Source organism: Somniosus microcephalus, chromosome 8, assembly GCF_052327205.1.
Source record: "Somniosus microcephalus isolate GS21.2 chromosome 8, FLI_Smic_1.0, whole genome shotgun sequence".
Taxonomy (NCBI): domain Eukaryota; kingdom Metazoa; phylum Chordata; class Chondrichthyes; order Squaliformes; family Somniosidae; genus Somniosus; species Somniosus microcephalus.
Genome location: NC_140994.1, coordinates 225,025,023 through 225,097,111, shown reverse-complemented (window position 1 = coordinate 225,097,111; position 72,089 = coordinate 225,025,023).

The following is a 72,089-nucleotide window of genomic DNA, read 5'->3' as shown; positions in this document are numbered from 1 at the left end:
AGTAACTTTCCCAAAAGTGGGCTTTCAGACCCCGTTTCGATCCCGCCTCTTGGAGGCGGGATAGGCCCTTGAGGCCCTTAACAACCACTTAAGTGGCTCTAGAATGCCATTTTGAGAGGCCTTTCTGAGTTTAACACATTTCCCCCATGCTACACGTCTCCTCTGGAACACGCCAATTAATCCTGGCGGCCTCACAAGTGGACTGCTTACTAACAGCTGCAGCTCCACCATTAAAAAGGAGTTTTCAGCAATCATCATTTGCAGGTGGCAGGACTTTGTTTTCTCAGGTCTGGGAGAACTTTTAGTAGGCCTACTCATTGTTTTGAAGCTGAGATCCATCTGCAGTGTGACCTCCTGGGAAACCCCTCTCCCCACCTTGAATGAGCGCTTCCTCAACTGAGGTATATATCTGCAGCATGGGAACCATTTATTTCCTTTCCTCCTGGACCTCAGATATGGACGAAGACCAGCCACGACAGCAGCAGAACCCGGAACAACAGCAGCACCAACAGCAGGAGCAACAACAGGAGCGCCAACCTGCTGCTCACCCACCTGAAGCTGCACAGGCCAGAAGGCGCCAGCGCAGGGAAGGACGTCGCTGCAGGAGATACCCCCAAAACAGAGTTTACAGACAGAGGATGAGTTACCTCAACATGACTGAGCAGCAGTGCCAAAGGAGGCTCAGGCATTCGCGAGAGGTAGTGGGTGACATCTGCGCAATGCTGTAGCAAGACCTGGAGCCCAGAGGAGCGGGTGGACACCCCTTACCAGTGGCCATCGAAGTCACCACCGCACTCAACCTTTTTTGCTTCAGGCTCATTTCAGGGATCAACAGCAGACATCAGTGGCATCTCCCAGTCGGCCGCACACACTGGCATCACGCAGGTAACCGATGCCCTCTTTGCCAACGCACACAATTACATCAACTTCTCCAAGGATCAAGCAAGTGTAATGGCATGTGCGGTTGAATTTGCTAATCTGGCAGGCTTTCCTAGGGTGCAGGGCATCGTAGACTGCACACATGTGGCCCTTAAGGCACCCCATCACAATCCAGGTATTTTTGTTAACTGCAAGGGCTTCCACTCCCTCAACATGCAGCTGGTGTGTAACCACAATAAGGAAATTTTGCATGTTTGCACCAAGTACCTTGGTAGTTGCCATGACTCCTTCATCCTACGGCAGTCTAGTGTTCCTCCACTCTTCAGTCTACCAGATGAACTTTGCGGATGACTACTTGGAGACAAGGGCTATCCCCTGCAGATGTGGCTAATGACGCTGTTGAGGAGGCCATCCAACGAAGCTGAGGAGCACTACAACTCCAGCCACATTTCCACCAGATCCATAATCAAGCAAACCATCGGCTTGCTGAAGATATGATTCAGATGCCTTGATAGATCAGGTGGAGCCCTGCAGTACTCAGCAGCCAGGGTCTCCAGAATCATCGTGGTCTGCTGTGCACTTCACAACATGGCACAGCATCATGGCTTGCAGCTGCCTGAGGTACAAGTGGCTCATCGCATCGCCTCCTCAGATGAGGATGAGGATGATGAGGAGGAGAGCGACAACAAACAGCTTGTGGAGACGCATCAACCAGCGGCAACAGCACACGAGCACATTGCTGCCCGGCACTCATCTTGGCTAGATTTGCTTAGCCTGCCCAAGCAAACACATTTGCCTTGCACCTGCTTACCACACCATCGACAATGGGCAAGAACCTGCGGCTTCCTATCACTCTGACCACCATACTGACAATTGTAGGGGGTTTTGGTTTGGGGTTTTGTGTCTGGCCAGTCTGTCGTATTTGAGCTGCTCCAGCCCCGTGCGGTTCGAATCGCTTCCCCTTTGGTTCTGACCACCGGACTTATTTACAAGTAGCGATATCGACAAACGAGACCAGTGGTGCGGTGCAAAGAAAACCAATGTTTATTAAAACAGAGAAAAATCACTATGGATGCAGCACAATTACACTTAACGGGGGAGGAGAAATGGACACATCGAGGGAAAATGACTAAAATGACACTTTAGCAATCCCCTTAACTCCCACCCTTTACACCTATCTAGGTTATCTTGTGATTGTTAGATCCGTGTATCTTGATGTTGTGTCCTTCAATAATTAGACAAGAGACTGCAGGGAACAATCAACAGGTGCTTACTGGATGAGGGTTACTCTAAAACTAACTGTACAGATCCCTACTCAGGGTTTATATACAGGTGTGGTCACTGCCGGTACTACAGTATACAGGAGCTGTAAAAAGTAGTTCTCCCCTTATAGGTACATACATTACAATTCCTCCCCTTTTAGATTAACAGTACCATAACATTCATTTAACAATTAAATGTCAACTAATTACAATTAACACTTTTAACATGCAACATTAACTGAAAATAGTCTGTTTATAAATTCAGTCTTTGGGGAGGCTTCCTGATACTTTCTGGATAGCGCCTTTCCTGAGTGTCTTGCTCTTGGTGCGGAGGCGATTCTGGCCCCCCTGTCGTCGGTTGGTTCATCAGCTTCCGATGCTACTGTTTCTGGGGTAGATGCTACCTGTATGTTGGGTTCATCACCAGGTACGTATGGGCGAGACATGGGGTTGACTCGTTCCTGTGACTCTAGGATCTGGTCAACATGGCATCTCACAATGTTCTCCCCAACATCCACTGTGTACATTAGTGGCCCCTGCCGTGTGCATATCGTTCCTGGTTGCCATTTCTCTGTTCGGTAGTCGCAGGCCAAGGCTGGTTGCCCTACATTGAAGCTCCCTGTCGGCTTCTCATTGATGTGCTGGAATTGCTTATTCTCAACATCTCTTCGTACATTTGGTCTGAGCAAATCCAGACGAGATCTCAACCTTCGGTTAAAGAAAATCATGGCCGGGGTCTGGTTGGTGACTGCATGTGTCGCATTTCTGTAGGCTAACAGGAAATTGTCCACCTTATGCTGCAGTGGAATGTCGTCATCGCACATGGCCCTTACTTCTTTTTTAAATGTTTGTACGAACCTCTCAGCCAATCCATTTGTGGCTGGATGATACGGGGCGGATGTGTAATGCCTTACCCCATTCCTTTTCATAAATCTTTGAAACTCTTTGGACACAAACTGTGGTCCGTTATCAGAGCAAATCTGCTCTGGCAAGCCGTTCCTGGCAAATATGGTCCATAGGACTGCAATAGTTTTCTCCGTGGTGGTGGAGGACATTTTGATCACCTCAGGCCATTTCGAATGCGCATCCACGGCTATTAAAAATATTGAGTCCATGAATGGACCAGCAAAATCAATATGCACCCGTTGCCATGGAGATGAGGGCCACTCCCATGGGTGTAGAGGGGCATGTGGTGGTGCATTTTGGACCTTCTGGCATCCTGAGCAGCTCTTTGTCAGGTCCTCGATTTGCTGATCGATCCCCGGCCACCACACATAAGCCCTAGCAAGGCTTTTCATTTTCACCCCTCCCAGATGGCCTTCGTGAAGCTCATTGAGCACTCTCTCCCTTAACTTGGGTGGAATTACCACTCGGGATCCACACATCAAGGTCCCCTGGCATACTGACAGCTATTCTCTTCCGGATGAGAATGCTGGCAACAGTGAGTCGCCATGTGTTGGCCATCCCTTCACTGTCAAGTCATATACCCGAGACAGTGTCGGATCATTTCGGGTCTCCTTCTCTATATCAGCGTTAGTTACTGGCAAGCGTTCAATTATAGTCGAATGAAATATTTCGACAGGGTCCACTGCTGGTGCTTCCTCCGCAGTAGGCAGTGGCAGGCGTGATAGTTTCCATGCTGTTTCGTGCCCTTATACTCGATTTCATATTGGTTCGCCCCTAGAAAAAGGGACCATCTTTGTAGCTGTTGCGCAGTCATCGCCGGAACGTCCTTCTTTGGATTAAAGATGGAGACAAGTGGTTGGTGGTCAGTCAGCAAGGTGAACTTCTGCCCGTGCAGATAGTGATTGAACTTTTTTACTCCCCACACTAGGCTGAGGGCCTCCCTGTCAATCTGGGCGTAGTTACGCTCGGCTGAGGTTAGTGACCGAGACGCAAAGGCTACTGGCCTCTCCGAGCCGTCCGGGAATTTGTGCGACAGCACCGCTCCAATGCCATAGGGTGATGCATCACACACCAACCGAATTCGTAATGCTGGGTTGAAATGAGCCAACACCTCTTTTGATGTGATCAATGCTTTGCTCTTCTGGAAAGCTCGTTTACATTCGTCACTCCACTTCCATGGTACCCCCGTTTGCAGTAGGGTGTTCAGTGGGTGTAGAACTGTAGACAAATTCGGCAAGAACTTATGATAGTAGTTCACCAGCCCGAGGAACGAACTCAGTTGTGATACAGTTTCCGGTGCTGGAGCCTTGACTACTGCTTCAATCTTTTCAGGGGACTTATGTAACCCCTCTTCATCAATAACGTGGCCACAATACGAGATCTGCTTCTGGAAATACTCGCATTTGTGGCGATTAGCTCGGAGCCCATATTCCTTCAATCTAGTGAGCACCTGCTCCAGGTTGGCGAGGTGATCACTGTCATTTTCGCCCGTGACCAGGATGTCGTCCAAATAACACTGGGTCCCTGGAATCCCTTGCAGGACTTGATCCATTGCCCTTTGCCAAATAGCCGGAGCTGATGCTACCCCGAACACCAGCCGGTTGTATTGGTAGAGACCTTTATGAGTGTTGATCTTGAGGTACTGTTTTGAGGCTTCTTCTACCTCCATTTGCAGGTACACCTGGTCCAGATCAATCTTAGTGAAGTGTTTCCCTCCAGATAGCAAGGCGAAAATATCTTCAATCCGCGGAAGCGGATATTGTACAGGGAAATCAGGGACACTGTCCCTGACAACTATGTATGCAGGAAGTGTGTCCAGCTGCAGCTCCTAGCGGACCGCATGGCGGCGCTGGAGCTGCGAATGGACTCACTCTGGAGCATACGCGATGCTGAGGATGTTGTGGATAGCACATTCAGTGAGTTGGTCACACCGCAGGTAAAGGCTAGCTCAGACAGTAAATGGGTGACCAAAAGGCAGGGTAAAGGCAGGAAGGTAGTGCAGGAGTCACCTGCGGTCATCTCCCTCCAAAACAGGTTTACCGTTTTGGGTACTGTTGGGGGAGATGACTTATCAGGGGAAGGCACCAGCAGCCAGGTTCAGGGCACCATGACTGGCTCTGCTGCACAGAAGGGCGGGAAAAAGAGGGATAGGGCTATAGTGATAGGGGATTCAATTGTAAGGGGGATAGATAGGAGTTTCTGTGGCCGAGACCGAGACTCCAAGATGGTATGTTGCCTCCCTGGTGCAAGGGTCAAGGATGTCTCGGAGCGGGTGCAGAGCATTCTGAAGGGGGAGGGGGATCAGCCAGTTGTCGTGGTACATGTAGGTACCAACGATGTAGGTAAAAAGAGGGAGGAGGTCCTACAAGCTGAATTTAGGGAGTTAGGAGCTAAATTGAAAAGTAGGACCTCAAAGGTAGTAATCTCTGGATTGCTACCAGTGCCACGAGCTAATAAGTTTAGAGAGAGTAAGATAGATAAGCTAAATACGTAGCTTGAGCAGTGGTGCAAGGGAGAGGGATTTAAATTCTTGAGGCATTGGAACCAGTTCTTGGGGAGGAGTGACCTGTACCAAGGGGACGGTCTACACCTGAACTGTGAGGGAGCCGATGTCCTCGGGGTAATATTTTCTAGGGCGGTTCGGGAGGATTTAAACTAATTTGGCAGGGGGATGGGAACCTAGGTAGTGGAAAAGAGGGAAGTCATATGAAGTCAGAAATAGATGGTAGAAAGGTGAGAAGCAATAAGCAAAGGAGAGAAACACAAAGGGCCAAACTAATTCATAATGAGAGTGTGAAAAAAGCAAGCCTGAAGGCTTTGTATCTTAATGCTAGAAGCATTAGGAACAAGGTGGATGAATTAGTTGTGGAAATAGAGGTAAACAAGTATGATTTGATTGGGATTACAGAAACGTGGCTGCAGGGTGGGCAAGGCTGGGAACTTAACATCCAGGGATATACAATATTTAGGAAGGATCGGCAAAAAGGTAGGGGAGGTGGGGTAGCATTGCTGGTAAAGGAGGGGATTAATGCAATGGAAAGGAAGGATATTAACTCGGATGAAACGGAATCTGTATGGGTAGAAATGAGAAATAGCAAGGGGAGGAAAACGTTAGTGGGTGTGATATATAGGCCTCCAAATAGTAATATGGAGGTGAGGGAAGGCATAAAAAGGGAAATTAGAGAAGCGTGCGAGAAGAGCACAGCTGTCATCATGGGTGACTTTAATTTACATATTGATTGGACTACCCAAATTAGTAAAAATTCTGAGGAGGAGGAATTCCTGGAATGTTTTCGGGACGGTTATCTGGACCAATATGTCGAGGAGCCGACTCGAGATCAGGCCATTTTAGACTGGGTATTGTGCAATGAGAAGGGACTTATCAGCAATCTTCTTGTACGAGGCCCCTTGGGTCAGAGCGATCATAATATGATCGAGCTCTCAGTCGAGATGGAGAGTGAGGAAATTGAATCAGAGACTAAGGTCCAGAACTTAAATAAAGGGAATTACGAGGGTATGAGACGGGAATTGGGTAAGATTGATTGGGTGGTGTTTCTGGGGGGATTGACAGTGGATAGACAATGGCAAGCATTCAAAGATAGAATGGAAGAATTCCAGAACATGTTTATACCGGTTTGGCATAAAAATAAACCTAAAAAGGTGACTCAACCGTGGATAACGAGGGAAATTAGGGACAGCATAAAATCAAAAAAAAGGGCATATCAACTGGCAAAAAAAAGCACCAGACCGGAAGATTGGGGGCAGTACAGGATACAGCAAAAGAGGACAAAGGGATTAATCAGGAAGGGGAAAATAGAATACGAAAGTAAACTTGCAGCAAACATAAAGACAGACTGCAAAAGCTTTTATCGGTATATCAGGAGGAAAAGACTGGTAAAATCCCAAGTCGGTCCCTTGCAGTCCGATTCGGGAGAATATATAATGGAGAATAAGGAAATGGCAGACCAATTAAACTCATACTTTGGTTCTGTATTCACAAAGGAGGACACAAATAACCTCCCAGGAATATCGGCAAACATAGGGACTAATGAGAGGGAGGAGCTGACAGAAATTAGTATCTCTAGGGATATGGTGTTGGGTAAGTTGAGGGGATTGAAGGCCGACAAATCCCCGGGGCCTGATAAACTACATCCTAGGGTACTTAAGGAGGTGGCCCTGGAGATAGCAGATGCTCTAAGGATCATCTTCCGGAACTCCATTGACTCGGGAACAGTACCCGTGGATTGGAGGGTAGCTAATGTTACCCCAATATTTAAAAAGGGGGGTAGAGAGAAAGCAGGGAATTATAGACCAGTAAGCCTTACATCGGTTGTGGGCAAAATGCTAGAGTCCATTATTAAGGATAAAATAGCGGAGCACTTGACAAATGGGGAAAGGATCGGACAGAGTCAACATGGATTTACAAAGGGTAAATCGTGTTTGACTAATCTGCTGGAATTTTTTGAGGAAGTAACTGGTAAAATAGATGGGGGAGAGCCAGTGGATGTGGTGTACCTTGACTTCCAGAAAGCCTTCGATAAGGTTCCACACAAAAGATTATCATGCAAAATTAAGGCTCATGGGATTGGGGGCAAAGTATTAACGTGGATAGAGAACTGGCTGGCGGATAGAAAACAGAGAGTTGGAATAAACGACTCATTTTCGGAGTGGCAGGCAGTGACCAGCGGGGTGCCGCAAGGATCTGTCCTGGGACCCCAGCTGTTCACAATATATATAAATGATCTGGATCAGGGAATTGGATGCAATATTTCCAAATTCGCTGACGACACTAAACTAGGAGGAGGGGTGGGCTCTGATGAGGATGTCAGGAGGCTACAGTGCGATTTGGACAGGTTGGGGGAATGGGCGGATACGTGGCAGATGCACTATAATGTGGATAAATGCGAGGTTATCCACTTTGGGGGTAAAAACAGGAGGGTAGATTATTATCTAAATGGCAATAGATTGGGAGATGGGGAAGTGCAGAGGGACCTGGGTGTTCTTGTGCACCAGTCACTGAAGGAGAGCATGCAGGTGCAACAGGCGATTAAGAAGGCAAATGGTATGTTGGCCTTCATATCAAGGGGGTTCGAGTATAGGAATAGGGATACCTTACTACAGCTGTACAAGGTGCTGGTGAGACCGCATCTGGAGTATTGTGTACAGTTTTGGTCGCCCCATCTGCGGAAGGATGTTCTTGCCATGGAAAGAGTGCAACGGCGATTCACCAGGCTGATACCTGGAATGGCAGGAATGACCTACGAAGAGAGATTAAATAGTTTGGGCTTGTACTCACTGGAGTTTAGAAGATTGAGAGGGGATCTCATCGAAACATATAAAATTATGGCAGGCCTGGACAGGCTGAATTCAGAGAGAATGTTTCCAATGGCCGGGGAGCACAGAACCAGGGGCCACAGTCTAAAAATAGCGGGCAAATCATTTAAAACAGAGATGAGGAAGAATTTCTTCACTCAAAGAGTGGTGAGCCTGTGGAATTCCCTGCCACAGAGGGCTGTGAAGGCTAATTCAATAAATATTTTCAAGAGAGAATTGGATATATTTCTGAAGGCTAAGGGGATTAAGGGTTACGGAGAAAAGGCGGGGACGGGGTACTGAACTGGTAAGATCAGCTATGATCTCAGACGAAGATCAGCCATGATCTCATTGAATGGCGGAGCAGGCTCGAAGGGCCGAATGGCCTACTCCTGTTCCTATCTCTATGTATCTATGTATCTATGAAGGACTGGGTTCACTGTCACCTTAAAGTCCCCACAGATGCAAACCTTCTTTGGTTCCCCAGGTGTATTATTCAATGATCTCTTCATTACAGGAACGATGGGTGTAGCCCACTCGCTCCAGTCCACTTTGGACAGTACTCCTGAATGTTCCAAACCTTCCAGCTCTGCTTCGACGGCTGGGCGGATCGCATAAGACACTGGTCTGGCCTTAAAAAACTTTGGGCTTGCATTTTCCTCTATTTTGATCATCGCTGTTATGCCTTTTAGTGTTCCGAGTCCCTCCTGGAACACTTCTTGTGCGTCAGTTAGCATTTTTGACAGTCGTCCAGGTGTGACGTCGTCATCCTTTTTGGCATCTACAGTCAGTGCTTGTATGGAATGCCAATCTAGCTGTATCATCCGGATCCATTCACGTCCTAGTAGTGGTGGTCCTCCATCTGGCAATACATATAGGTCCATTTTTGATGTTTCCTTGCCGCTATATATAACGTTCACCCTTATTTTTCCTTTGGGGTAGACTTTTTGCCCCGTGTACGTCTTCAAGACAATCTCTGTATCTCTCAAGGGTATATGTGAGAATAGCAGCTTGTAGTCCCTTCGGTTTATGACTGTCAGGGCTGATCCTGTGTCCAATTCCATTTTCACTTGGACTCTGGCTATCTTGAGCGTGACCCAAATAGTTTGGTGATCCTCCATTTTGATCACATGATGTAGTTTCAGACAACCCAGCTCCTTGCTTTCGGAGTCTGTATCACTTTTCTGTTCATCTGAACTACTCTCCGTCACCTTATGTATCTTCTTATACTTCTCCTGTGGAGATTTCTTGCTGCTGGTTTTCTTCCCGGACCTGCAGACTCTTGCTATGTGTCCTACTTTCCCACACTGTCTGCACACTTTGTCCTTGAACCAGCAATCCTTATGGTCATGTGTTGTTCTGCCCCAGTGAAAGCACTTCACTGTTCCGTATGACATTTCATTTGTGCCATATTCTTGCGGTCTCCATTGTATCTCTGCCGCGCCCCGTGCTGCTGCTTCATGTGATACTGCAATGCTGAAAGCCTTGTCCAGCGTAAGATCCTTTTCTGATGGAAGCCGTTTCTGGGTTCCTTCACTTTGAAGCCCGCACACAAACTTGTCCCTTAAAGTATCTGCTAGTCCCGTTCCAAACTGGCAGCGTTTCGATAACTTGTGCAGTTCCGTTAAAAACTCAGCATTACTTTCATCTTTATGCTGGTTCCTTTTGTGAAACTTAAATCTCTCTGCTATCAGCAGCGGTGTGGGGTTTAAGTGGTCCTGTAGGATTGACACTATGTTTTCAAAATTCTTTTCCACTGGCTTCTCTGGGGTTACTAGGTTTCGCAGTAAGCCATACGTTTTTGCACCCATTGAATTCAACAATAGCAGCGCTTTCCTGTCATCTGGCACTTCATTCGCCTTGCAGTACACTTCTATGCATTCGACATATGTCGTCCAATCTTCGACTTCATTGTCGAACGCTGTGACACTGCCACTCTTCGGCATCCCTGGGTGTGGTTAGAATGGCTTAAAATGGTGTCTCCCGCGCTCTCCCTTCTTCTCCGCTGCGGCTCAAAATGGAGTCTCCCGCGCTTTCATTTCTTCCCCGCTGACGCTGCTCGGCCCTTGAACACCGGCTGTGCTCTGCGCGTTTTCCTGCGCGCCTCTCTCTCATTGATGCCGCTTTGTCCTGAACACCGGCTGCGCCCTGTGCGCTCTACCCTCTCTCTTCTCCCGTCGACGCCGCTCGGTCCTGAACACCGGCTGCGCCCTGTGCGCTCTACCCTCTCTCTTCTCCCGTCGACACTGCTCGGCCTTTCTCTGTGCCATCGGTCGGTTCTAGCCGCCGCTGTCCGGGAAGGGTCTGCGCCGTACCTGTTGCCAGCCCATTTCGCTGGACCCCCGTGACTGGAGAACCAAGCCCGGCTCTCGACAGCCTCCCCTGCAATGCTCAAATATCCGCTGAATGACTGGGGGTTTTCCCGTGGTCAACGCCCATGCTTCTGGACTCGGCCTTCTTCTTTCACTGTTCTCCAGGAGCGAATCCCTGGGAGGTGATGCAGAGTTGCAGGTAGGTTTGAATCTTCTCGTCGCCAATGTTAGATCCGTGTATCTTGATGTTGTGTCCTTCAATAATTAGACAAGAGACTGCAGGGAACAATCAACAGGTGTTTACTGGATGAGGGTTACTCTAAAACTAACTGTACAGATCCCTACTCAGGGTTTATATACAGGTGTGGTCACTGCCGGTACTACAGTATACAGGAGCTTTAAAAAGTAGTTCTCCCCTTAAAGGTACGTACATTACAGTGATGGGCCAGAAAATTGATGCTCACCAGTCTAGGACATTGAAACACCTACTCCGTGCCGTTGCCTGCCAATGTTTTAGGTTTTTCACCGCCCCAAAGCAGAGATACCCCAGTAATTCAAATGTAACTGCGGGTATCCTACTTCCATGGATGGGCTCTTCGTCGACGATCCTCTCGCTGGGTTGATGGTATGGCAGGGCACCGGAGGTGAGGCAAGAGAGAGAGAGAGCGATAGCTTCCCAAGGGACTAGTTATACCCTCCCGGTAGCCCTTATCTCCCGCCAGATCAGCTAATTTCTTTTTCTGACCTGGACGTGTTGAAGCTGACACAAAGGAAACCGATCTGGGCCCAGCGACCTGGATGGCCGGTTAATCGGTTTTAAACGTTTCATCAGTGTTCCCCTTTGTCCAACTGGTTTCATGATGGGGCCATTCCATACTGAATGCCCCGCTGATTGTTTGTAAACAGTGTCGATGTTCTCTAATGAAGGTCTGAAATGCAACTAAGCTTGTCCCATTGCATATTGAATAGGCCTTGCTTGCTCTTGATTGCTTGTGCAAACAACCTTGATGGGTTTTAATCAGAGGCCCGAAGGCCACTGGGTTTGCTTCTCATGCATAAATGCAGAAGGTCTGTCTGCATTCTAATTTCTGGAAAGTTCCTTCTTTGTCAGTCCAAACTGAAACTTACAGGCCTTGGCCATGAGGTTGACCGCAGCCATCTTGTTGAGCCCTGGAGCCCTGGATTTTAAACTCAGTCCAATCAGGGTTTTTAAAAAATCTTCGGGGGCGTCATGAAATTTGCGAATCCTTTCAGTTCCCCCTAGGATACTGAAACTTGCTTGAAGTGTCCAATCAACGTGAGCAAATTTCTGAACCCACGCAAATAGCCTTCCCCTATATTTATCTATCCACGATCCCTCGACACATATATTCACCTTACTTAGAGAAAACCGCAGTGCACGACAGGGATCTATCGATAGAAACAATTACTATCTGTTACAATAATCCAAGCATGGAGGGGGTCCAACACCCCTGCACTACTTGGGACATCATTAAACTTTATTGCAACACACAACCTTTAATAAAAATCAACATCAGGCCAAAACCATATTTATTAAAAATAACAAATGGAAGGAATGAGCTTTATTAAAAATAACAAACGGATCTGCCATCACTCGGCCGTGATATGACACAAAGCTCACGCGGGTGTTTCTTCTTCCACCCGGGCATACTGGTCCTTCCACAACCCCGGGACCCTTTCTCCTACACTGGAGACAAACCAGGTAGAGGACGATCCCTAGCTGACAGACTACTAAGACGTGGGACGCCATTCGAATCCAGGAGGGGACCTCTATACTCTAAAAAACGTCCCACCAGGGCAGGTCATAATAGCTAAAATGTCAGCCCCTATCTGTATTGTCTTCTGTTCCAAAGTGTAGAAGAGCTTTTGTGATACTAGAATGGCTTTTAATAATTTGGTAAGGTGCTCTGGGAGAGGGGGAATCGGGTAACCGAAGTGGGCGACATATCTCTGGAGTTCGTGTTTGTGCCACTTGAACTTCTGCCTCAGGTTTGAAACAGAAGCTGCTGTCACTCACCGCGCACCAGCTGTGCTGTCCGTGCTGGTAATGAGATGCTCCTGTGGTGACGCAATATGTCCCACCTCCTATATATGCTACCTGTGGGGGAACATGGCCTTGTACCATGGCTTCCATGGTACAATTTATAGGTTTCGCGTCAGCAGCTCTGAACCCGCATTGTGGTTTTGAATAGGCATTCAAGTGCTGGGGACTCAGGATGATGTGTGCTCCCCGGCTACAGCACCCCGAGAGGTCAGTACCCGTCATAGCATGCTCCCACTTTATGACATAGGGCGGGACCGCTGCAAAATGAATGTGTACACCCCCTTGAATGATTCTAATGTTCTCCACCCTGTATACTGGTGCCGGTTGGGCCATCCCGTCCATGACCGGCATTCTTACAACTATCCCCATGACGGTGTGGTTGGACCGCCCACAGTCCACTGGGACTGGGTAGGCCTCAGAAGCTAACCGGAGCTGGCACGGGCTTAATGCGTTCTCATAAGGGTGGAGGGCTGCGAGGTGTTTGTTGCTGATCCAGGAGGGGACTAAACCTTGCTTTAAATCCTCCAGATTGCTGCGGCCCTCGTCCAGCAACCATGCCCCATACAGCATGCACACCTCATTTTGCGCAGCCTGGTCAGAAGCGTTTCTCTCCTCCCTGATGACAGCATTTACCGTCTTTGCATGTTTTTCCAGCTCCGCGATGATCTCCTTCAAATGGAGAGTCATGGCCTGGTCTTCATGCAACTGAGAACCTACCACCTTATTCTCATCAGTTAAAATACCCTTTAATTGCATTTTTAGACCATTAATCTGGGTCTGCAGCTCGATGTCATCTAAACTGTTGATGACCGAGGACCCCGTGTTAAAACCAGTTAAAACATCATTAAAAACACCCCTTCTTTGCCTCCTAACCCCGTCCCAAACCTCGTGGTGAGTATACAATGCGATCGTATTGACCTCCGAAAAGTCAAATTCACGGAATTTTCAAAACATGTCTGTTAATAGGGTTTGATACAATTTGGCAGTCTCTGCAGGACACCATGCGGGTAAGTGTACCTCGGTGAGGTTTAAAATCACCGAGGCCACCGCGTAATGCACCCCTTGGTACAGCACCTGGTCTGTGGGTAGTAGCACCAGGCCGTTCCCTGGTCCCTTGGTGGTGGCGGGGCATCCCTCTGCTACTGGCCGTGACGTTGGGGTCATGGGCAGGGGCCGTCGGGGGTGGGTCACTAGTTCAGTGGCATTAACCGAGATTGGGGAGTACGGGATCGTGCATGCGTCCAGGCGGGACTCCCAGTCCATCCCCCTCCCGTTATTTTGCCACTGGCTGCGGAAAAGGATGGAAACGCCTGTGGGGCAGACTTTCTCTGATCCCCACATACAGACGTAGATCCCCTGATCCGGTTCCCACCATTTATCCCAGTACACACTTAACCCTCCCTGGGTCCCTGTAATGGTCCTGTGAGTGTCATTCCCTAACCTTTCCCACTCTACCCTGGGGTTCCCCATGTCTTTGCTTAACTTTCTGAGCCACCACCACCTATCCAGGGGAATGTCCCCTTTACATGTCAAACATATTATTTTGCCCACGGTGACGCTAATCCTTGGGGTGACGATTCGTATCCTCAGACACTGGAGGGAGGCCTCCCCATACGTGAAGCTGGTCTCACTAGAATACTGGGTTGAATTGGATCCCAGCCATCCTGGCCAACTCCCCTCGTGGACATACGAGGTGATTTCATCTGCCTCCCGTAGGCCACTTCCGTCGTGTGCTAGGGGCGCTCTCTTCCCCGAGCATCCGAAGATATGATGGTCCTCGACATCGCCCCTCCTCGCGAGGCTCAGCCCGAACAGGGCGAGCAGGATTATGCCTCTGCACATTTTGAAATTCTGAAAAAGACATAAAAGCATCTAGCCAAGTTCCCTGGAGGCTCCCTGGCTCGGGGGAAGTGTGATCAGGTCCCGCGACCTCGGCTCACGTAGACAGCACTCTGGAACGGTTCCATACTTAAAACTTATAGACTACCGGTTCCTTACATAGAATTAAATTAAAACACCCTAACTTAACCTTATACACATTACTTAAAATTATACTACCTAAACTATATACAACCGCCACCCGTCTCCGGGCGGCCAGCCTAATCCCTGTTTGGGCTGCTGCAGGCTGCTTCCTGCGGCATGGCTGCACTGATCTCCACTTCTGGTCCCTTGCAGCTTATGGCTGCTGGCTGGGGACCTCTGTCTTTCGGCTTCTCCTTGACACGGGAGGCCGCCCTTTTTAACTGAAGAGCTGGTGACCATACTTTTCTGGGCTGGGGTGTCCGAGGAGGCCTCCTCGGGAGTGCTACCAGTGGGGCTACCCTGGCGAGCGGACCCTTGGCTCGGGACACAGTCCTTGCTGGCTGGGGGCCTTCTCACTCGGGTCCCTTCCCTCCCAAACCTGAACTGGGGACGGGCAATCCCTCGCCACTGGCTGCCGGTGGCTGAGGGTCTTCCCCTCCAGGTTCAAAACCTGATTCGGGCTCGGGGCTGTTATGTTCATTAATAACTAGACATTCTTATTATGAACAGCTAGCTTCTAGCTAGTCATTTATTCAGTACATGTTCTTCTAGGTACAGCATCTGTAGAGATTCAGCATGTGTACTTCTGTGTGCAGGCAGCCATCTTGACTACTGCCTTCTGGGTAGCCTAGTGCATCATGGGTAGTGTAGTCTTAAACACATACAACTAAATATACAGCTCTATACAGCTCTACGGCTCCATCTAGTGTACCACTCTAGAATGACATGTTATTGATCATTACATCCCCCTTTCTTTGAGGTTAACAAAATCAATATCAATCAACTTTCAAGAAAAACGATAAAGATTATATCAGTAACACTTTTGTTAGTGCTCTATAAACATAAACATTTTCACAACAGTCAACACATTTTCAAAGCTTTACTTTATACTCAAAGATTAAGTCTATCAGGCTTTTTTACTTCACGTGTGGATCTTCTCAACACAGGTAAGTCTGATGTGTGTTCATGAGATTGTTCTGGTGGTGAATGACAAGATTCAGTTGCGGCATTGTCATCGATTTGCTCTTCGATAGTCTCTTGTGTTTTTAGGAGGGAACGGCGGTTCCTCCTGAGAATCTGTCCTTCCTCAGTTCTAACAGTGTATGACCTTGGTCGTACTTCCTCAAGAACTGTAGCTTTCCTGTTCCATGCATCTGGATCTTCAATCCTGACAACATCATCCCTTGTCAATGGTTTTAGAGTTTTGGATGACTTGTCATAGTATGATTTCTGTTTCAGCTTTAACAGTTGAAGTCTCTGTCTCAGTTCCTTACTTTGCTGTTCTTTTGCACAGCAGGGTAGTGTGGTGTGCAACTTGCGACCCATTAGTAGTTCAGCAGGTGAAGAACCAGGGTCTAAAGGTGAGGCTCGGTAGCTCAGCAGGGCGAAATAAAGATCAGACTTGCTTTCTGTCGCTTTCTTCATTAGCTGCTTGAGAACTTGAACACCTTTCTCTGCCTTACAATTTGACTGAGCATACAAAGGACTGGATGTGATGTGCTGAAAGTCATAATGTGCTGCAAACTGTTGCCACTCCTTACAGTTGAAGCACGGACCATTGTCGCTAATGGCAATCCTGGGAATTCCATGTCTGGCGAAGATGGATTTCACCTGCATTATGACACTGCTTGCTGTGGTGCTTGAGAGCAGCACCATCTTAGGATAGTTAGAATAGTAGTCAATCACTATTAGATATTCTTTACCATTTAAATGAAAAAGGTCCATACCAACCTTTTGCCATGTTGCTGTTGGAAAGCAGTGACAGGATTGGACAAAGTCAACATGGATTTACAAAAGGTAAATCATGCTTGACTAATCTACTGGAATTTTTTGAGGATGTAACTGGTAAAATAGATAAGGGAGAACCAGTGGATGTGGTGTATTTGGACTTTCAGAAGGCTTTCGATAAGGTCCCACATAAGAGATTAGCGTGCAAAATTAAGGCACATGGGATTGGGGGCAAGGTGTTGACTTGGATAGAGAACTGGTTGGCGGACAGAAAGCAAAGAGTTGGAATAAACGGGTCGTTTTCCGAGTGGCAGGCAGTGACTAGTGGGGTACCGCAAGGATCGGTCCTAGGACCCCAGCTGTTCACAATATATATTAATGATCTGGACGAGGGAATTGGATGTAATATCTCCAAATTTGCAGACGACACAAAGCTGGGTGGGAGGGTAAGCTGTGAGGAGGATGTCGTGAAACTCCAGTACGATTTGGACAGGTTGGGTGATTGGGCAGAAACATGGCAAATGCACTATAATGTGGATAAATGTGAGGTTATCCACTTTGGTGGCAAAAACAGGAAGGCAGATTATTATTTGAATGGCAATAGATTGGGAGAAGGGGAAGTGCAAAGAGACCTGGGTGTTATTGTGCACCAGTCGCTGAAGGTAAGCATGCAGGTGCAGCAGGCGGTTAAGAAGGCAAATGGTATGTTGGCCTTCGTAGCAAGAGGGTTCGAGTACAAGAACAAGGATGTCTTTCTACAGTTGTACAGGGCCTTGGTGAGACCGCACCTTGAGTATTGTGTGCAGTTTTGGTCACCTTACCTGAGGAAGGACGTTCTTGCCATGGAGGGAGTGCAGCGAAGATTCACCAGGCTGATAACTGGGATGGCAGGAATGACGTATGAGGAGAGATTGTGTCGATTGGGCTTATACTCACTGGAGTTTAGAAGATTGAGAGGGGATCTCATCGAAACCTATAAAATTATTTCAGGTCTGGACAGACTAGATGCAGGAAGGATGTTTATGATGGCTGGCGAGTCCAGAACCAGGGGTCATAATCTAAGGATAAGGGGTAAGCCATTTAGGGCTGAAATGAGGAGGAACTTCTTCACCCAGAGAGTGGTGAACCTGTGGAATTCTCTGCCACAGAGGGCGGTGGAGGCCAGTTCATTAAATATATTCAAAAAAGAGTTGGATATATTTCTTGAGGCTAAAGGGTTCAAGGGATATGGGGAGAAGGCAGGGACAGGGTACTGAATTTGGATGATCAGCCATGATCTCATTGAATGGCGGAGCAGGCTCGAGGGGCCGAATGGCCTACTCCTGCTCCTATCTTCCATGTTTCTATGTTTCTTTGTTTGGTATGTCAGCTACTATCATTGGTTCCTTTGCTTGTTTGTTTTGGTGTTTCTGACATGTCTCACATTTGCCTATCATGTTCTCAATGTCCTTTTTTATGCCAGGCCAATAAACAGTGTCTCTTGCTCTCTTGCATTTTTCAATTCCGAGGTGTCCCTCATGAATCCTTTTGAGCATGTCTTGACGGAGAGCCTGTGGAATGACTATTCTGTTCTGTTTTAGTAATAGTCCACTTACGACACTCAACTCTGACCTTATGTGATAGTATTTTGGACAGGAACCTTTTGGCCAACCATGATGAATGTTCCCTATTACTGTTTATAACACTGTGTCTTTTACTGTTTCTTCTGCTATTTGCTTTGATTTTGTGTCCGACACAGGCAGCGCAGCAGTGACCATACTCACATGAACATCCACGTCTTCCTCAGTAGAGCTCACATGACTCATTGTGGGTGCTCGGGATAGTGCATCTGCTAACACTATGCATTTGGCTGGTATGTAGATCAGTTCAAAGTCATATCTTTGCAGCTTCATCATGAGTCATTGAATCCTTGGAGACATCTCATTCAGATTTTTTTTAATGATGGCAACCAGTGGGCTGTGGCCTGTCTCAACTGTGAAGGTGGGAAGTCCATATATGTAGGCATGGAACTTTTCTAATCCAACTACCAAGCCTAGACATTATTTTTCAATCTGGGCATATCGACACTCAGTATCAGTCATAGACCTGGAGGCATAGGCAACAGGCTTCCAATCTTCACCCTCTGCTTGTAGCAAGACTGCGCCTAGGCCATCTTTTGATGCATCCGTTGACACTTTGATTCTCTTTGTTGGGTCAAAGAAGGTGAGTACAGGTGTGATTGTCAGCACTCTTTTGAGATTCATCCACTCTTGTTCATGTCTTTCTGTCCATGCGAACTCATTTGTTTTATGTAGCAGGTCTCGCAGACAGGTTGTCTTGGCTGACAATTTAGGAATGAACTTTCCAATGAAGTTTATCATCCCCATGATGCGTAGCACTCCTTTTTTTTCAGTGGGTCGGGGCATGTTGAGTATGGTGTTTACTTTTTCCATATCTGGCTCTATTCCTTTACCAGATAGATTATCTCCTGGGAAAGTGACTTCCTGGATGCCAAACTGACACTTGGCTTTGTTGAGCTTCAGTCCATTCCGGCGTATGCTCTGTAGCACTTTAGTCAGTCTCTCATTGTGTTCTTTCAGTGTGGAGCCCCAGATGATGATGTCATCAACATAGACCCGAACTCCTTCCAGACCTTCAATTATGTGTTCCATCGCTCTATGAAAGATTTTAGATGCAGATATTATCCCAAAAGGCATTCTGAGGAAACAATACCAGCCAAATGGTATGTTGAAGGTACAGTATTTGGTGCTCTCTTCATCCAGTTTTAGTTGCCAAAATCCTTGTGAGGCATCGAGCTTTGTAAAGTATCTGGCACCTGACATTTCACTGGTGATTTCTTCTCACTTGGGAATCTGGTAGTGTTCACGTTTTATGTTTGCATTTAAGTCCTTTGGATCCATGCATATTCTTAGATCATTGCTCTTTTTATTTACACATACCATGGAGTTAACCCAGTCTGTTGGCTCTTCGACTTTCCTGATGACTCCTAGTGTGGTCATTCTGTCCAGTTCATTCTTGAGCCGGTCACGCAGGGCTGCTGGAACTCTTCGTGGAGCATGTACCACTGGCTGAGCATCCTCCTTTCGCTGGATCTTGTAAGTGAATGGTAGAACTCCAAATCCTTTGAACACATCCTGGAAATTATTTACTACAGAATCCACAGAGTCACCTGGTCTGTTTATGACACTGTTTATACGGTATACTCTCTTGACCAGTTCTAAGTCCTCACAAGATTTGTCACCCAGTAGTGAATCAAGTCCTTTAGCCACAACAGAAAACATGAGATGATGCACTTTGTCTTTGACTGTCACTTTAAGTCTGCATACACCTAAGCTATCTATTTTCTGTCCATTATAGTCCTTCAGTAGTACTGACTTTTTCTGTATTTTGGGCTTTTCTTTCATGTTTTTAATGTCACTCATACTGATTAAGTTTGCTTTTGCCCCAGTGTCCAGTTTCAATGTAACTAATGCTCCATTTATCTGCAGTGGGATCATCCATTTGTCCTCTTTTACTGCATTAATTTTATGTTCAGCATTGTCCATATCTGAGGGCTGCACATTTTCTGTATCATTTTTGACATTGTCACATGACACCATTCGTACAAAAAATGTCTCACTTAAATCAGTGTCCGCAATCATATTGACTTGTTGCCCTTTCTTTGTTGTTACTTTTGAAAAGCATTGTTTGGCAAAGTGATTCTTTCCATGACATTTTGTGCACATTTTTCCAAACGCTGGGCATTGTCTTAACTGGTGTTTGTAATCACAGCGTTTACAATTGAAATTTCCTTCCTCCGATTGCTTTTCATTCCTGTTCTGCCCATGTTTCTTCCCCTTGTAGGACACAGCACCGACAGCAGCACTTACTACAATCGCATCATTATTGATTTCACTGAAAGTCTTTGCGTGCTGTCGAGCTAGCTCACTGGCTTGGCATATTTTCACAGCATTTTCCAATGTCAGTTCAGTTTCTCTCAACAGACGTTCCCTGACCTTTTTATCATGAATACCAAACACAATTTGGGCGCGAATCATGGATGCTTTCAGCTCAGAGAAATTACATGTCTGTGCTTTCAGTTTCAGATCAGTCACAAAGCTATCAAAAGTCTCATTTTGCTGCTGTGTCCTTGAACAGAACACACACCTCTCATAGGTTTCATTCTTTTTGGGAGAACAATGTGTATCAAATTTCTTTAGCACATTGTCTAATTTTTTTCTGTTCTCCTCTGGATTAAATACAAATGTATTAAATACCTCTATCGCTTGTGGGCCTGCAACCGTGAGCAGCAACGCTATTTTCCTTGCGTCTGTCTTCGTACCGAACCCGATGGCAGCAATGTAGAGTTCGAATTGTTGTTTGAAAGTCCGCCAATTGCAGTCGACATTTCCCGTGAGATTCAAAAACTCCGGTGGCTTCAAATTCTCCATGTCGCATTTCACAATTTTGAGCAGATCTTCACCAATCCTGGTACCATGTTATGTTCATTAATAACTAGACATTCTTATTATGAACAGCTAGCTTCTATTTCATAGAAGACAGGAACAGGAGGAGGCCATTCGGCCCTTCAAGCCTGCTCCGCCATTCAATGTGATCATGGCTGATCATTCAAATTCAGTACCCTGTCCCTGCCTTTTCCCCATATCCCTTGATCCCTTTAGCCTCAAGAAATATATCCAACTCTTTCTTGTAAATATTTAATGAACTAGCCTCCACCGCCCTCTGTGGCAGAGAATTCCACAGGTTCACCACTCTCTGGGTGAAGAAATTCCTCCTCATTTCAGTCCTAAATGGCTTACCCCTTATCCTTATACTATGACCCCTGGTTCTGGACTCCCCGGCCATCAGAAACATCCTTCCTGCATCTAGTCTGTCCAGACCTGACAGAATTTTATAGGTTTCGATGAGATCCCCTCTCAATCTTCTAAACTCCAGTGAGTATAAGCCCAATCGACACAATCTCTCCTCATACGTCATTCTTGCCATCCCAGGTATCAGCCTGGTGAATCTTCGCTGCACTCCCTCCATGGCAAGAACGTCCTTCCTCAGGTAAGGTGACCAAAACTGCACACAATACTCAAGGTGCGGTCTCACCAAGGCCCTGTACAACTGTAGAAAGACATCCTTGTTCTTGTACTCGAACCCTCTTGCTACGAAGGCCAACATACCATTTGCCTTCTTAACCGCCTGCTGCACCTGCATGCTTACCTTCAGCGACTGGTGCACAAGGACACCCAGGTCTCTTTGCACTTCCCTTTCTCCCAATCTATTGCCATTCAAATAATAATCTGCCTTCCTGTTTTTGCCACCAAAGTGGATAACCTCACATTTATCCACATTATAGTGCATTTGCCATGTTTCTGCCCAATCACCCAACCTGTCCAAATCGTACTGGAGTTTCACGACATCCTCCTCGCAGCTTACCCTCCCGCCCAGCTTTGTGTCGTCTGCAAATTTGGAGATATTGCATCCAATTCCCTCGTCCAGATCATTAATATATATTGTGAACAGCTGGGGTCCTAGGACCGATCCTTGCGGTACCCCACTAGTCACTGCCTGCCACTCGGAAAACGACCCGTTTATTCCAACTCTTTGCTTTCTGTCCGCCAACCAGTTCTCTATCCAAGTCAATACCTTGCCCCCAATCCCATGTGCCTTAATTTTGCACGCTAATCTCTTGTGTGGGACCTTATCGAAAGCCTTCTGAAAGTCCAAATACACTACATCCACTGGTTCTCCCTCATCTATTTTACCAGTTACATCCTCAAAAAATTCCAGTGGATTAGTCAAGCATGATTTACCTTTTGTAAATCCATGTTGACTTTGTCTGATCCTGTCACTGCTTTCCAAGTGCTCTGCTATTACATCTTTTATAATAGACTCTAGCATTTTCCCCACTACCACTAGCTAGTCATTTATTCAGTACATGTTCTTCTAGGTACAGCATCTGTAGAGATTCAGCATGTGTACTTCTGTGTGCAGGCAGCCGTCTTGACTACTGCCTTCTGGGTAGCCTAGTGCATCGTGGGTAGTGTAGTCTTAAACACATACAACGAAATGTACAGCTCTATACAGCTCTGCGGCTCCATCTAGTGTACTACTCTAGAATGACATGTTATTGATCATTACAGGGGCCATCTGATTCGGGCTCCTTCTCCTCAGAATACCATAGGAGGGGGGGAGTAGTCTGGACAAAGTCCTGGGGAACTTCTCCCTTGACGCACGTGACTGCGCCTGCGCGTGCAGCCTGCGTGCGCGTACCCGCTGCGGGTTGAGGATTTCTAACCTCGGGTTGAATCCCAGCTGCCTGTTTAAACAGCTCACACTGGTCATGAACCATTTTAAAAACCCTTAGCTGACCCTCTAAACTGCCAGCCCTCGCTGTTAACCTAGCATTCTCCTTCCTTAAAGCCTGCTCTACTAACTTAGCCTCCGCAACCTGGCACCGCAGGTATTCCTCCATTTTACAGGAGGTCTCTTCCTGTGCGTGTCTTTCTGGGGGACACAGGTCGACAGGCTTCGCTGGCTCTAGTCATTGCTGTGGGTTGTATGGGGCTGATGGGATTACAACACCGGTGGTGGCTGCTATTCTCCCCTGGCTGGTGAGGAGGAGGGATCGTATCGACTCCAAGAGTGGCTCGATCGCAGCGGGAGGGATACCTGGCTCTGCCTTTTGGGCTGGGGCTGATGAATTCTTCCCCTTATTCTCCTTCCAGGGATTCTTACAATCCTTGCGCCAGTGGCTGTCCTTCCCGCACCCGTAACAGTTTAACTTAGTCTGGGAGGGACGGTTCCCCTCCTGGTGCCACTCTTTCTTATTCTGGCCCCCAGGTTTAACCTCATGGACTTTTCCCTTGGGTTGGGGCGTCTCGATACCCCTCATATTTTTTAATGCTATCGTGAGCTGGCAGATCACCGTTTCCTCGGTGGTCTGGGGGTTACTGGGGTCAAACCAGGCCGCAGCCTGGGCTCGGATTTGGGGCAGGCAGTTTGTCATTAGACAACGGAGCCTGTGGGTCAATTGGACTTGATTCAGTAATGTCCGCGCTGGCATTCCCAGGCATGCGCTCTGGTAGACTGGCCACAGCCTGTCTGCGAACGCCTGTGGGGACTCCCCTGGGAGCTGTACCATTTTTTCCACCCGGGCAAACGGACTACCGTCATTGAATCCCATGGCCTCCAATATCTCGTTCCTCAAATCCTCATAATCTTTCTGCCCCTTTTTACATTTATCAGACAGGGTCTGGAAGAGATCACTCCCCAGAGAAAACAGCAGCATCTTAGTTTGCTCTGCGTCATCGCAGATGTTACGTCCGTGTATAATAAGACACAGACTGCGGAGAATGGTACAACAGGTGTTTACTCAACGTGGCTCACACTGCAACTGACCTGTACAGATTACTACTCAGTGTTATATACAGGTGTGGTCACTGCCGTTACTGCAGTATACATGAGCTGTAAAACATAGTCCCCCCCCTTAAAGGTATTACAATTCCTCCCCTTTTAGATTAACAGTACCATAACACTCATTTAACAATTAAGTATCAAACTAATTACAATTAATACTTTTAACATGCAACAGTAGCTGAAAATAGTCTATTTATATATTCAGTCTTTGGGGAGGCTTCCTGATCCTTTCTGGATAGCGCCTTTCCCGAGTGTCTTGCTCTTGGTGCGGAGGCGATTCTGGCCCCCTGTCATCGGTTGGTTCATCAGCTTCCGATGCTACGGTTTCTGGGGTAGATGCGACCTGTACGTCGAGTTCATCACCAGGTACGTATGGGCGAGGCATGGGGTTGACTTGTTCCTGTGACTCTAGGATCTGGTCAGCATGGCGTCTCACGATGCTCTCCCCAACGTCCACTGTGTACATTAATGGCCCCTGCCGTGTGCATATCGTTCCTGGCTGCCATTTTTCTGTTCGGTAGTCGCGGGCCAAGACTGGTTGCCCTACATTGAAGCGCCTTGTTGGCTTCTCATGGATGTGCTGGAATTGCTTACTCTCAACATCTCTTCGTACGTTTGGTCTGAGCAAATCCAGGCGAGATCTTAACCTTCTGTTAAAGAACATCATGGCTGGGGCCTGGTTGGTGACTGCATGTGTCGCATTCCGGTAGGCGAACAGGAAATTGTCCACCTTGTGCTGCAGCGGAATGTTGTCATTGTACTTAGCCTTTATTGCCTTCTTAAAGGTTTGTACAAACCTCTCAGCCAATCCATTTGTGGCTGGATGATATGGGGCGGATGTGTAATGCTTTACCCCATTCTTTTTCAAGAACCTCCGGAAATCTTCGGACACAAACTGTGGTCCGTTGTCGGAGCAAATCTGTTCTGGCAAGCCATTCCTGGCAAAAATGGTCCGTAGGACTGCAATAGTTTTCTCCGTGGTGGTGGAGGACATTTTGATGACCTCAGGCCATTTCGAGTGTGCATCCACGGCTATTAAAATCATTGAGTCCATGAATGGACCAGCAAAATCAATATGCACCCGTTGCCATGGAGATGAGGGCCACTCCCATGGATGTAGAGGGGCCTGTGGTGGTGCGTTTTGTACTTTCTGGCATCCTGAGCAGCTCTTGGTCAGGTCCTCGATTTGTTTATCGATTCCCGGCCACCACACATAAGCCCTGGCTAGGCTTTTCATTTTTACCCCTCCCAGATGACCCTCATGAAGCTCATTGAGCACTCTATCCCTTAACTTGGGTGGAATTACCACTCGGGATCCACACATCAAGGTCCCCCGGCACACTGACAGCTGTTCTCTCCTTGTCGAGAATGCTGGCAACAGTGAGTCGCCATGTGCTGGCCATCCCTTCACCGTCAAATCATATACCCGAGACAGTGTCGGGTCATTTCGGGTTTCCTTTTCGATACAAGCGTTAGTTACCGGTAGGTATTCAACTATAGTTGAATGGAATATTTCGACAGGACCCACTGCTGGTGCTTCCTCTGCAGTAGGCAGTGGCAGGCATGATAGCCCATCAGCATTTCCATGCTGTTTCGTGCCCTTATATTCAATCTCATAGTGGTGCGCCCCTAGAGAAAGTGACCATCTTGGTAGTCGTTGCGCAGTCATCACCGGAACGCCCTTCTTCGGATTAAAAATGGAGACAGGAGGCTGTTGATCAGTCAGCATGGTGAATTTCAGCCCGTGCAGATAGTGATTGAACTTTTTCACTCCCCACACTAGGCTGAGGGCCTCCCTGTCAATCTGGGCGTAGTTACGCTCGGCTGAGGTTAGTGATCGTGACGCGAAGGCTATTGGCCTCTCTGAGCCGTCCGAGAGTTTCTGCGACAGCGCCGCTCCAATGCCATAGGGTGGCACATCACAGGCCAACCGAATTGGTAATGCTGGGTTGTAATGGGCCAATACCTCTTTCGATGTGATTAGTGTATTGCTCTTCTGGAAAGCTCATCTACATTCGTCACTCCACTTCCATGGCACCCCAGTTTGCAGTAAGGTGTTCAGTGGGTGTAGTATTGTAGACAAATTTGGCAAGAACTTCTGGTAGTAGTTTACCAGCCTGAGGAACGACCTCAGTTGTGACACATTTTCCGATGCTGGAGCCTTGATTACTGCCTCAATCTTCTCTGGGGACTTATGTAACCCCTCTTTATCGATAACGTGGCCAAAATACGAGATCTGTTTTCTAAAAAACTCGCATTTGGGGCGGTTAGCTCGGAGCCCATATTCCTGCAATCTAGTGAGCACCTGCTCCAGGTTGGCAAGGTGATCACTGTCATTTTCGCCCGTGACCAGGATGTCGTCCAAATAACACTGGGTCCCTGGGATCCCTTGCAGGACTTGTTCCATTGCCCTCTGCCAAATAGCCGGAGCTGATGCTACCCCGAATACCAGCCGGTTGTATTGGTAGAGACCTTCATGGGTGTTGATTGTGAGGTATTTTTTTGATGCTTCTTCTACCTCCGTTTGCAGATACGCCTGGGCCAGATCAATCTTAGTGAAGCGTTTCCCTCCAGATAGCGAGGCGAAAATATCTTCAATCCACGGAAGTGGATATTGTACGGTGTGAAGGACTGGGTTCACTGTTACCTTAAAGTCCCCACTGATGCGAACCTTCCTTGGTTCCCCAGGCGTGCTGCTCAACGACTTTTTCATCACAGGGACAATGGGTGTAGCCCACTCGCTCCAGTCTACCTTGGACAGTACACCTGAACGTTCCAGACTCTCCAGCTCTGCTTCGACGGCTGGGCAGATCGCATAAGGTACCGGTCTGGCCTTAAAAAAATTTGGGCTTGCATTTTCCTCTATTTTGATCGTCGCTGTCATGCCTTTTAGTTTTCCAAGTCCTTGCTGGAACACTTCTTTCGCGTCAGTTAGGATCTTTGACAGTCGCCCAGGTGTGACGTCGTCATCCTTTTTGTCAGCCACAGTCAGTGCCTGTATAGAATGCCAATCCAGTTGTATTTTCCGGATCCATTCACGTCCCAGTAATGGTGGTCCTCCATCTTGCAATACATACAGGTCTAGTTTTGGTGTTTCCTTACCGTTATATACAACGGTCACCCTTATTTTTCCTTTGGGGTAGACTTTTTGCCCCGTGTACGTCTTCAAAATCATTTTTGTGTCTCTCAAGGATATGTGTGAGAATAGCCGCTCGTAGTCCCGTCGGTTTATGACTGTTAGGGCTGATCCTGTGTCCAATTCCATCTTTACCTGGACTCCTGCTAACTTGAGAGTGACCCAAATGGTTCAGTGATCCTCCATTGTGATCACATTATGTAGATTCAGACAACTCAGTTCCCTGCTTTCGGAGTCGTTATCACTCTTTTGTTCGTCTGAACTATTCTCCGTCATCTTATGTACCTTCTTGTACTTTACTTTGGTAGGTTTCTTATTGCTGGTTTTCTTTCCCGACCTGCAGACTCATGCTATGCGTCCTACTTTTCCACACTGTCTGCACACTTTGTCTTTGAACCAGCAATCATTCTGGTCGTGTGTTGTTCTGCCGCAGCGATAGCACTTCTCTGTTCAATATGACATTTCGTTTGTGCCATATTCTTGTGGTCTCTGTTGTATCTCTGCAGCGCCCCGGGCTGCTGCTTCATATGATACCGCAATGCTTAAAGCCTTTTCCAGCGTAAGGTCGTTTTCAGATAAAAGCCGTTTCTGGGTTCCTTCACTTTGAAGCCCACACACAAACTTGTCCCTTAAGGTATCTGCCAGTCCCGCTCCAAACTGGCAGTGTTTCGATAGTTTGCGCAGTTCTGTTAAATAATCAGCATTGCTTTCATCCTTATGCTGGTTCCGTTTGTGAAACTTGAATCTTTCTGCTATCAGCAGCGGTGTGGGGTTTAAATGTTCCTTTAGTATCGTTACTATATCTTCAAAACTCTTTTCCAATGGCTTCGTTGGGGTTACTAGATTTTGTAATAAACCATACGTCTTTGCACCCATTAAATTTAACAATACCGACGCTTTCTTGTCATCTGACACCCCATTTGCCTTGCAGTACACCTCTATTCGTTCGACATATGTAGTCCAATCTTCGACTTCATTGTCAAAAGCGGTGATACTGCCACTCTTCGGCATTTTGGGTGTGGTTTAAAATGACGTCTCCCAATGGCTTAAAATGGTGTCTCCTGCGCTTTCCTTCCTCCCCCGCTGCTGCCAACGCTGCTCCCGGCGGTTCTCATGGCAATGGCGGCATCCTGTACGTTTCACACGATTCTCCTGCGCTTTTGCCAACGCCGCTCTCGGCAGTCCTCGTGGCAATGGCGGCGCCTCGCGGGTTTCTGCGCGTCTCTCTCTCCCTCTCTCCGACACTGCTCAGCCCCTGAACACCGGCTGCGCCCTGTACGCTCTGCCCCCTCTCTCTCTCCCCCGTCGACGCTGCTCGGCCCTTTGCTGTGCCGCTCGGTCGGCTCTAGCCCGCCACTGTCCGGGAAGTGTCTGTTCCTGTCCCACAGGGGAATAGGACCGCTACCAGCCAGACAGAGGGAGAGATGCACAGGACGTACGCAATACCTCAGACAGAAACAATCCATTAAGAGACAATAAGCAGATGTGCAGCAGCATCTACTTCCGCCTTATGGATCAAGGACTAATTAATAGAAAGAACTGTAACCAAATTGTATTAACTTTTGTAGACAACTGGGGTGATCTTTTTTTTCCCCACACTTAGACACGACAAACACGTACCACTCTTTAACCTATCATAGAAAAAGATAAAACTTAACATGAAATCCTTATATATTTCGACCTGGAATATCCAAGGTCTACGCTCTTCACTGCGAGAAGTGAAGAGTAGGACCCCAGAGTTCATAGAGGAAACTAAAGATCTAGATATTATCATTTTACAGGAAACTTGGTATAAAGGAAAAGGACACACCGGCTGTCCCCAAGGGTACACTGAGCTAGTGGTCCCCTCCAATAAATTACCAAGTGTAACCCAAGGCAGAGACTCCGGAGGCATACTGATCTGGTTTAAAACAGAACTTAAGAATTACATCAAATTTATAAAAAAGGGCGAAAACCATATGTGGCTCAAACTTGAGAGGGAGATTATCTCAAACACCCAAGATGTTTACATTTGCGCACTTTATATCCCTCCAATCGATTCCCCGTACTACAAAGAGGACACCTTCTCCAACATGGAGGGGGAAATTATCCAATACCAGGCCCAGGGGAACGTGTTGATCTGTGGGGACCTCAATTCAAGAACGGGCGAAGAACCAGACTTCACCAATAATCAGGGAAACAATTACGTATTCGGGAATAACCACTTTGACATCCCTTCCCTTCCATACAGGCATAACTGCGACAAGCAGTCAAATACCAACGGTATACAGCTACTACAGCTCTGTCGAAACCTGGGTCTGTACATTGTCAATGGTAGGTTCATAGGAGACCTCCAAGGAAGATCGACCTACTGCTCACCTCTTGGCTGCAGCACAGTAGACTATATGATTACAGACTTGGACCCATCCTCTTTCAGAGCATTCACAGTCAAACCACAAACAACACTGTCAGATCACAGTCAAATTACTATGTTTCTCAAAAAGACAGAAACAAACAACATAGAAACACAACCCAGTAAACTGTACAACACCAAAAAATCGTACAGATGGGCCAAAAACGACACGGAAAAATACCAGAAAACAATTAGCAATGCATCAACTCAAGCTCTCTTAGACACCTTTCTGGATAACATATACACTCACAATAAAGAAGGCGTAAACCGGGCAGTTAGTAAACTAAACAATATTTTTGATAATTTGGCAACAAATGCAAACTTGAAAGCTCGCAAGAACAAACCCAAAACAAAAAACTATGAAAAATGGTTTGACCATGATTGCCATAACATGAGGAAAAAACTTAGAAAACTATCAAACCAAAAACACAGACATCCAGAAAATGAGGAATTACGCCTTACTTATTGTCAGACGCTAACACAATACAGAAACACACTCAGGACCAAAAAAGAGCAATTTATTAAGAATACACTCAGCTCCATGGAGGAATCCATTGAGTCGAATTGTTTCTGGGACAACTTGAAAACACTACACAAAAAACAACACGACAATTTGTCCATTCAAAATGGGGACACATGGGTAAACCACTTTGAAAAATTATACCAGAAAAACACACTAGGACCAGAGCAACACCAAATACGCAAAAAACTTGAAAAGCTTGAAATGGCCATAAAAGATAACCAAAACCCGCTAGACGCCATAATAACAGAAAAAGAACTTCTTGAAAAACTCAAGGACCTGCGACCAGGAAAAGCTTGCGGGACAGACGGCATACTAAACGAGATGATTAAACACGCAGATGACAAACTGAAACTGGCTATCCTAAAACTCTTTAACTTGGTTCTGAGTGTCGGTTATTTCCCTGACATCTGGAACAAAGGACTCATAACACCCATATACAAAAGTGGGGACAAAATCGACCCAAACAACTATCGAGGCATCTGTGTAAACAGTAACCTGGGGAAGGTATTCTGTAGCATCATAAACAAAAGACTTATAAACTTCCTTGAAGAGCACAATGTCTTGAGTAAAAGCCAAATTGGATTCCTGCCAAACTATAGAACATCCGATCATATCTTCACCCTACAGACCCTAATTGACAAACACGTTCACCATAACAAAAGCAAAATCTACGCATGCTTTGTAGATTTCCAGAAGGCTTTCGACTCCATCTGGCATGACGGTTTATTCCTGAAACTTATCGAAAGCGGGGTAGGAGGGAAAACATATGATGTAATTAAATCAATGTATACAAACAATAAATGTGCAGTTAAAATTGGAGACAAACAAACAAAATACTTCCCACAGGGGCGGGGGGTGACGCAGGGCTCGCCAATCTCACCGACACTCTTTAATATTTACATTAATGGATTGGCAAAACTACTTGAACAATCTACAGCACCCGGCCTCACCCTATATGAATCCAAGGTTAAATTCCTCCTCTATGCCGACGACCTGGTTCTGCTGTCACCAACTAAGGAGGGTCTACAGCAGAACCTGGACCTGCTGGAGTCGTACTGCCAGACTTGGGCCCTGACAATAAATCCCCAAAAAACCAAAGTCCTTGTGTTCCAGCAAAGATCCAAACAACATGGACCCACAATAAATTTCACAGTAGGAACAACCAAAATTGAACAAACCACTCACTACACATACTTGGGCTTAAAAATCAGTTCTACGGGAAACTTCAAACTGGCTGTGAATGAACTGAAAGAGAAAGCAAGAAGGGCTTTCTATGCCATCAAAAAATCAATCCAAATAGAAATCCCAATTAGCATTTGGCTCAAAATTTTCAAATCAGTAATTGAACCAATTGCACTCTATGGCAGTGAGGTCTGGGGACCACTAACACAACAAGATTTTGCAAAATGGGACAAACACCCAATTGAGATCCTACATGCGGAATTCTGTAAAAGTATCCTCCGGACTCAAAGGAAAACAGTAAACAACGCATGCAGGGCGGAACTAGGCCAATACCCATTAATAATCACTATCCAAAAAAGAGCCACCAAATTTTGGAATCACCTACAAATGAGCAACCCCCAATGCTATCACTACGACGCCCTGAAATGCCAAGAGCTGACCATAAAGAAGAATACCCTCAGTCAACTAGTCCTGGGACTCAATAAAGTAACTAATAACAATACTAACAATAACCAGCCCCAGGACAGTGACAGGGTAACACAAAGAATTCGACCCAACACAATCGTCGCTAAGCAAAAGGAAAAATATCTGTCATATTGGGCAGAAACAACAAAAACCCAAAGCAAACTCAATTGCTACTTGGCCCTAAACAGACAATACAACATAACTGATTACCTGACCATGGTAAAGGATAACAAACTGAGAAGAACCTTGACAAGGTACAGACTTAGCGAACATAGCCTAGCGATCGAAAAAGGCAGACACAGGCAGACCAGGCTGCCAAGAGAAGACAGGATATGCTCTCACTGCAGTCAGGGAGTAGTTGAGACAGAGATGCACTTCCTCACAGCCTGTGGAAAATATCAGGGCATCAGAGAGAATTTCTATCAAAAATTCTCACAAATATGCCCTGAATTCAGAAATCTGACTGACAACCAAAAACTCCCATTCCTACTGGGGGAGGAGAGAAGCTGTGTAACACTGGCGGCACACTATGTTACAGCTTGCCATGAACAGAGGGACAACCAGTAAACTAAGACAAGAGTATATATAAACAAGGCGAATGTATATTTATAAACTCAGGGATATACCTGTTTATACACTGTATGAATGGAACCGCGTTTATGTGTTCAACCATAAATGTATTTTGATGCTTTGGCAACATAAGATGTACCTTATCATGCCAATAAAGCGATTTGTATTGTATTGTCTGCCCACTACCTGTTGCCAGCCTGTTTCGCTGGTCCACCTCGACTGGAATGCCAAGCCTGGCTGTCAACAGCCTCCCCCGCAATTCTCGAGTCTCTGCTGGATGACTGGGCGGTTGCCCGTGGTCGACGCCCGAGTCTCTGGCCTTGACCTCCAATCCACTGATCTCCAGGAACGAATCCCCGGGAGGTGATGCAGAGTTGCAGGTAGGTTCGAACCTGCCTCGTCGCCAATGTTACGTCCGTGTATAATAATAAGACACAGACTGCGGAGAATGGTACAACAGGTGTTTACTCAACGTGGCTCACACTGCAACTGATCTGTACAGATTACTACTCAGTGTTATATACAGGTGTGATCACTGCCGGTACTGCAGTATACATGAGCTGAAAAACATAGTCCCCGCCCCCTTAAAGGTATATACATTACAGCAGTCATTAACGCACGCTGCCTGTTCTATGTCCCTGAAATGCAGAGAGGGGTCTCCCTTTTCGGTGAGCTTGGGGATGTGACTAACCATGGCCCTGAGCTGTTGGGTGCCATGCGGCACCAGAAACTGACTTTGGATGGCCCCTGGGCCCTCGTCGTCAACGGGCGGGCCGTACCTCCGTTGTCGGAGGGGGTACACTGGCCCTGGTCCCGGCCTATCTAGCGGGGCCTGCTCTGTTTCCCCTACCACTTCATCCTCCACCCCCCCTTGCTGCCAGAACTCCTGAAAGCTTAGAGCTATGGGTGGCGGCCATGGGACCTCTGATTCCCTAGCCAACTTTGTTCTGGGTGCTGCCTGTGGGACGGTTCTGTTTAGGTTGCTGGTAAAGTCCAACTGGCCTGCCTTTGGGCTGATAAGGCATGCCATGCCCTTCGCCCTCGATAAGGCCATGCCCAAACTTTCTATCTCCTCCCTACAGGGCCCGTGATCTGCCTCCTTGAACCCCCGGTCGCAGGCTAGCTTGTATGCTGCCTTTACCTCCCTTACTTTCTCCTCCTGCTCTTTTAATTTTTAGGTGAGGTCGCAAATCGTGTCCTGCAGCTTTATCTCACTGTCCCTCGCCTCTCTGACCTGGTATTCCAAGTGCTCCATCTTGCGCCTAGCGCTGGCTTTACTTTCAGCGGTCTGGTATTCTAGGCGCTCTACCTTTGCCTGGTGTTCCCGTTGCACTCCGAGGGCCCGGGCCTCCAGGCACTCTACCTTTGCCTGGTGTTCCTTGGCCGTCTGCGCTCTTTCTTGGCCTAACGCCTGAAGTGCCACTAGCACCTTCTTCTCCGCTAAAACCTTATCCTGCATTTCTAGGGTCAATTTCTTGAGCTTGGCAGCCTGTGCTGCTACAACACTGTCCAACAGTAGGACTTGTTTCTTGTAACACATTAACCAGACTGCCTTTTCAATTGCCCTCTTATGCTGTTTACTCGCCGTCCACTGGGCGGCGGCGTCTATGGGACGCTCGGCCTTTAACATAGTGCCCAACCATTTCTTGGCGATATTGACCTTTCTGCACACATAAGTGGACAACCTCTCTTCCATTGTGGTTTCTCCCTCCGCACCACTGTCTGTCATATCGCATACTGTCGCCGATGTCCTTGCCACGGTTGCCATTTCTGTAGTGGGTTTTGGTTGGGGTTTTGTGTCTGGCCAGTCAGCCGTATCTGAGCTGCTCCAGCCCCGTGCGGTTCGAATCGCTTCCCCTTTGGTTCTGACCACCGGACTTATTTACAAGTAGTGATATAGACAAACGAGACCAGTGTATCGGTGCAAAGAAAACCAATGTTTATTAAAATAGAGAAACAATTACTATACAGAGAAAAATCACTATGGATGCAACACAATTACACTTAACGGGGGAGGGGAAATGGGCACATCGAGGGAAAATGACTAAAATGACACTTTAGCAATCCCCTTAACTCCCACCCTTTACACCTATCTAGGTTATCTTGTGATGGGCCAGAAAATTGATGCTCACCAGTCTAGGACATTGAAACACCTGCTCCGTGCCCTGTTGCCTGCCGATGTTTTAGGTTTCTCACCGCCCCAAAGCAGAGGTAACCCAGTAATTCAAACGTAACTGCGGGTATCCTACTTCCCTGGACGGGCTCTTCGTCGATGATCCTCTCGCTGGGTTGATGGTATGGCAGGGCACCGGAGGCGAGGCAAGAGGGAAAGAGAGAGATGGCTTCCTGAGGGACTAGTTATACCCTTCCCGGTAGCCCTTATCTCCCAACAGATCAGCTCATTTCTTTGTCTGACCTGGACGTGTTGAAGTTCACACAAAGCAAACCGATCTGGGCCCAGCAACCTGGATGGCCAGTTAATCGGTTTTAAACGTCTCATCAGTGTTCCCCTTTGTCCAACTTGTTTCATGATGGGGCCATTCCAGACTGAATGCCCCGTTGATTGTTTGTAAACAGTGTCGATGTTCTCTAACGAAGGTCTGAAATGCAGCTAAGCTTGTCCCATTACATATTGAATAGGCCTTGCTTGCTCTTGATTGCTTGTGCAAACAACCTTGATGGGTTTTAATCAGAGGCCCGAATGCCACTGGGTTTGCTTTTCATGCATAAATGCAGAAGGTCTGTCTGCATTCTAATTTCTGGAAAGTTCCTTCTTTGTCAGTCCAAACTGAAACTTACAGGCCTTGGCCATGAGGTTGACCGCAGCCATCTTGTTGAGCCCTGGAGCCCTGGATTTTAAACTCAGTCCAACCAGGGTTTTTTTTCAATAAGCCAAATGTAAATCTTCGGGGGAGACATGAAATTTGTGAATCCTTTCACAATTCCAAGTCGCCCTGAGCCCTCAATGTGGAAGTCCCATTTGCGAAATGACACAGCCCACAACTTCAACAGTTTGGCATCAAGTTATTTTATCACATAAATTCACGGATGGCTTTTCAAAAATAAACACAACAGAACACCCAAGTGACTACCCTTGTGACTACTTGTGCTTTATCTTCCTCTTACGCGTCTTCCTACGTGGTGCTTCCTCTGTGGCTTCAGTAGATGTGGAGGCCCCTTGCTGACTTTCTTGCTGCTCCTGCCTCGACACCTTTGGTGGGCGTCCTCTGGGGTTGCGAGCCTGTGAGGGCTTGCCAACAGTCTGCTGCTCCTGCTGCTGCGCAGGGGCTGAGATGCTGATCTCGGTTGGGTGAGGACTCTGGTGGGGCTCTGACCGAGGCCTCTGCAGTGGCATAATTGTGTGAGCGCTTGGAGAGGAGCCCCCACTTCCTTGTTGTCTGCCACCAACATCCCTCTCATGGGTCAGCCCCACTTCAGAGCTAGCAACTGGCTTGACAGCACCTTGCTGCACTTCAGGGGAGCCATGAGGACCCGTTTCTGCACTGAAAGCCCTACTCCAGAGGACTTCCATGAAGGTCTGGTGTCTCTGCTCAATAGCTGACCATCGCTCCTCAAGAGATGTCAGTCTATTCTGAACAATGACCATGTTTTCAACACGCTGGTGACTTAGCTCCTCCATGGCGGTAGCCATCCTCTCCTCTACTGTAGCCATCCTCTCCTCTACTGTAGCCATCCTCTCCTCTACGGTAGCCAGCCTTACCACAGAGGTAGCCATTCTTTCCACGGAGGTTGCCATCCTTTCCGTGGTTATGCGTTCCTGCGCCAATGCCTCCACAAAGGCTCTGCTTATGTTAGCGATGGACTCCTCCATTCACTCCACACTCGCAGCGACCCTGGAGACAAAACCTGCCAGAGATTCCTACACCTGTTCCTGGAGTTCCAGCACCGCTCTCCTTCTGGATGTACCCAGAGGCACAGGTCGACATGCAGCTGAGTCGAGCTGGGAGACTCCTGCGCCCTCTAACGAGGACTCTCCACTGCTGTCCCTGTCTCCACCATCTGCAGATGCTCACTTGTGAGCTGTGATACACCAGGTGACAACACTACTCTATCTCGCGAAGGTCCCACCGAGGTGTGAGTGTCTGCGCTGGTGCTGCGTGCGCTTAATTCTGCTGACACTGCGCCCTCAGAGGTTGCAGCTTCCTCTGAGTTGTCTGGTGGCTCAGGCTGTTCCTCCTGAACAGTGGGGAGGGGGGTTGTCGATGGTCCTGTGGTGGAGTAAAGGAAAGAGTTGGTATGTGAGATAAACGTTGCATGCACATTGAATTGTGCAGATTATCATAAGTCAATCTGTTAGAGCATTAGAATCAAGATCAGTCACTCATGCAATGTCAATGAGATGAAAATCTATTCTGTCACCAGCTTGCTCTGATGCGCCCATCTGTCCGTCCCCCACTTGCGCATCCACCTTGACTCCCACGATCTCAAGGGCCGCCTCCTCTGCACTGGTGAGCTGGGCTATTGAGGGTGGCCCTCCTCCTGTCCTCACCCTTTCCCTGTTATTGTTGGCTCTCTTTTCTTGCAATGAGGGACACAAGTGGAGTTTGAGTGAGAATGAAGGGGTGAGTGTAGAGAATCCATAGCATAGATGCTTAGAAGGACACAAAGATGGAGTGAGGCCCCAAGACCAAGGGCCCTCCCTGTGTGTTGTAAGTTGTTGTCATAGCATCACCGTGATAGGGAGTGTGAGGGCTGCATAGTCGAATAGTTAAGTGAATGTGAACATACAGAGAGAGGGAATGGGTAAGGGTGCAGGGATGTAAGGGTCAAGTGGGATGTGGAGGAGGAGGTTGACAAAGCAGAGTGCTGGTGATGAGAGGTGATGGGGATCAGATTGAGGGTCATGGTGATGGAATACTCACTTTTTCTGGGCGGAGGTCATGAAACCTCTTTTGGCACTGCAGCCAAGTTCTGCTGCATATTGAAATGCCACTTGCAGCCACACAGCTTTGGTCTGTTGGGGAGGTTTTTTCCTCCCAGAAGAAGGAAACAGCACTTCCTTATTAGCTCTTGTTCCCTCCACCAGAGCTTGGACGGAGTCCTCATCAAAGCGGTGTGCGCCCTTCGGCCTTGAGCTTGCCATGGTTGCACCAAAATCCTTCAGAAGTCTCAGCAATAAAGTAGTTAGGCAGAAAATGAACTAAGGCTGCTTGCAGGCCTTAAATGCAGCTGCATAGATGATGTCATCAGAGGCGAGTTTCAGGACCAAAATACTCATTGGGCCAGGGGTTCCCACACGCTGGAAATCAAGTGCCCAATTAGGGCAAAATCGCTCAATTGTCCCGCCTCACAACGGAGGCGGGGGCGGGACCTGACGACCACCTGACCCGCTCTCAGCCTGCCCCCAATGACAAAATCCAGCCCTGTGTGTCAAAGTCCAAGAAAATTCCCTGGCTGTTCCTTCTGTTCTTGCTATATTTGTATGCTTGATAGCTGCATGTAGGCTAGTGAAATACCTGATCAATAAATACAATGGCCTTTTGCTTTTGTGGAAATTGAGTGCCACAAAGAAAGCGCTCCTGACACCGGGTGATTTTCTGGCCTCTGGGTCATTTCAATATTTTTGGTGGGCATCCCGGCCTCCGTCTGGGGACCTTCCAGCAGTGGTGGTGGAAACTTGCCGTGGCAGGCCTCAGCGACATAGTATTGCCGGCTTAATCCAGGTTGCCAGTAAAACGTTGACATTCTTCTGTTAAATTTTTGAATCTAGCGCCATGGCCTGTGCAATTGATCACTTTGCAACTGGTTGTACAGGTTTTATGGAAATAAAAAAAGAAATCCACCTCTCCACTGCCATAGCAACGCTGGATGGCAGGATCTAAAAGGCAACCCTTGCGTTCAGTGTTGATATGGGTCAAAGGATGAACAATATTTCAGATGATGTATTTCTGTAATTTGAATTACACACAAGCATACAAAATTGAACATACGATTTTGTATGTTCGTATAACATTTCAATATGCCCACCCAAATCCCACCCAGCAATTGCAGGGGGAGGGAAGAAGACCCTGGCCAGCACATTTTTGAAGTTCTGAAGCATTTTCTTGCTTGCTGCCAACTGAATTTAATAATGAATGGTGCACCATGTCGGAATTGAGAATAGCTCATTGTGAAGACATCCAAATGTTTTAAGAGGATATGCAGAAGAAGCAAAGACGAACATTTGATGCCAGGAAAGCCAGCTTCTTACTGCTTCATGTGTTTTTCAGCCGAGTACTCTAAGCTGGTAAAATACAGATCTGACACTGCTTCTCCTGGACTGTAGCCTGCTCCGTGTCAGGTAAAGTAATTTTAAAATGGAAAGTTGAAATGTTAAGTACTGGGAGTGCAACCACTGTACAGTTCGGCGAATCTATTATTAAAACATGTCCATTTCCCAGCAAAACTAGAGGTGATAGATAATTTAGTCATCAATAGGAAAAGCTTTAAGAAAATCTGTGACAATTATAAGATTACATCATATCTCATTAAGCAACCAAAGATGTCAGAATTACTGCATTAATTACCTGTAATGGCAGAAAGGTATTAAGACAGATGATGGTCTTCAGTTTGAGATAGATGAAGACAGGACTGATGTAAAGGTTGTTTTTAGGAAGACAGAGCATTATTTTTTGAATTGATCAATGAAACCGACCAGAAATGTTGGAAAGCTCCTGAAATACACTGCAAATATTGTGAAAAAGAAAAAAAAAACTAAGCCTGTCCTGCTTGGGGTCAGAAGTGTAATATATCGGGAGAATAGAACCATTTTTCAACCAAATGTCCAAAGTTCAGAAATCACAACAAAAGTCAACAGCAGCTACACACTGTAGATGAAGTTAATTGGGACTCATGCTTGAAGTTTTTGAATCTGTCGAAGACCAATAGGAAAACAAATTATAGGACTGATTTTCCCCTGCCCTGATCCTAAATAGTGCCTGAAAAATGGGCGCAATGCAGAGGAAAAATGGCTGCTAATCCTTTGATCCCATGTTGCTTCTGAATAGCATCGCACACAGACTCGTCTGAGGCTTTTTTGGTGTCGGCACCCGACTACATCAGAAGAGGGCGCAGCAATGTAAATTTCATGCAAGTGAATGTCAGAGGGCTTTGTACCCAGATCTGCTTTTTGATGGCATCAGGTGCAGTTCAGGGAAATCTGCTCCCATAAAAATCTGGTGCTGCTCATTCCTGAGTCAGTCTTAAGGGTGGTGTTGCCAAGCTGGGTCTTTATTTTTGACTTTTTGAATAAATAATGGTTTTGCTGCTTCAGGATCTGTTGCAGAATCTTGTTCGTCTTTTGCAACTCGGTACTGGAGACAATGTTCAGTATTGTGCCCCACCCCATTTTGTAATGGCTTATTTGGAGGCAGATGAGGGGAAACAAATACAAGCCCCTTTGACAGCTGCTGAAGTTATTCACATATGCCACTCTTGAACCATTAACAAATTCTTCTCTACTATAGAGTTGGACCCCCCCCTTCCAAACATACTCCTGCTCCATGCTACCTGGAATAAAAAGAGAAGCCACACAGCCTAACCATTCCCATATCATCATTATTCATACCCACATTTGTTTTCCCTGTTCCTCCACCTATTGCCTGGCACAATGATGCTGCCCTCTTACCAGCTCTCTTCAGGGTGGACTGCAGAAGTAACCCGGACTGTTGCTTGGGGTGCTATCGACATCCCAGTCATTGCACAGCAGCACAAAGATATTCACAGGGCTCAGAACCTTTAAATGAAACTGAAGATCACCAACGTGCAAATCACAACTTCTGTCACTACGTAAGTTAAACATTTAACATACGTTATCAGAAGGCGGCCAGATAAAAATCCTGGCCCATTTCCTGCAAAAAACAAAGATCTGGTTCTCTCATGGGGCTCTGAATGTTCCTGTCCCTTTGGTAGGACAGCTGCCTTTATGACCCAAATTATTCCCGATATTTCTAGCCCAAGCAGCCCAACATCTGTCTTCTAAGAGGGCCAACAGGAAGTAGTAATATAGAAACAAGAGTAGGCCATTCAGTCACTCGAGCCTGTTCCACCATTCAATTAGATCATGGCTGATCTGTATTTTAACTTCACTTACCCGCCTTGGTTCCGTAGCCCTTAATACCCTTGTCCCCCCACCCCTGCCTTATTCTGGACTCCCGCACCAGAAAAGAAAAAAAAGACAGGAAATAGTTTCTCTCTATCTATCCTATCAACTCTTTTAATTAAACACCTCAATTAGATCACTCCTTAATCGTCTATACTCAAGGCAAGCCGAGTCTACGCAACCTGTCCTTATAATTTAACCCTGGGGTGCAACACCCACAAGTTCAGTAAGTCATAGAGTTATAGAGTTATACAGCACAGAAAGAGGCCCTTCGGCCCATCGTGTCCACACAGGCCATCAAGCCCTATTCTAATCCCATTTTCCAGCACTTGGTCCGTAGCCTTGTATGCTATGGCGTTTTAAGTGCCCATCTAAATGCTTCTTGAATGTTGTGAGTGTTCCTGCCTCTACCACCCTTTCAAGCAGTGAGTTCCAGATTCCAACCACCCTCTGGGTGAAAAAGTTTTTCCTCAAAAACCCTCTAAACCTCCTGCCCCTTACCTTGAAACTATGCCCCCTGGTTATTGACCCCTCTACTAAGGGGAAAAGTTCCTTTCTATCTACGCTATCTATGCCCCTCATAATTTTGTACACCTCAATCAGGTCCCCCCTCAGCCTTCTCTGCTCTAAGGAAAACATCCCCAGCCTGTCCAGTCTCTCTTAATAGCTGAAGCGCTCCAGCCCAGGTAACATCCTGCTGAATCTCCTCTGCACCCTCTCCAATGCAATTACATCCCTCCTATAGTGTGGCGACCAGAACTGCACACAGTATTTCAGCTGTGGCCTAACTAGCATTTTGTACAGCTCCATCATAACCTCCCTGCTCTTATATTCTATGCCTCGGCTAATGAAGGCAAGTATCCCATATGCCTTTTTAACCACCTTATCTACCTGTCCTGCTGCCTTCAGGGATCTATGTACATGCACACCAAGGTCCCTCTGATCCTCTGTCCTTCCTAGGGTCCTACCATTCATTGTGTATTCCCTTGCCTCGTTAGTTCTCCCAAAATGCATCACCTCACACTTTTCTGTGGTGCTACTGAGAATGAAGATTTGCGACTGAAGATCCATGTGGCAAAGAGCTTCAGAGTTCTGACACTTCACTGCTCATACTAAATAAAATAGAAATAAAAACATTGGGAAAAGAAGAATTGGTGTTACAAAAAAACCAAGAACAACAAAAAGCACAGTACAGAGTTTCAAAAACTACCAAGTGGATGTGGTCCTGTTCTAAATGTAAGAGTAATTCAACATATGCAGCTTGTGAAATGGATCACAAGAACCGATGGAGGGTTTATCAATTCCCCCCTCCAAGCAGGATGCAGTGCATAGGACCAGGATATCGCCAAAGGAGTGGGGAAATGAATAGACAATCTGTAGCCTCCAAGATCCCACCTACACAGTTGGCAACCAAGAAACTACATCTAGCTGTGAAAAAAACTTGTCAGGAAGCAAATTAATGAGCTTATTGATAGAAAGCTCTGAGTTTACGTTTCATTACCATCACCACTGACTGGGGTAGAGCTTGACTTTACGATAGTGTGGAACGGGTGATAGTGAGTCAGCAGCCAAGTTTTACATCTCTCACAATTTTTGTTACCTTTGAAGTCAACAGAAATAAAAACCGGGAGACATGTAAAACAGAATGCCGACTTGCTATCACCAGTTTTACACTATCACTGAAAGTCAAGATCTACCCCATTGAGTCTCTTCAATGATGATGGTAAAGAAAGGGAATGATAAAGTGTGTCTGTGCATTAATTCAAAGCCATTGGAACATAATCACTACCCATTTCAAACCATAGCTGATGCTCTTCCTGTATTTAATAGAGCAAAACTCTTCATGGTTACGGGTGCAAAGAATGGGTTTTGGTATGCTGTATTAGATGAAGATTAGATGCTAACTACTCTTTTCACCCACCTGGTGGGAAACTGACAGGATCGGATCTGATGCCCGTTTATCATCCCGCTCGATTTGACTTCCTTTGGCTTCAATGGGAAGTAAAATCGGGTGGAGTGTAAAGTGGACGCCTGATCCGATCCTGTCAATGTCCCGCTGGGTGGGTAGGTTAAAATGACTCCTTATGCTCTTTATATTAAAGCATCACATGACTTCAAGGCCAAGGGAGCAAACGGGGGTGATTTCAATATAAAGCAACCCCATCTTGCCTCTTTTGGTTAGTATGATAATGTGATTAGAATGTCTCCTTTTTCATCTGACTTTGACTCTGCTTGCCCACAGTCTCCAGGGAGCTGCACCATGGGAGCTCTGAAAGATAGGTAAGAGCTGCTCAGCTCACATCCACAACAGGTCTGCCAGCAAATGGCTCTCATAGTGTTAGTGATAACTGGCATACTGCATGCTGGTTTGGGAGACATCAGTTACTTTATCATTCCTTGCCAGGTAAGGGTACTGTTATTTTGAATGTGTGAGATATGTCTACAGTCTTGAAATCATGCTGAGGAACCCATTTTTAATAATACATATACTGTGAATGTCATGGGGAGGTTATACTCTGTTTTAGTCCGTGTTTGTCAGTAGCAGCTCTCACTGTGCATGCTAATGATGAAAGCATTCCTTTTCATTGAAGAGTGATGATGTCCACACTAATAGATTTGATGCCATCACAGAAAGTTGCTCAAGAAATAGCACACAATAGATTCTTGTCATATAATATGATCAATAAGTATCACACAAAGAATAATGAATAATGAATCTGTAGAGGGTGGCTGTGGCGTGTGTCCAGTCAGCTTCACCTCTGACTGTCTTTGGGTTCGAGTGGTTCGAATCGCTCCCACACCCCTGGGTTCTAGACACCAGACTTAGGTACAGGCGGCGATACAAAAAATTGAGTAGACAAGTGGTTTGGTGTAAGAAAACCAGAATTTTATTAAAAGCAGAATAAAACCTAATCTTATGAGAATTACTGATATGGATACAGGCATAAATAATTACACTTATATGGGAATGGGGAACACACGGCACATCGAGGGAAAACAATTACATTAAAAATCCCCTTATCCTTATCCCACCCCCTATACCTAACGAGATTAAGCTATGAGGGGCCAGGAATTCATGCTCAACAATTCAAAACCTGTTGCTTTAGATGGTGAGGTTTGAGGTCCGCTCTTCCTGTCCTTTGGGGTATCCTGTCGCCACGTGGTCACAGGGTGCGGTGCTGAAGTTGTTTGTGCAAAGGCACCCTCCTATTTCCTCAGCTAACGTCGTCATCGAGTCGCGTTGGGTCTTCTTCTTCTTCCTTGGGTGGTCGTTGACGGTATTGCTGCGGTTGGGGGTCGGTTGGCAGTCTTTACCGTCTAATGATTTTGCTACCCAAGCTTCGAACACCAGTTTATTCTTAAACTGGGCTCTTATTGTCCATTGATTTTGCTACCCATTCTTTGAACGCCAGCTTATTCTTCAACCTGGGCTATGACTCTGGGGTTTTACTGTCCATGCATGTAACGCCAACGTATTCTTCAAACGCCAGCTTATAACTAGGCGTTTGTCCCCCAATGCGCCTTCCCACTGCCCTTCTCTGCTCTTATCGGTTTAGCGTATTCTTCATCTCGTCTTGTCTCATCTGCCCATTTGTGGCCTGTGTGTCCTGTGTGGTTTCGAACTCGGGTCTCGTTCTCCTCCCGCGTTGGGCCCTCGGTGTAGTAATGGGCGTCCTTGGTGTTGAGCAGCACGGGGAGCGAGAAGAGAGCCCGCCACGAGTACGAGAGGCAGCAGGCCAAAAGCCAAACAATAAGAGGCCAGAGCAAGAGAGAGAGATCTCTACCGATGGGCCTACAATTATACCCGATTCTTCATTCCTTATCTGCGCACCAAATCAGGTCAGTCCTTTGTCTAACTTTTGGCGGGCTCTTTTAAACTGATTACAGACATTTACTTTAATGACCCTGAAATGGCTGTCTCTGTGTTATAATGGTTTCAATGTCCTGGTTGTTGGTTATGTATGAGACTTAATCGGATTTTCCTGACTTGATGGCTTCTGTGAGCTGTTACCGATTAAAATACAGAAACCTAATGGCCTCGATTATAGGCCCATTCTAGCTTGATCTGTTTCAAGGCAAATGAATGCATATTCTGTGTTAACTTTGGCTGTCTGGCTCCAGAGTCTTTTCACAGATTCCTGCATTTTAAGTTTCGTCCCAGAGCCTTGCTTTTAAATCCTGTCCTTTTGGTCACAAGGTTGCAGAAGCTATTTAGGGTACTCTGTCTTTTTATAACTTGTCCATACAGGGTCCCTTTATCCATAACTTTGTGGAATGTGGGAATTTTGAGAACCCTACACTCTCCCCTGATGATACTAAACTTGCTTTAAGTATCATCCTGATAAGGTGAGCAAAATTTCTGACCCTCTACAGTCAATCGTCCCCTGCAATTATCTATCTAAGATACACAAGACACATGCACTTCCCATTCTGTAAAAATGTAGTGTACATAAGCATACATAGAATAATTACAGTCATTTACACATATCCAAGCATGGAGGGGGTCCAACACCCCTGCACCACTTGGTACACATCATCTTTATTAAAACAGCACGTCGAAAACCTTTATTAAAACAACAAAAGGACATAAAAAAACAACAATCTTTAATCAATAATACAAACAGCAAATTGAAACAGGTATATCTCCCTCCACCTTAACATAATGTTCCTTCCAGGTCCTTTGGTTTCGGAGCTCTAGTATTTGACCTTTTCACTTGCATTGAGTGCATACTAGGTACAATACTATCCCCAACTGGCAAACCACGAGAATGTGGGAAGCCAGTCTGATCCACAAAGGAACCTCTATATTATTGAAAATGTCCCACCAAGGTGGAACTACAGTGTCCAATATCTTAGCCCCTATCTCTACTGTTTTCTGCTCCAGAGTGTAGAAATGTTTCTAAGAGACTATTACTGCTTTGAGTATTTTGGTAAGGTGTTCTGGGAGAGGGGGAATTTCGTAGCCGAAATGCGTTACATGCTTCTGTTGATTGGTAAAATTCTCTTTTACAGTGAGGTGAACAGTGGAGGGTTCAGGAATGGGGACAATTCGTTCCTGGGCCACTTGAACTTCTGCCTCAGGTTTAAAGCAGAAACTGCTGTCACTGACCGGACACCAGCTGTCCATGCTGGTAGTGGGACGCTCCTGTGGTGACACAATATGTCCCACCTCCTATATATGCTACCTGCGGGGGAACATGGCCTTGTGCCATTGCCTCCATGGTACAATTTATAGGTTTTGTGCCAGCAGCTCTGAACCCACACTGTGGTTTTGAATAGGCGTTCAAGTGCTGGGGACACAGGATTATGTGTGCTCCCCGGCTCCAGCACCCTGTGAGGTCAGTACCTGTCATAGCGTGCTCCCACTTTATGACGTAAGGTGGGACCGCTGTGAAACGGATGTGTGCACCCCCTTGAATGACTCCAATGTTCTCTACCCTGTATACCGGCGTAGGTCGGGCTGTCCTACCCATGACCGGCATCCTAACTACTATACCCATGATGGTGTGGTTGGACCATCAACAACCCACTGGGACTGGGTAGGCCTCAGAAGCTAGCCAGAGTTGGCACGAGCTTAATGCATTCTCAAACGGATGGAGGGCTGCGAGGTGCTTGTTGCTGATCCAGGAGGGGAGTAATCCCTGTTTTAAATCCTTCAAGTTACTGTGGCCCTCGCCCGGCAACCACGCCCCATACAGCACGCACACCTCGTTCTGCGCAGCCTGGTCAGAAACATTTCTGTCCTCCCTTATGAGGGCATTCACGGTCTTTGCGTGCTTCTCCAGCTCGGCTATAATTTCTTTTAAATGGACCATCATGGCCTGGTCCTCATGTAACTCTGAGCCCACTACTTTGTTCTCGTCTATTAGGATTTTCTTTAGCTGAGTTTTTAAACCGGTTATCTGGGTCTGTAATTCTATGTCATCTAAACTGTTGATGACAGAGGACCCAGTGTTAAACGCAGTAAAAACATAATTCCATGCTCCCCTTCTTTGCCTCCCTGCATTACCCAAAAACTCATGGGGTGCGGTGTACAGTTCGGTTTTGTCGACATTGGCGAAATCGAACTCATAACATTTTCTGAACATGTCCTTTAATAGGGCCTGGTATAGATGCTCTGTCTCTTTGGGGCACCACTCTGGTAAGTGTACCTCGGTGAGATTTAAAATCACGGCGGCTACCGCGTAGTGTACCCCCTGGTACAGCACCTGATCCGTAGGCACTAGTACCAGCCCAATCCCTGGTCCCTTGGTGGTGGTGGGGCACCCTTCCCTGTGTGTCCTCGCTGCCTGCATCGTGGGCAGGGGCTTTCAGGGGCGTGTTACAAGCTCAGTGGCATTGACTGGGATCGGGGAGTATGGGACCGCGCACGCCTTCAAGCTGGTATCCCATTTCATCCCCTCCCCGGCGTCTTGCCACTGCCGGTAGAAAATGATGGATATGCCTGTGGGGCAGACCCTCTCTGACCCCCACATACAGACATAAATCCCTTGATCCGGTTCCCACCACTTGTCCCAACACACACTTAATCCCTCGTGATTCCCTGTAATCGTCCGGTGGGTATTGTTCCCCAACCGTTCCCACTTGATTGCGGGGTTTCTCATATCTTTGCTCAGCTTTCTGAGCCACCACCACCTATCCAAAGGAATGTGTCCCTTGCACGTTAAACATACACGTTTCCCTACGGTGACGCTGACCCTTGTGGTAACGACCTGTACCATGGGGCACAGGAGGGAGGCCTCCCCGTACGTGAACCCGGTCTGGCTGGAGTACTGAGACAAATTGGACCCCAGCCACCCTGGCCACCTTCCCTCGTGGACGTAGATGGCGGTCTCCTCCACGTCCCATTTGCCACTTCCATCGGTTACTATGGGTGCTCTTTCTCCTGAGCACCCATAGATGTGGGATTCCTCCACGTCACCTCGCTTTCCAATGCTCATTCCTATCAGGCTGAATAGGATTATGCCCCCTTTCATCCTGAAACTCTTTCTGCAACAGATACAAAAACATACAGCCAGGTCCCCAAGAGATTCTCTGGCTTGGGTGAAGCATAGTCGGGTCTCGCGACCTCGACTCAAATACACACACTCTTAACAGCTCACTACTTATTTGAAACTACCCATCACCTTATTTAACTTAAGCTAAACACCCAAACTTAAATTACCTAAACTATATACATCTGCCGCCCATCTCCGGGCGGCCAGCCTAATCCCTGTTAGGGCTGTGGCACACCGCTCCCTTTGGCGTGGCCGCACTGTCCTGCACTTCCGGTCCCTCGCAGCCTGTGGCTGCTGGCTGGGGACCTCTGTCTTTGGACTTACCCCTGACTCGGGAGGCTGCCCTTTTAAAATGGGGAGCCGGTGACCAGGGTTTCCTTGGCTGGGGCGTCCGTGGGGACCTTCTAGGGACTCTGGCGGGTGGGGTTTTCTTGGCTGGTGGGCCTTTAACCCGAACTGCTGTCCCCTCCGGTGCGGCCTGTGGGCTTACCACTGCCGCTGGCGGGGGATCTTCTTCCTCAGGCTTTACCTCTCCCGAACCTGGGCTAGGGGCAGGTAACTCTTCGCAGCCTGTTGCTGCAGGCTGAGAGTCTCCGCCCCCAGGTCCCAAACCTGGGTCCGTGGCGGGGTCTTCGCCCTCGGGTCCCTCCTCCTCTAAACCTGGGTCAGGGGCGGGGTCTTCGCCCTCGGGTCCCTCCTCCTCTAAACCTGGGTCAGGAGCAGGGTCTTCGCCCTCGGGTCCCTCCTCCTCTAGATCCCAGAAGAGTGGGGAAATGTCCCAATCGGTGTGCGGGATGGCCCCTCCCCTTACACAAGCCACAGCACCTGCCTGTGCAGTCTGTAAACTTGTTCCCGCTGCAGGCTGAGGATCTGTATCCTCAGACCTTACCCCAACTGACTGCTTTCTTGTCTCGGGTTTAAACAGTTTACACTGATTAATATGGAACCATTTGGTGCGCCGAGGCATCTTAATGGCATATACCATGGGGCTTGCTTTGTCTACAATGCTGTAGGGCCCCATGTATAGAGGTTCTAAACTTCCTACCCGAGCATAGTTCCTCACCATGACCTGATCTCCTACCTCCCACTCGTGGTGTTTTCGGGGTTCTAGCAGCAATCGGTTGCTCCGATGCTGCTTTCCCATGTTCCCAGCCGCCTGCCCGTAGACCTGCTTAAGGTGCTCGAAGAGGTTTCGGGCGAACCTGCCCTGGTTTACCTCCCTGAGCTGACCTTCAGTGAGCACCGGGGCTAGTACATCGGTGGGGGTCCGCATAACCCTGCCAGTCATCAGCTCGTGCGGGGAGTACCCCGTGCTTTTCGACTGGCTGGCCCGGATCCCCATCAGGACCAGCGGTAGGACCTCGGCCCATTTTCGAGGCAAGTCCACCATCTCCCTTCTTAACCTCTCCTTTAAGGTCCTATTCATTCTCTCCACAATCCCTGATGACTGTGGGTTGTGGGCAGCATGCCACTTCCCCGCGATGCCTAGCAGCATAAGGGTATTCTGTATTACCTGCCCGGTAAAGTGACTCCCTTGGTCGGACTCCACATACTGTGGTAGCCCCCACCGCGAGAACACCTCCTGGACCAGGATCCTGGCCATACCCAGAGCTGTGGCTGTTCTGCAGGGGAAGGCTTCTACCCATTTGGTGAACACATCCACCAGGACTAAGCAGTATTTATAGCCACCCTGGGCGTTGGGCAGGGGCCCAATGTAGTCGACCTGTATCGACTGCCATGGTCTCTCTACCCTCCTGATGTGTCCTATGGGTACCTTCCTTTTATGGGGGTCAGGGTTGTTAGCAGTGCACACCAGACAGCCGGCGCAGAAATCGCGGACATCTTCCCTGAGTCCTGGCCACCATCCCGCCTGTTCCACCCGCTGCCAGGTGGTCTCAGGCCCGGGATGCCTCGCTCCTGGACCCTCATGGGCCAGTTGAAGGAATTTGTAAAGTCTGTGGGTTGTTTAGTTAATTAATACACAGACTACCAGAGTAACTTAAAACAGGACTTTACTATTCGAAGGTCAGGGCGAATCTGCCAAATAAATCCTGACACAGCACTTATATACCGGTGTGGTCACCGTCGGTATTACAGTATACAGAAGCCAACAAAGTAGTGCCACACCTAAAATAGTTCTCTTAAAGGTGAACGGTTACATGCAATGGTTTTCTTAAAGGTAGACGGATACATACACTACAATCCTCCCTTTTTAGCTTACAACATACTTAGTCCCCCATTAAACATAACATATATTCAACTTCATGTAAAACAATTCACAGTTATAATCTATGCGGGAAACAGTTTACAGATTCAGTCTCTGCGGGAACAGTTCACAGATTCAGTCTCTGGTCTTGACTCGGTCCGAACAACATCTCTGTGGTGTAGCCGGTTCACATTGCTAGCGTGACTCATCCAATAGTCTTTCCCTTGACTTAACAGCTTGAACTTCCGTCCTGCTGAACCAGCAGTGCTGACTTTTACAAACAGCTGGACTGCCTTGGTAATTTTTCCTACTTGCCAACTGATTTGGCTCCCTTCGTAGGGCCCACGTACATGATCTGGTAGAAGTGATAATGATTTAGATGGTTATCACCTTCTGCTTCGTCTTTTTCTTTTCTGCTTCTTGGAGACTCTCGGGGCTCCCTTATCAGCTGCCAGCTGTAGCGCCATCATCTCCCTATGTTCCTTAGACTTTAAGTGCTTCATCCTGATTTCTGCACTTTGGGAGTTTTCATCACAAGCTGGGCAGACCAAGTCCTCGTAATATTCCGTGTCACTCAACAGGTCATGGTAATATTCGGTGTCGTCCTGAACTAGTCTAGCGAGAGGGCCTGCTACTTCTTCCTTACCCAACTGGACGTTAGCCGACTGTTGTTCCCTCCCTAGACACCTTTCCTGAAGAGACTTCTTCATGCGTTCATATTCATCCCGCTCTTCCTGGGTTTCCTGCAAATCCTTCACTAATGACCTCATTTGTGATTTCAACACTTCCCCTTCCATCGGGGATTGATTGATCGGGCTATTCAATCCTTCTACTGGAGCAGCTGTTTCAACATTCTGTTGTTCACATCGGCGTGATTCAGCATACTTTTGGCATCCCAGTAAAATCTGTGTTGCAACCTCAGCTATTTCCATAACTTTTGAGAGCTCCGAACTCCTTCCCTTTGAAGATTGAAGCTCGTGTTCAGATTGTTCCCATTGCAGAGTCTTGTCCCTCAGCATATGAAGGAGTTGGCTGACCGTTAACTCTTCCACGGGAACACTGTGGATCAGAGTCTTCTCCATTTCATCCACCTTTTCCTCCAATGCTTTCACCTTCTTTTCCTCTTGTACTTTGGCTTTCAGCGCTCGGAGAAGTTGCGCCTTGATGCTCTCTAGCTCATGTTCAGGGGCCATTCTTACAGTCTCTGTGTTTCTTACAGTTTCCTTTTCTTCCACTGAAAGGATTCCCAGTTGAATCTGTTCTTCAAGTTGTTGAACCTCAGTCATTGCCGCCTTATATTTGTCTTGGGTTTCCTTCAATATTTTTATGAGTTCTTGGACATCTTGTCTTTCATGTTCTGCCATGTCTTTCACCTCTAATTTCTCATCTATGGATGGAACTTCTACCGATGAGTCTGTCTTGGCCTTGAGCTCATCAAGAATTTCCTGCAGCCTTTGGACTTCTTGCTCATGTTCAACCTTTAGTTGCTCATATGCTTCTACTGAAACTAGCTTTTCGGAGGTTGCCGAGTTAATCCCCTCCAGGATTGTAGCCTGGGCCTGTTCATACTGTTCCTTCAACTTCTCAAACTCTGCTTGTAAGGAGTCGTAGAGAAGAACGGGAATAAAATCCTGGCTTCCTGAAGATTCCTCTCCATTTGCTCCTTCCTGCAAATATTCTAACTCCTGAACAGCATAAGGGAGATGTGATCGGTAATTGGTCACAATGGCTCTATGGTCGCTCTCGGCTTGAGCTAGCTGCATCTGTTGTCTTTCCGGATTCTCCCATTCGGTGTCATAGAACTTTTTCATTGTTTTCATCTCTTGTTCGAGACAGTAACTCACTTGTTCTACTTGCTGTCATAATTTGAAATAAAGTTGAGTCCGAGCTCGGTGTTCGTCAGTCATGGATATGTCCGTAAACTGAACAGACTCAGAATTCTCTGTCAAACTATGTTGTCGTTGTTCGGTGGAGTTCTGTTCTGAAACTTTGTTCTTCTCTGGAGCATAAGCCTTTATGCATGCCTTCGTTCTTCCAACCTTAGTCGGCAAGTCCATTTTAGCCTTGTCTTTCATATTTGGGTTGGTCTTATCGTCATCCGTTTCAGAATCTGAGCTGATTGTCTGCACCGAGTCCTCACTCGTTATGGCTTTTAGATAGTGCCATTCCATGTCTATTTTCTTGATCCACTCCCGTCCCAGAAGTGGTGGTCCTCCCTCAGGTAGTACGTATAAGTTCATTCTTGGGTGTTCTTTACCCCCATCTCTCACCTTGACTCTTATCTTCCCCATGGGGTATACTTTATGCCCCGTGTATGTCTGCAATACGAACTTGGTATCTCTTAAGGGTATATGTGAGAATAGCCGGTGGTAATCCCTTCGATTTATGACTGATAGAGCTGATCCAGTGTCCAACTCCATTTTCACTTGGACTCCAGCTATTTTTAGCATGACCCAGATAGTTTGTAGGTCAGCTTCCTTACTCACATTGTGAATTCTCAGACTGCCCAGCTCCTGACCGTTTGGGTCTGAGTCCGAATTCTGTTCGTCTGAACTCTTCTCAGCCACCTTGTGTACCTTGTTGTACTTTTCCTGTGATGGCTTCCTTTGGTTGTTGGTCTTCTTCCCTGACCGGCATACCTTAGCTATGTGACCCAGTTTGCCACATTTCCTACATTCCTGGTTCTTAAACCAGCATTGGTTCTGGTCGTGTGTTGTCTTCCCACAACGATAGCGTTTTGTTGTACTCGAGGTAATTTGATCCACACTGAGTGCCGCTGCCTTTAGCTGCATTTCCGCAGTTCCCTTCGCTGCGGCTTCGTGCGATGCTGCAATAAGGACAGCCCTGTCAAGTGTAAGGTCGTTCTCTTCGAGTAGTCGCTTTTGCGTTCCTTCCTTTGACAACCCGCACACGAACTTGTCTCGCAATGCCTCTGTCAGATTCCCTCCAAACTGGCAGTGTTTCGCTAGTCTACGCAGTTCGACCAAGTATTCTGCGTTGCTTTCGTCTTTCCTTTGCGTTCTCGCATAGAATTTGAATCGTTCCGCCAACATCAACGGTGTGGGGTTCAAGTGATCCTTCAGAACAGTCACAATATCATCGAAAGTCTGATCCGCCGGTTTAGCTGGTGCTAGTAGATGCTTCAAGAGCCCGTATGTCTTCACGCCCATCGAGTTTAGCAAGGTTATAGCTTTGTCATCTTCTTCTATTTTATTGGCCTCACAATAGATCTCAATGCGTTCCACATACGTGGCCCAGTCTTCTACCTCGGAATTAAACTCGTTGATGTTACCACGCTTAGGCATCTTCCTCTCTTCCTGATAACACCACGGATTATTTCTTTAAATTTTCTTTTTTTTCCCAAGATGGCGGTTCCCGCGAAAATGGCGGTTTCCCGTGCTTATCTTCTCTCCCCGCCCACTTCAATGGCGGTTTCCCGCTTCTGTCTTCTTCCCCGCCTAATGGCGGCTTCCCGCGTTTCTTCCCTAGCGGGAGGGGTACACTTTCCCCACGGGCGACGGCCGCTGGCTTTCAGGTTCACAGCCTGCGCGTCGGCTTCAGTGCTTTCCCTTTTCTCGGCAGGGCAACCGGCGCTGGGTACACCCCGTTGACGGCGAACAGTTTCAGCCGCTGGACTGGCTCTCGCTCAGTCTCCCTTGGTCAGCTCTGCCTCTCCCGCTCGCTCGGCTCCCAATCGTGCCTCCCAGCCCTCTCGCAGTCCGGTGCTTCCCTCCCCGGCTGTGGCTGAGTTTTTATATCTTCCCGCGCCTACGCTCCCGGCCGCAGCGCTTCGTGGCTTCGGTCGCTGCCCGGCCTTTTTCGCCGGTCGCGGTCTAGCTGTCTCACGACGCCGTTGCGTCCCCAGCCTGTCTGTACCGCGGCTTCCTTGCTCCACGCTGCCCCAGTCTCAGCGCCTCTGGGCCCGACTTCTGTCCGGCTCCTTTCCCCCTCGACCGTGGTCGAGTGCACCGCCCTTATCCTCCGGTTATTCTTTTTGCTTTTCCCTTACTCACAGTCACCGTGGCCGGCTTGCTTCTCGTGCTGATCGGCTCACTCCTCACCGTGGCAGAAGGGACAGTCAGTGCCTGTTGCTGATGGAAGTCTTTTGTCTCTGAATTCTTCCTCCTTTCCAGCTCTGCAGACTCGAGTTTTCTCCCAGCAGAATGACGAGGGCGGTTGCCTCTTCTCGACGCTCGTTAACTGCTTCGGAAGTATTGTTGCCGCAGGGTACGATCGGACTCGTCGCCACTGTAAAGTCTGTGGGTTGTTTAGTTAATTAATACACAGACTACCAGAGTAACTTAAAACAGGACTTTACTATTCGAAGGTCAGGGCGAATCTGCCAAATAAATCCTGACACAGCACTTATATACCGGTGTGGTCACCGTCGGTATTACAGTATACAGAAGCCAACAAAGTAGTGCCACACCTAAAATAGTTCTCTTAAAGGCGAACGGTTACATACAATGGTTTTCTTAAAGGTAGACGGATACATACACTACAGAGTTCCCTCCGGTGTTGCTGCGGCACAACCCACTGTTCTCCCCGGAACAGCATGCCTTCTTTTACGGAGAGGGCTGCTGCGCCGTAAGGGCCCTCTGCCCTTTTTCCCTCAATTACTGCGTTGAGGACGGCTTTGAGGACGGGGTCTTGGGCTTGGACCGTCTTTAGGTCTGGGGCTAAAGCTACCCCTGCACTCCCTTGTGTCCCGTCCCTCCCTCTGACTGCTGCTATAGGTCTGGATCCATATGGGTCCCAGAAAGTGCCTGTGCGGCACCCTCCTTAGCCAGCATGTCAGCCTGCTGGTCACCCTGACTACAGGGTTCTGTGGAGGAATGGGCCTTCACCTTGTGAATGAAGACCTCCCCTTCCTCCCTCACTGCCGCTAGGATTTTCTCCAGCAGGTGTTTTACTGTGAGGGGTCGCCCGTCGGCGGAGGTGTATCCGCGGTGGGACCAGATGGCCAGGTACTCTGTACACGAATTGTACGTAAACATACTGTCCGAGTAAATCATGTATGGGGTGGGGAAGATTTGGGGTGTGTAACGACGTACACTACCGCGGACAGTTCAGCCTGCTGGGTGCTCATGGTGCTGGGGATCTTGATTGCCAGGGCAATGTTTTCCGCTGGGTCATAAACTGCACACCCCGTGAATTGCTCGCCAGCAGATACCATGCTGGAGCCGTCTACATAGATCTCGTGGCCCGTGGGATGTATCCCGGTCCGTAAACCTATGTTCACTTCCCAAACCCCTTCTATGGGCTGTTCCAGGATATACCAGGTTGGCTGCGAGCTTTGGCTCGCAGAGACCCTTCACTTTAAGATCCATCTGTGAGAGGAGCAGGGTCCAGCGGGCAATGCGGGCACTGCTCACCGTTCCATCCTTGATCCTCCCACCCAGAAGCATCTGGGTGGGTTTGTGATGGGTGAGGAGGGTGCCTGTGAAGATCAGCGATCTTGTCACAGCCCAATGTGGTGCCAGGAGGTGCCGCTCACAGTTGGAGTAGCTCCTCTCCACATCCGTGAGTATCCTGGAGGAGTAGACCACCGGCCTTAGCCTGCCGTGCCGCTCTTGGAGCAGCACAGCACTCAGGCTATCCCCGCTGGCTGCTACCTCCAGGAAGAACTCTTTTCCCCCCATCTAAGGCCCCTAGAGCTGGTGCGGTCTGCAGATCCTCCTTGAGCCTGACAAATGCTGCCTGGCAACCCTCATCCCAAACCACACTCCACTCCCTTGTGTAGGAGTCGGAGCAGAGGGGTTGCTGTGGCTGCATAGTCTTCAATGAAGTCTCTGCAGTACCCGGTTAGCCCTAAAAATGACATAAGAACATAAGAAATAGGAGCAGGAGTAGGCCAATCGGCCCCTCGAGCCTGCTCTGCCATTCAATAAGATCATGGCTGATCTGATCCTAACCGCCAATCCACTATCACAGAACCATCTCCTGAATCTAACAGAATTAGACACACGAAATAGGAGCAGGATCAGGCTACACGGCCCCTGGGCCCGCTCCGCTACCCACAGGGCCATGACCGATCCGAACCAAGACTCATGTCCAACTTCCTGCCCGCTCCCCATAACCCTTTATTCCCTTTACTTCTAGGAAACTGTCTATTTCTGTTTTAAATTTATGTAATGATGTAGCTTCTACAGCTTTTTGGGGCAGCATATTCCATGGACCTACCACCCTCTGAGTGAAGTAGTTCCTCCTCATCTCAGTTTTGAAAGAGCAGCCCCTTATTCTAAGACTATGCCCCCTAGTTCTAGTTTCACCCATCATCGGGAACATCCTCCCCGCATCCACCCGATCCAACCCCTTCACAATCTTATATGTTTCAATAAGATCGCCTCTCATTCTTCTGAACTCCAATGAGTAGAGTCCCAATCTACTCAACCTCTCCTCATATGTCCATCCCCTCATCCCCGGGATTAACCGAGTGAACCTTCTTTGTACTGACTCGAGAGCAAGTATGTCTTTTCTTAAGTATGGACACCAAAACTGTATGCAGTATTCCAGGTGTGCTCTCACTAATACCTTGTACAACTGAAGCAATACCTCCCTATTTTTATATTCTATCCCCCTAGCAATGAAAGCCAACATTCCATTGGCCTTCTTAATCACTTGCTGCACCTGCATACTAACCTTTTGAGTTTCGTGCACCAGGACCCCCAGATCCCTTTGTACTTCAGTACTTTCCAGTTTCTTGCCATTAAGATAATAACTTGCTCTACGATTTTTCCTGCCAAAGTGCATAACCTCACACTTTCCAGTATTGTATTCCATCTGCCAAATCTCTGCCCACTTACTTAGCCTGTCTATGTCCCCTTGCAGGTTTTTTATGTCCTCCTCACTCACTACTTTCCCTCCCATCTTAGTATCATCTGCAAACTTTGATATGTTACACTCGGTCCCCTCCTCCAAATCGTTAATATAGATTGTAAAGAGTTGGGGACCCAGCACTGACCCTTGTGGAACACTACTAGTTACTGATTGCCAGTCTGAGAATGAACCATTTATCCCAACTCTCTGCCTTCTGTTAGATAGCCAATCCTCTATCCATGCCAGAATATTACCCCCAATCCCGTGATTTTTTATCTTAAGCAATAATCTTTTGTGTGGCACCTTGTCAAATGCCTTTTGGAAGTCTAAATACACTACATCCACTGGTTCCCCTTTATCCACCCTATATGTTACTTCCTCAAAGAACTCCAGCAAATTTGTCAAACATGACTTCCCCTTCATAAAACCATGCTGACTTTGTCCTATTAAATTATGATTATCCAAATGACCTGTTACTGTTTCCTTAATAATGGACTCCAATATTTTACCTACCACAGATGTTAGGCTAACTGGTCTATAGTTTCCAGCCTTCTGTCTACTGCCCTTTTTAAATAAGGGCGTTACATTAGCAGTTTTCCAGTCTGCCGCGACCTTTGCTGAGTCCAGGGAGTTTTGGAAAATGATTACCAATGCATCCACAATCCCTACCGCCACTTCCCTCAAGACCCTAGGATGTAAGCCATCAGGTCCCGGTGATTTATCCGCCTTGAGTCCCATTATTTTACCGAGTACCACTTCCTTAGTGATTTTGATCGTGTTTAGCTCCTCCCCCCTATAACCCCCTGTTTGTCCAGTGTTGGGATATTCTTAGTGTCTTCTACTGTAAAGACTGATACAAAATATTCATTCAGTGTTTTTGCCATCTCCATATTTCCCACCATTAATTTCCTGGCCTCACCCTCTAAGGGACCAACATTTACTTTAGCCACCCTTTTTTCTTTTTATATAACTATAAAAACTCTTACTATCTGTTTTTATATTTTTTGCTAATTTACTTTCATAATCTATCTTCCCTTTCTTAACTGTGTTGGGGACGGGTAACTCTTGTACCGCCTCCCTCCTAGCCTTATCTATGGCCCTTTCCCCAGCGCGTACAGTCAGACCCAGGAATTGCACCTCCTGCTGGCCGATCTGCACTTTCTGTGGGTTTACTTTAAAACCCTCCTGCCTGAGCAACTCCAGCAGTTCGGCCAGTAGTGGGCCATGCTCCTCTCTCGAATCGGTGAAGAGGAGCAGGTCATCCACAGACTGTACTAACTGTCTGGGCTGACTGAAACCCTTTAAACTGTTCGCCATGCACTGATGGAAGATGCTGGGGCTGTTGTGGAAGCCCTGAGGCAAACAGTTCCATGTGTACTGTTGCCCTTTAAACGTAAAGGCAAACTTGTACTGATCCTCCCTCCTTAAAGGGATGGACCAAAACCCGTTGGAAATATCCAGCACTGTGAAAGTGGTCACGGATGCTGGGATACTTCCTATCAGGTCGGCAACTGCTGCTACCGTGGGTGCGCAGGCGCGGATGTTACTGTTGAGCACCCGATAGTCCACCGTGGCCCTCCAGGAATTGTCAGGCTTTCTAACCGGCCACAGTGGAGAGTTTACGTGGGTGGCTATCGGTCTCAGAACTCCCTGCTGCAGTAAGGAGGACATGGCTGCTTCCATGTCTGGCTCCGCTTCCCTGGGGAAGTTATATTGTTTCTGTGGTCGGACCATGGGGTCCTCCTCTACACAGACCTCAAACACGTTGACCCTCCCGCAGTCGTGTTTGTGCATGGCAAATGTGGCTAGGTGGGCGCGCACAAATGCCTGGAACTCTTTTGGGGTGTTACTGACCATGAGCTTGAGGTTATAACCCCCTTTGGGCTTCATGGTGTACAGGGTCCTCTTTCCTTCTTTCCCTGGGATGACCACTAACTCGCCGTCCTTCCCTGTACTTGCCCCCCATAGGCAATGATTCCTTAAATCTACTAGGATCCCGTGGCCTACAATAAAGTTGGCTCCCAGGACTCCTCTTCCACCCTCCACTTCCCATCTCATTAAGGCACAGGTCCACTTGGAGCGGAGTGGTCCTAACCGAATGGCGAGCGGGATGGAAAAAGGGCCGGCCTGTTCCTTGCCTGTGAACCCCGACAGACTGTATGGGACCCCGTTAGATAGAGGTGAGATGGTGGGGTTAGCTGAATGGACCACGGCGCATGGTGCCCCCGTGACCAACAGATAGGTCCCCTTCACCTTTTCCACCTCCATCTCCACGAGGGGTCTTTTCCATTCATCGTATTGAAGGGAACACAGGTAAACAGGCGCTGGCTCTAGTCATGGCTGTGGGTTGGATGGGGCTGATGGGGTCAGAGCACCGGTAGCGGCTGCTACTCTCCTGTGGCCAGTCAGTAAGGACCTCATGGTGTCCAAAAATGACTCGACCGCGGCGGGAGGGATTCCTGCCTCTGCCTTTTGGGCTGGGGCTGTGGAATTCTTTCCCTTGTTGTCTTTCCAAGGATTTTTGCACTCCTTCCTCCAGTGGCCATCCTTCCCACACCCGTAGCAATTCATCTTAGTGCTAGAAGGGTTATTCCCTTCCTGATGCCACTCCTTCCTACCTGGTCCGGGTTTTACCTCATGCACCTCCCCTTGGGTGGGTGTGCATCGGTTCCCCTACCGTTCTTATAGGCTAGGGTGAACTGTCTGATCACCGTAAGTTCGGTGGTCTGGGGATTCTTGGGGTCGAACCAGACTTCTGCCTTGGCCTGGACCTGTGGCAAGCTGTTTGCCACCAGGCAATGGAGCCAATGGGCCAACTGACCCTGGTTCAGGAATGCCCGATTAGGTGCCCCAGGACAGGCGCTCCTATAAACCGGCCATAACCTGTCCGCGAAAGCCTGCGGGGTTTCCCCTGTGAGCTGGACTGTCTTCTTTCACACGGGAGAAAGGGCTTCCCTCATTCATCCCCATGGCCTCCAGAACTTCATCCCTGAGCTCCTCATACCCGCACTGCCCCTTCTTACACTCGTCAGAGAGGGATTGGAGGAGCCTACTCTCCAGGGAAAACAGCAACATTTTGGCCTGCTCAGCACCATCACAGTCGTTGACGCTGGCTGCCTGCTCTACTTCCCTGAAGTGGATCGAGGGGTCCCCTTTTTCGGAGAGCTTTGGGATATGGCTCACCATAGCCCTAAGCTGTTGGGTGCTATAGGGTAATACGAACTGGTTTTGGAGGGGTCCCTCGTCGTCGCCATTGACGAGTGGGCCGAACCTCCGATGCCGGGCTGGGCACATCGGTCTCGGCTCCGGCCTCTCTGGCGGGGGCTGTTCCACCTCCGCTCCCACCCCTGACTCCGCCCCCCCTTGCTGCCAGACCTCGCTAAAACCTGGCACTACGGGTGGCAGTGGGGAGACCTCCTGTTCCTCAACCGGGTCATCCCTGGGCACTACCAATGATGTTTGGGCCGTTCTCCCCTCGTTCCCTATAAAATCCGCCTGGCCTGCCTTCGGGCTTATGAGGCACACCATGCCTTTTGCCTTCCTCAGGGCCAGGCTCAGATTTTCTCTCTGTTCCTTGCAGGGGCCATGATCTGCATCTTCAAACCCCTGTTCACTCGCTAGCTTGTAAGCTGCCTTTACCTCTTTTACTTTCTCCTCCTGTTCTCTAACTTGCCTTGCTAGGCGGGCGTTCTTTTCCTGCAACCTTAACTCGTTACCCTTGGCTTCGGTGACTTGGCACTGTAGGTATTCCCACTTGGCCTTATGTTCTCCCATTAAATGTACCCTTTCCTGATTCAGGGCCTGCAATGCTACCAGTAACTTCTCCCCTGCTAGAGCCTTGTCCTGAATCTCCAGGGCTGACTCCTTTAACTCGGCTGCCTGTGCTGCAACGAGCCTGTCCAGAAGCTGGACCTGCTTTATAAAACACATCAGCCAAACTGCCTTCTCTAGGGATTTCTTGTGCTCCCTCCCTTCTGTCCACTTAGCTGTGGCATCTACCGGACACCCAGTCCTTAACAGAGTGGTGATCCACTTCTTTGTGATATTCACCTTGCTAAACACATAATCAGAAATCCTTTCCTCCATCATGGTTTGCTCTTCTGAACCATTGTCTACTGTATTGCACCCCTGTTGCCGGAGTCCTGCCGCGGTCACCATTTCTATAGGGGGTGGCTGTGGCGTGTGTCCAGTCAGCTTCACCTCTGACTGTCTTTGAGCGGTTCAAATCGCTCCCACACCCCTGGGTTCTAGACTTAGGTACAGGCGGCGATACAGAAAATCAAGTAGACAAATGGTTTGGTGTAAGAAAACCAGAATTTTTTAAAAAGCAGAATAAAACCCAATCTTATGAGAATTACTGATATGGATACAGGCATAAACAATTACACTTATATGGGAATGGGGAACACATGGCACATTGAGGGAAAACAACTACATTAAAAATCCCCTTATCCTTATCCAACCCCCTATACCTAACTAGATTAAGTTATGAGGGGCCAGGAATTCATGCTCACCAATTCAAAACCTGTTGCTTTAGATGGTGAGGTTTGAGGTCTGCTCTTCCTGTCCTTTGGGGTATCCCATCGCCACGTGGTCACAGGGTGCGGTGCTGAAGTTGTTTGTGCGAAGCACCTTCCTTTTTCCTCAGCTAACATCGTCGTCGAGTTGCGTTGGGTCTTCTTCTTCTTCTTCCTTGGGCGGTCATTGATGGTATTGCTGCGGTTGGAGGTCGGTTGGCAGTCTTTACCGTCTAATGATTTTGCTACCCAAGCTTCGAACACCAGTTTATTCTTAAACTGGGCTCTTATTGTCCATTGATTTTGCTACGCATTCTTTGAACGCCAGCTTATTCTTCAACCTGGTCTATGACTCTGGGGTTTTACTGTCCATGCATGTAACGCCAACTTATTCTTCAAACGCCAGCTTATAACTAGGCGTTTGTCCCCCAACACGCCTTCCCACTGCCCTTCTCTGCCCTTATCGGTTTACCGTATTCTTCGTCTCGTCTCATCTCATCTGCCCATTTGTGGCCTGTGTGGTTTCGAACTCGGGTCTCGTTCTCTTCCCATGTTGGGCCCTCGGTGTAGTAATGGGCGTCCTTGGTGTTGAGCGATGCGGGGAGAGAGAAGAGAGCCCGCCACGAGGCCAGGGCACGAGAATGAGAGGCAGCAGGCCAAAAGCCAAACGATAAGAGGCCAGAGCAAGAGAGAGAGATCACTACCGATGTGCCTACAATTATACCCGATTCTTCATTCCTTATCTACGCGCCAAATCAGGTCAGTCCTTTGTCTAACATTTGGCGGGCTCATTTAAACTGATTACAGCCATTTACTTTAACGACCCTGAAATGGCTGTCTCTGTATTATAATGGTTTCGATGTCCTGGTTGTTGGTTATGTATGAGACTTAATCGGGTTTTCCTGACTTGATGGCTTCTGTGAGCTGTTACCGATTAAAATACAGAAACCTAATGGCCTCGATTATAGGCCCATTCTAGCTTGATCTGTTTCAAGGCGAATGAATGTATATTCTGTGTTAACTTTGGCTGTCTGGCTCCAGAGTCTTTTCACAGATTCCTACATTTTAAGTTTCATCCCAGGCTTGAAAAAAAGGTGTCTGCCTGCTTGCAGAGCCTTGCTTTTAAAATCCTGTCCTTTTGGTCATGAGGTTGCAGAAGCCATTTTGGGTACCCTGTCTTTTTATAACTTGTCCATACAGGGTCCCTTTTTCCATAACTTTGGGGAATGTGGGAATTTTGAGAACCCTACAAATTGCTGAGAGTGATTGAAAGTCAGAAACAGTCAGAGCAAATAGTAACTAGCAAACCCGAAGGCAAGATCACATGCCTGAAGTCATTTCCATGTACCCATTTTTTTTACAATACATTCTGTAAAGATTTGCTGTAAGTTTTATGTTAACATGAAAATAAATTAGATGACAGGAGTTGGATATGAAGTGGGTTAACACACTTTCATTTCACCTTGGCTTCAAGTCCGGCCAAACTGCTCTGATGACCCATCTCTCTTCCAACCGTAAAAAGTGTTCGGGTTTTTGCAGCCCAGGTTCACAAAAATGTATGTAATTAGGCACCACATTGGTAGTTCACTCAAAGACGTTACATTCTTGACCTTTCAGCACAGATCTGTATCGTGCTACGATCTACCTGTGCCTTTATCTAATGAACAGTACTAGCCACTGTAGAATTCGCAAAATTGAACATTGTCCTATAAGGGTCTATTGGCAGAAAAGGCCTTAATTTTTAAAGACTGTTTTAAAAGAAGCCCAGAAAAAAGGGACACACAAAATGGCCACCAGACCCCGTGACCAGCTTTTGGGACACTTTTAAATGGTTCCTGCAGTCCCCAGACAGCTTTTGTGGATTCAGCCCACAGTAAGTTCTGGAAGGCAGTTTCAGGGAAAACAAAACTAGACAGAGCCCCATACATATAGATTGGATGCAGATCCGATCAGGTCGGCCTGTAGATAAAGGCCATCTAAATGTTTACCCAGACAAAGGGGAACAGATTCAAGTTTGAAGAGGGACATTAAAGACAATACAGGGTCGTTCCAGACCAGAGATGGCAGTTACCGGCCATCCCGAAGATACTTTAAAAACAAAGACTACCCCGCTGTGCTACAAGCCCACCAAAATTTAAACAAAGACTAACCTTGATTTGGCAGGAGATAAGGGCCTCCATGAAAAAGTATAACTGGAGTCCCGGGGCAGCCATCGGTAGCTTTTGCAGCGTTTGCAGCTTCCGGTAGCTTTTGGAGCTTGTTGGAGCGCTTTTGCAGCTTTTAGCTTGGTAGCTCTGTGAAGAGCCAGTCGTTTCGGGAGATTGCTCGGGGGTCCAAAGAAGGCCCTTTCGGACTCAGAAGAAGACGAGACCCGGGGTAGTTATCGGGAGATCATTGACAAAAACCCCGGGCCGTTGACGAAGATGAGGAGAAAGTTGATGAGAAGAAGAGGACGAAATGCCCTACAGCGTCGTGTGTAGGAGTACGGAGAAAAATGAGCTGCGGGCGAAATGACTTTCAGCGCGTCTTGCTGAAGAGAAGGAGCCATCAGCCTGAGCAGCCCGCTGCTCCTACAGCCCAATGACCACGTGGAGACAGGATGCCTGAGAGGACCAAAACGCAGACTTCAAAACCTCTATGTTTCTAACTGGGATTGGTGAGCATGTTTCTGGCCCCATATAATCTAATCTAGCTAGGTTTAGGGGGTGGGCATTTTAGGGGATAATTAACAATGAGTTGTTGCCCCTCGATGTTCCGTGTGCTTCCCTATTTCATGATGAACCTTGTAAAGCGTAATATGCCTGTAGATATGTTGGTTAGTACTGTATTATGATTTGTTTTTCCCTCCCATGTACCTTATTGGCTTACATTCAATTTTTCCTTTGTGCAATAAAATTTCATTTCGTTTCATTAAACTTGGTCTATAAGAGTATTTTCTGCATTGTAGTTCCTGCCTCAAAGTCCAGTGTATAGAACCCAAGGGGTGAGTGGGTCGAACCACTCGGTGAATTACTGTGCAAGAGAGCGAGGCCTCGAGAGAGAGAGAGAGAGAGAGAGAGAGAGACCTCGGCGATCGAAAACCCCTTACACCACTGCTTACTTCTCCTGCTGCTCCTCATCACCCTTTAACTAGTGAATAGGAAAAGACTATTTCATCTGGTGGAGGAGGTCAGCAATTTAAAAATGTCACCGATAGTGAGGAAAGAGGTTAGAGAAAATGTGTTTATGCAGAGAGTTATTAAAGCATGGAATGTTTTGGCAGAGGGAGTGGTACAATGGATTATAGATAATGTTGCATCTTTTAAGGGGAAAGTGGGTAAACATTTGAACAGAGGAAGATAAAGGGCTATGGGGAGACATCTGGGCAGTGAGTTCATTTTGGATTACTTTAACAAAGAGCTGCCACAGTGTTGTAGGGTTCCCTTGTGGCAGGGATGCTCGGCCTTAGGTTACCCGGTCAATGATTCGGCTTGGCAATCCCAATTAGGTATAACAAGGCTTTATTGTAACACTTAGCAGAAATCAATCATACACACAGCAGTCAAAAAACAATTAACAGATTCAAGTTTGGTGTTACCCGGTCTGAGCCTCTGGTCAACAGTGCAGTGTGAAAGGTCTTGTTCAAAAATCTGTTGTTTCATTCTGTTCGTGCTCTTACATTTATACTATTTTCCTTATACACCCTGTAGTTCTGTGCTGCATGAATATTCTCGCATCAGCTGAAACTCACTGGCTCCACCCTGTCTAGTTTCAACCAGGCAAACAAGGATATATAGTCTAATTAAATGGATTATAGACAACGTTGCATCTTTTAAGGGGAAAGTCAACAGATCTCCTTGTTTCCCTGGAATTAGGCGTGACTTCCCTCTAACCAATTGTCAGAGCATGCAATTAATAAGTTAATAACAGTTGACAAAGTTAAATCCATCGAAGGCTATCTAATAGTTAATGAGGTATTGTACAGATCCTGATTGGTTTCACTCTGTCTAGTTTCAACCATCTAACAGTTACCGAGGTTATTTAACAACAGTGACTTCTTTCTGTGCTGCCTTCTTCTTAGGCAGTCCCTCGGAACCGAGGATGACTTGCTTCCACATTAAAAAAGGAGTTCTCAGGTGAGTGATGAGTCCAATGCTGGACCTACAGTCTCTGTCATGGGTGGGGCAGATGGTGGTTGAAGGGGCGGGTGGGTGGGATGCTTGGGTTGACGTGCGCTCCTTGCGCTTGGCTTCCACTTGCTCCTGGCGAAGAGACTCAAGGGGCAGGATTTTCATTCAGGAGTCGGGTTGGAGGCGGGACTACAACTTTCGGGGTTGTAGTCCCGCCTCCATCGAGATGTGGCCAATCCACGCGATTTTAACTTGATTGACCTTGTTGAGCCCGCCCAGCAGGCTCAGCAGGCCAATTAAGGGCCACCTGAAAACAGGTGACGTCACAGACTGAAATTTCATCTGTCAAGAGGTTTTGACAGATGAAATATCAGTGTTTGAAAGCTGTTTGAAGCTATCAAACACTGACAGTCTTACTTCTAGCCTGAGTCCTTCTCCAAAGACTCAGTTAGAAATCTCTCCTGCACAGTAAGCTGAAGGCTGTCACATTTGACAGTTCGCAGCCATTCTGCTTTCTGTGCCGGAGGGATGAGGGACTTCCGGGACCTAAAGGAAGGAAGGCTGAAAAGGTAAGAAAAGGTCATTTAAACTTCTTTAATCACTTTAGACACACCAAACACACTTACCTTTGCACTCATGCACACATCACTCACCAGAACACTGACATCTCGACCCCTCCAAGTCCTTCAACCCGACGGCCCGCCTCCTCTAACTTGGCGTGGTTTGGAGCCGTCGGAATCCCACACTTCAACCTTAAAAATAGGGATTAGGCTAAAAACTGCCTGTTAACTACCTGTTAACAGGCAGTTAATTGGCACTAATCCCTTCCTGCCTCGGGTAGGCGGGTCCCAGTGTGGGGCAGGTACCCGCCTCCTTTGAAACTGGCATGGAGGCGGGTTTGGATGCGGGATGGGGTAGGGATCCCCGGTTTCAGGATTTTAACCCCCAAACGCCTCCAATCCCGACTCCACGGCCCAATGAAAATCCTGCCCGAGGTGTTTGGTGCCTTCTCAAATGCTTCTTCCCCACTTTGTGCGGTCTTGGGCCAGGGATTTCCAGGTGTCAGTGGGGATGTTGCACTTTTTCAAGGAGGCTTTGAGGATGTCCTTGAAGCATTTCCTCTGCCCACCTGGGGCTCTCTTGCCATGCCGGAGCTCCGAGTAGAGCGCTTGTTTTGGGAGTCTTGTATCGGGCGTGCGGACGATGTGATCCATCCATCGGAGCTGATCGAGCATGGTCAAAGCTTTGATGCTGGGGATATTGGCCTGAGCGAGAACACTGACGTTGGTGTGCCTATTCTGCCAATGGATTTGCAGGATCTTGCGGAGGCAGCATTGGTGGTACCTCTCCAGTGCTTTGAGATGCCTGTTGTACATGGTCCATGTCTCTGAGGCATACAGCAGGGCGGGTATCTAGTTCTATAGTGGTGTTGACTTTTAGGTGTTTCTTCTGGTCCTTCTTACTTCTCTTTTTTCTCTTTCTCTATCTCTGTCTGCATCTTCTCTTCCCTTCTGCTTCCTCTTTATTTCCCTCCCAGGACTGGTCCTTGAGCCACATAGTACATTTTCCCTGGCATTATTCCCCTAATTTGAACCTGCTGCTTTCTCTCAGCAGATTCCTTATCCACCTATTAGATTTACCTAGAATATCCACTGCATGAAGCTTGTGCAACAGCCTTTCTCCTGGGACCTTATCAATAGATAGCATTTCCTTTGCTTCAGATAGAATTGCGTGCTGTTGTCTTACTCTCCACCCAAAACACTACTGTAACTCCTAAATTACTAGGCCATCACCAAGCAGAATTATTGATAAGGATCATTAATATAGTTTTTTTAACCAATTTTCAGCAGAAATTCCCATTATTTTGGGTGGTGGTTTGCTAAAAACTGCTTTCCTACCAAATTTGCTGAATCCCTCCCTCTCCAAAAAAATAACTTTTTGTTTCCCAATCTGAATTGGCATCCAGGGATGCATCAGATCACATGTTTGATGTCAGGATGCATAATAGTGTGCTGTATGTTCTTCTTCTTCTTAGGTAGTCCCTCGGAACCGAGGAGCCATGCTGTTGTAACACATGCAATCTGCGTGCATCTCTGGGCCTGATTTTCTGCAGAAAATAAATGGAGGCCTGAAATGTGCATATTATTTAAAGGGAAGTACTTAAAATGTTTATATCTCAATTTAGATTTTGCAACCTAAAAGTACTTAGCTGGTGTAAATGATTCCACAGGTGACATTTTCCCCATAACAATTTCAGCACTATAGTCTGGTTTTACTGAAGCCAACATTCATTTGGTCTTAATCCTATGCTAGAACAGTAAGTAACAGAGGCTAAGGGAATGGGGACCATATTAATCTTCATAATTTGTTTTAACAGGCACAACTCATTCAGCTTTCAACTAGTGCATTCTACAAAGCTGAACTATGTTCTAATCTTTATGTATGTGGAAACATCAATATTGTACTTTCTATTAATTAAAGGCAGCTCCTGCTTACCCAGGATCCTATTTACAAGCAAAAAAGAGAAGAGAGAAAGAGGGACAGAATGAACATTTTGCAGATTATGAGGGTGATTTTGAACATACAGTAATGTCCTCAGGCCTTCAGTGGAGTTGAGGTAGAAGATCAGCCATGATCGTATTGAATGGCGGAGCAGGCTCGAAGGTCTGAATGGCCTACTCCTGCTCCTATTTCTTATGTTCTTATGTAGGCCATGCATTATATTATATACCAGCTGATCTCCTGTGATATTCAACACATAATTATTATGTTTGAAGTTTTTAAGCAATAATTATAGTGACGATTTGGATTGCTTCAAAATTTGTATTGTTTTAATGATTTTAAAGCACGAGATTGACTAATATATACGATATCCTGAACATAAATATATCAGTCAGTACAGTAGGAGAAAGAGTGTGGTGCTCCTTACACAATATCAATGACCAATCAACTAAGTGAAGGCCGCACTTAAAAATTCTACTTGCTCATATCCCACGCTTCTGCGCTTCTATCATCAGAATCCAAATATGCTTGGTAAGTGTTGGAGAGCTTATGGAGGAGTTGGTGATCTTTTTATATATTTTGGACATGTCCCAAGTTCCAAACACAATCAAGGCTGTAATCTGAATACTATTACAAACTGCTGACTTAAACTATCTATTTAGATTTTAAGAATCTGTTTACAGATTTTTTTGATACTAGAATGGGTTTGGTGGTTGATCATTATGCTATGTGGACTATAGCCATGTAGTACTATGACATGGTTTGCCTGTATACACTCCACCTGAACTGTAAAACTCTCAATGGATTTGGACTCCCTCTTCAGAGTACTGAGAGCAGTGCCCCTCAAAACAACCCCAGCTCTGAGATTGGAGGGGAGTTGAGGGGAACTTTTTTCACCCAGAGGGTGGTGGGAGTCTGGAACTCACTGCCTGAAAGAGCGGTAGAGGCAGAAACGCTCATCACATTTAAAAAATACTTGGATATGCACTTGAAGTGCCGTAACCTACAAGGCTATGGACCAAGTGCTGGAAAGTGGGATTAGGCTGGATAGCTCTTTTTCGGCCAGCACAGACACGATTTGTCGAATGGCCTCCTTCTGTGCTGTAAATTTCTATGATTCTATGATTAACCAATCGTTCCTGTCCCCTCATACCATGCAACCTAGATCATGGACGGTATAGAGCAAGTGCTGGCAACTGTGCTTTTACTCTCTTCAGAGGAGGCGGTGATAAATCCTTGAGTTACCCATGTCATTTGCTAAGATCTCCTGAGTTGATTTCAAACAACAGTCTTGATTTTGGATCCTCTCTCCTTTTCCTCCTCTTGTCTCTGTCACCTTGCATCCACCTTGTGCCCATCTCACCTCTTACAGGGTAATTGTTTTCCTAAGGCTAGGTACTGGCAAAATAAATCACGGTTTGCTGAGAAATCAGGCTTGCCTATTTAAATTATCAGTTCAAAATATACATGTAGCCCTTTATTAGGTGGTAAACCAATGTGCACATTATTGATTGTAAACTTAATCTACTTTGTTATTTTAAAAAAAGTTCAAATATGCTTAAATGGTTTATACAGTCAACATGGGCAGAGTATCATTAGTCCAACATGCACAGAATGGTGGGATCCTTAATGCCCCATGTTTACAATTTCTGTTGTATTGGGGCTAAAGTTGCTGAGTGAAGGTGCTTTCCCATGTGGACGGACAAGGGAATAGTAAATTCTTACATGCATATATTTTGGCAACTTAGAGGGAGGAAAACACAGCAGTAATGGAGTCTACAAACATTTTCACAATGCTATGTGGAAGCATTTCAAAGATACAAAATTGATCACACCTTTGAAACCTTTAAATACTGCATTCTAAAAGAAACCCCAAATCATTTGATAGCTTGCATCACCTGGCTTGAACTGTGTTGTCAGCTGTGGCTAAGTAGCACATTCACTTCTGAGGCAGAAGATTGTGGGTTCAAGTCCCACTCCAGGGGACAAAAGAAATTAAAGCTAGTATTAAGTCAAAGGAGGAAGCTTATAAAGTTGCCAGAAAAAGCGGTCAGCCTGAGGATTGGGATCTTTTTAGAAATCAGCAAAGAGGGACCAAGAAATTGATAAAGAAAGGGAAAATGGAATATGAGCACAAACTAGCAAAAAATATAAAAACGGATTGTAAAAGCTATAGGTACGTGAAAAGGAAAAGACTGACAAAGGTAAATGTAGGTCCTTTACAGTCAGAGATGGAAGAATTTATAATGGGGAATGAGGAAATTGCAGAGAAATTAAATAAATACATTGGGCTCGATTTTGCCAGGCCCGAGGAGGCGGGATTGGTGGCGTGTGAGGTGGTAAAATCGCAAAAAATGGCGGGTGGGCCTGAACCCGCATCCATCCCGCCTCCGAGCAATTTTCCCAAATGCGTGTTTTCTGACCCCATTTCCATCCCATCTCCAACAGGCGGGATAGGCCCTTAAGACCCTTACCAGTTAAGTGCCTCTATAATCCCATTTTGAGAGGCCTTTCTGATTTTACCACTTTTCCCACGTCCTGCACATCTCCTCTGGAACACGGCAGTGAATCCTGGTGGCCTCACAAGTGGACTGCTTACTAACAGCTGCAGCTCCACCATTAAAAAGGAGATTTCAGCAATCATCATTTGCAGATGGCAGAACATTGTTGTCACAGGTCTGGGGGAACTTTTAGCAGGCATACCCATTGTTGTGGAAGTTTGGAGCCTGACACCCATCTCCAGTGTGACCTCCTGGGAAACCTCTCTCACCACCTTGACTGAGCGCTTCCTCAACTGAGGCATATACCAGAAGCATGGGAACCATTTATTTCCTTTCCTCCTGGACATCAGATTCGGACGAAAACCAGCCGTGGCAGCAGCAGAACCATGAACAGCAGCACCACCAACAGCAGCAGCAACAACAGGAGCGCCAAGCTGCTGCTCACCCACCTGAAGCTGCACAGGCCAGAAGGCGCAAGCGCGCGACCACATTGCTGCCCGGGATGCAAGTGACGCACTCATCTTGGCCAGATTTGCTTAGCCTGCACAATCAAACACTTTTGCCTCGCACCTTCTTATCAGACCATCGACAACGGCCAAGAACCTACGGATTCCTATCACTCTGACCACCATACTGACAATTGCAAGTCGCCCTGAGCCCTCAATGTGGAAGTCCCGTTAGCGAAATGGCACACGCCACAACTGCAACAGTTTGCCATCAGAATTTTTTATGACAATAAGTAACTGATGGCTTTTCAAAATTAAACACATTACACCCAAGTGACTACCCTTGATCTTCCTCTTACGTTTGCTCCGACGTGGTGCTTCCCCTTGCTCACCTTCTTGCTGCTCCTGTCTCGACACCTTTGGCGGGCATCCTCTGGGGTTGCGAACCTGTGAGGGCTCGGCAAAAGTCTGCTGCTCCTGCGGCTGTGCAGGGGTTGAGACGCCGATCTCAGTTGGGTGGTGACTCTGGTGGGGCTCGGACCGAGGGCTCTGCAGTGGTATGGTCTTGTGAGCGCTTGGAGAGGAGCCCCCCACTTCCTCGTTGTATGCCACCAACATCCCTCTCATGGGTCAGCCCCACTTCAGAGCTAGCAAGTGGCTGGACAGCGCCTTGCTGCACTGCAGGGGGGCCATGAGGACCTGTTTCTGCACTGGAAGTCCTACTCCAGTGGACTTGCATGAAGGTCTGGTTTGTTTGCTCAATAGCTGACCATCGCTCCTCAAGAGATGTTAGTCTATTCTGAACAATTACCATATTTTCCATACCCTGGCGACTAAGCTCCTCCATGGACGATGCCATCCTCTCCTCTATGGTAGCCATCCTCTCTTCTATGGTAGCCAGCCTTACCATGGTGATGCGTTCATGCGCCAACGCCTCCACAAAGGCTCTGCTCATGTTAGCGATGGACTCCTCCATTTGCTCCACACTCGCAGCGACCCTGGAGACAAAACCTGCCAGAGACTCCTGCACCTGTTCCTGGAGTTCCAGCACCGCTCTCCTTCTGGTTGGACCTGGAAGCACAGGATCGACATGCAGCGGAGCTGAGCTGGGAACGTCCTCTCTACTGCGACGAGGACTCTTCACTGCTGTCCCTGTATCCACCATCTGCTGATGCTCACTTGTGAGGTGTGATACACCAGATGACAACTCTACTTTATGTCCCGAAGGTCCCACCGAGGTGTGAGTGTCTGCGCTGGTGCAGGGTGTGCTTAGTTCTGCTGACGGAGCGCCCTCAGAGGTTGCAGGTTCCTGTGAGGAGTCTGGAAGCTCAGACTCTTCCTCCTGGACAGTGGGGCCGGGGGCTCTCGATGGTCCTGTGGGGGAGTAAAGGAAAGAGTTAGAGATGTGAGGCAAAGGTTGCATGCACATTGAATTGTGCAGATGGTCATTAGTCAGTCTGTTGGGGCATCAGAATCATTATCAGTTACTCATGCAATGTCAATGAGAGAGATGCCAAACTATTCTGTCACCAGCTTGCTGTAATGCGCCCGCCTGTCCGTCCCCCGCTAGGGAATCCTCCTCGATCCCGGCAATTTCCAGGGCTGCCTCCTCCGAGGTGGTGAGCTGGGCTACTGAGGGTGGCCCTCCTCCTGTCCTCACTCTTTCCCTCTTATTGTGGGCTCTCTTTTCCTGCAATGAGGGACATAAGTGGAGTTTGAGTGAGAATG